Consider the following 72089-nt stretch of genomic DNA (forward strand, 5'->3'; position numbering starts at 1 on the left):
TCTAAGCTAAGACTCAAAACTAAAACTCCAATATCTAAACTAAACTAAACTATAACTCTAACAAAAAAACTCTAAGCTAAGACTCTAAACTAGAACTCTAAATTCTCACCTAAAATTATAGTAAACTATAAATAGAATTTAATCTCTAAGCTAAGACTCTAAACTAAAACTCTAAACTCTAACTAAAACTCTAAGCTAAGACTCTAAAATCTAAACAAAACTCTTAATTAAAAGTAAACTAAACTACAACTCTAACTAAAACTCTAAGCCAAGACTCTAAACTAAAACTCTAAACTCTAAACTAAAACTCTTAACTACTATAACTCTAACTAAAACTATAAGCTAATACCAAACTGAGACTCTAAACTAAATTTCTTATCTAAAACTAAACTAAACTAAAATGCATTGAAAAACTCTAAACTATGACTCTAGTCTAAAACTCTAAGCTAAAACGTTTAGTTAAAACTAAACTACAAGTCCAAAAACACTTAACTAAAACTACAATAAAATATAACTCTAACTGAAACTCTAAGTGTTGAGAATCTAACTTGAAACTCTAGACTCTGAACTATAACTAAACTAAACTATAACTCTAACTAAAACTGTAAGCTAATATCAAACTAAAACTCTAAACTAAAATTCATATCTAAAACCAAACAACAACTCTAAACTAAAACTCTGAACTTAAACTAAACTAAACTACAACTCTAAACTAAAACTCTTAACTAAAACTCTTAAGTTAACGCCCGTCATTCCCCCAAACACATCCAATCAAAGTTTTGAGATAGCCATTTTGTTCAGGGTAATTGATTTCCAGATAAAAAGTATGTTTTTGAGAAGGACACTCCCCCACAACCTTCGGGGCAAGGGGTTTAAGTTAAGCCCTGAGGGCATATAAGAACGGTGTTGGCACAATGTAACCTACTAAAAACTTGCACAGGGAATATGAACTTTATTTGAATTATATTATTTGGTAAAAAAAAACACCTAGCAGTAACCCCGTGATTTTCTGTTTTCAAAGTTTTGTCTGTTATTATTTAAACATTTTCATTGGCAGCGCGCTAGCGCTGCCTAAGTAAAGAACAATGTGAGCACAATGTTTTTTTTCTTCAGTCGGGTACTTCGTATTGAAAGAGTTGTCTTAGAAACTTCAAAAGAGGTTCATTCGATTGAAAATTGAAGTGGCTAGTGCCAGAACAAAATTTACCCTTTACTGAAAAAATATCGATGTTTTTACTTTTATAATACTACTACTACTAACAACTCATCGCAGCACCAAGCCGCCTGAGGCCAACACAGGTACGCACGCTCCTCCTCCACCCCCATCTATTCAAAGCCTCTCTTTTTACACCCGCCCACGAAGTTCCCATTTCCTTTAAATCTTTCTTTAAGACGTCCTCCCAACCCAGACGGGGACGACCTGCTTTCCGTTTAGCCCTAGATGGTTGGCCGAAAAGAACAATCTTCGGCAATCTGTCATCCTTCATCCGAACAACATGCCCTAACCACCTCAACCTTTCTTTCATTATAGCCCTAGAGAGCGGCATTGAACCACATTTTTCGTATAGCCTATTCTTTGAAATACGGTCAGTCAGCCTGGTACCCAGAACAATCCTTAAGCAATTTCTCTGGAAAACATCTAGCAAATCTTCATCCGCTTTTCGGAGCGTCCATACTTCAGAGCCATATTTGACCACTGTCATCACTGTAGCTTCTAAGATTCTAATCTTGGTTTGCAGACTTATCTTCCTATTCTTCCAGACTTTTTTTAACTGTGAAAAAACACCCTGAGCCTTGGCTATTCTATTTTTAACATCTTCACTGCTCCCACCATCTTTACTAATAATACTACCAAGGTAAGTGAAACTGCCCATCTGATCAATCTTTTCATTACCCAACGTCACCTTTTCATCTTCACTTATTCCTAGCCTTAGTGACTTGGTCTTCTTAACATTAATTTTAAAACCTATTCTAGCACCCTGAACTCCCAAAACCTCTAAAACTTCATTCATTTTGCTCACACTTTCATCTAGGATGCTTAAATACACAGCATAATCTAAGTCCAGGAGACTTTTTCCTCCCAATTTGATTCAGTGGTCTTCCATTGCCTTTCCTGCGTCTACAAAACAAAGTACGTCCAAATGATCAATATACAGAGAGATAGAAAGGAATCCTACTTAACTCCTGATTTAATACGAAACCAGCTGCAAACCTCTTTTTCTACCTGAACTGTAGCCGTGTTATTCTTATACATAGCACTAATCACTTTAATGCATTCGTCTGGTATACCATACAAGGATAAAACCTTTACTAATGCCCCTCAATCAACAGAATCAAACGCTTGCTCATAATCTAGAAAACTGAGGACCAAATTTGTTTGAAAACATAGGTATTTCACAATTATTAACATAAGAGTGAAAATTTGGTCAACACATCCTCTGCCTTTTCTAAAACCGCACTGTTCTTCTCTTAAAACTTTGTCTACGGCATCTCTAAGTATAAAAAGTATCATATTACTAAGCAATTAGCTATCTACAGAGATCAGAGTAATTCCTCGATAATTACCACACTTACTTTTATCACCTTTCTTATAAAGTGGCTTACTTAAGGTTTTCCTAAAATCATTATGTACTTCCCCTTTTTCAAAAATCATATTCATAATCCCCAATAACTTATTTCTAACCTCAGAGCTACCATATTTAAGAAACTCATTTACTACCCTATCAGCACCTGGAGCCTTATTATTCTTTAATCCTTTTAGTACTGTTTCTAATTCCTCCTCACAAAACAAATCTTCCTTCACATCCAAGGTATCACAAACTTTTTCATTTTCCTCTATATTTTTTCCTGCAACTCTATCTCGGTTAAGCAAATTCTCAAAATGTTCGGCCCATCTTGCTTTAGCTTTTGTCTTATCGCTAATTGCCACCCCATTCCTATCTTTAACTGGGACAAGTCCGGATTGACTACTACCTCTCAATTTGTTAACGTGCCAGTACAATATTTTACTATTATGCCGTCTAGCTGCATCTTCTAAATCCTCGGCAATTTTATCCATGGCCTCCACCTCACACCTCCTTAGTTCATATTTCAATGCTTTCTCCACTTTCTTTACATTTCTTTTGTCTTCATGTGTTTACTTTTATAACTTTAATAAATCAAATAGTTTTAACATTTTGATGACTAAATATCAGTATATGTATATTAAACTGACAATGCACATTCATTTGTATTTTTTCAGTAAAGGGAAAATTTTGTTCTGACCTTGGGAAGGCATAGGGGTTTTGCGCCCAATTTATGTTAATTTCTGCTCGTTTTGAGTTTGAGTCGATTATTTATTGTAATTTCTGTTCCTTTTGGGTTTCATTAGTTATCGATGCTTATTTGTGGTAGTTTCACGCTTGGTAGATTATTTGATTTTATTTTTGCTCATTTTTTGTTTAATTGAGGTCTTTACTTTTCTTGGAAAAACTTATTTTGTGGAAAAAGTTTTTTAAATTAATTTCTAGAAAGAAACTTTTTTTGTTAAATATCTCAAATTTCAACAAATGCATAATGGGAGATTTTTAGGGTCCAAATCTGAACCCCAAAGTTTCAAAGATGTCAAAGACGTACGCCAGAATTTATTGGGAAGAGGGCTTAAGTTCATCGAAGTAGCAAGCAATAGGTGATTTATATAAAAATGATAAGGAAATTTTGAAAAAAATCTTGACATTTAGAGGCCTTCCAAAATGTTTGCCTTAAAGAAGAACATTTTGCCTGGGAATTTTACCAATTTAAAAGCTAGACAGGTTTAGCGTATTTCAAACTAAATTCAGCCGTAATTACACATCACAGGTGAATTTGATGGTACTTTTGACTAAAGAAAACTTTTCTAGATCAAAGAGGGTTTTGATTATTCTCTGTGGGTTGATTTATTTAAGTTTGGGCATTTGAGTTACATTGAGTTACAATGTATTCCTACACAGGACTTTTGTCAATAATTTGTTACGACTTTCACACGATTTATTTAATTACAACTTGCAGCAGCCTGAAGCCACTATTCCGGAGGCAATATGCTCTGGGAAACTTGAAAATTATGGAACACCGGACACTAGTCAAGTCAAATGAAATTTTCCTGCTTTTCTTTAAAATTTATACCTTTTGCCCTTTCTTCCTGCGCTATTATTTTTAATCAGTAAGTAAGGTCCTAGTTTCTACGTCTCCCTACTTCAGTAAGGCCCTACTTTCTGCGCTATTTTTTATCAGTAAGTATGACCCTTTTTTCTCCCTACGTCAGTAAGGCCCTACTTTCTGCGATATTATTTTTTAATTAGTAAGTCGGGTGCTACTTTCTACGCTTTTGTTTTTAATCCAAATAGAACTATATTAAATCATTGAAATTCAGGTTCTCACAAATTTTCCATGTTCTTTGGTTTGGGCCTTATGGGGAAGCCAAATATAGATAATAACCTTGGCAAATAGGAAGGATGCCTGTCTTCTGGTGGGTTTAGTGTTTGACAAGTTGTATATGGTAAAATTTATATTCCAATTAGTAGATAAAACTTAGGTTATGAGTAGTAAGCATGTATAAGGTCCAGGACGAGATGGTATAAAGCGACCAAAACCTCCCATATTATGGACCTATAAAGCGATCAAAAACGTTTTGGAGCTATGGTGGAGATTTTGCAATGCAATCAGACTGGTTTAGAGGATATTTGCTTTAGCAAGTTCGTTCATCTATCATCATAACGTGTTTATGACTTTCCTGGTTCATTATTCAAAATTAAAATTCCTTATATTACATGTTCAAAGGATGGTCTGATTCTAGAAATACTGGTTTACAGCTGGAGGGCTTATATTCGTGTTTTTCTTGCTATAAATATAGAACAAATTGGTTTTTCTGGATCAGTTGTTTGATAGAACTTATATTAAGCCTATTACAATCAAATTTATTCGTTTTTCTAATGGAGAACGAAGGAATTATGATGGTAAGTAAATATAAATTATTCTTGCATTATCATAAAAACCTAATCCTTTTTTCCTATAGATATCTGCCAATATGTCTTTAGGATTTGGTATGATTTGGTGATTAGCATTTAACGATATTTTTAGCTAGCTTCAAATAAGATGTTCTGAGATATCTGGCTAAAGTAGCGTTCGCAACAATTTCTATTTTAACTCAACAGATAGCAATTATCTTCCGTGTCATATATAATTGAGACGATCACCGTTTACTCGGCTAGTAATTTATAATCAGCAACTTGTATGTGCACGTGTGTGTAGACTCAATAGAGTAATTATTGAAGAAAAAAAAAGAGGAGTTAGGGGGAGGGGCGCTACCCTCTATTACTATTCTGAAAAATATCAAACGGACTTAATAGTCAAAATTGTGTTGTTTTTGTTGCATTGTTAGGTAGCAACTAGGACTGGCATTCTTTCTTATGAGTTTGAGCAGATTGAGATTTAAGCCTATAAGTTTTAAAATCGTGACGTTCATAATTGAAAAAGAAATACAATTTTTTCTTTTATCCTGCGTGAGCTATGGTTTTGGAGAGGGGAGAACAATGCCCCCATTAATATTCTGAATAAATATCAAACGGACCTAATAGTCAAAATTGTGTTATTTTTTGTGTATCGTATTTAAAATCTAGATAACTTAGCCTGCATCTAGGACTCGCGTTCTTTTTTACGAGTTTAAGCAGATTGAAATTTAAGCCTATAAGCCTATAAGTTGTTTGAAGGACTTACCTGACAAAAAAAAACTGAAAATTAATTTTTATTCAAGGGGATTGTTGGTCAAAGTCTTCCTAAACAAAAGCGACCAAAGCTCGATGGCCCGTTTGGCACCACTGACACGGACATAATCAGAAGCATAAACTTGTGGAGGGATAGCGTGATCCACTTCGCACCTCGAACGGTTTATACCGAACTACCTGTAACCTTCAAGGTAACCCCCATTTATCAGATATTTTTTAAATTTATAATGCGTTCAAAATTTAACATAAGAAAAAAGGGGTAGGGGTCTTGAAGAAACGGATAGAGGGATGGTGAAAAAAACATTAACTTTGCTACATGACTTTTGGTGCTTATTTAGTAGCTGGTAAACACGAGAGTGGAACTATAATGAAATGCTTCAGGAGAAATAGCTTAGTGCTTCTTACTGAACTAATGGCAGCTCCTTGGCAAATATTTTTATAATGTACTTTATTTTATTGCTATTAGCCAAACACTCTCGATACTAGTGAATTATCTATGAAGGGGGTAGATTTATAGGAAATGAAATCTGCTTCTAGTCTGATCGCTATTTTTATGGATGGGTAGATTTGTATGAAAAAGTGTCTGGTTATAGCCAATATTATACTGGGAGAGGAATTATGTTTTGAGGGGGTAAAAAATGGTACTTATTTAGTAACTGGTAAACACGAGAGTGGAACTATGATGAAATGCTTCAGTAGAAATAGCTTACTGCTTCTTACTGAACTAATGGCAGCTCCTTGGCAAATATTTTTATAATGTACTTTATTGCTATTAGCTAAACACTCTCGATACTAGTGAATTATCTATGAAGGGGGTAGATTTGTAGGAAATGAAATCTGCTTCTAGTCTGATCGCTATTTCTATGGATGATTACATTTGTGTGAAAAAGAGTCTGGTTATAGCCAATATAATACTGGTAGGGTAATTAAGTTTTGAGTGGGTGAAAAATGGTACTTATCTAGTAGCTGGTAAACAAGAGATTGGAACTATAATAAAAAGCTTCTGGAGAAATAGCTTACAGCTTCTTACTGAACTTATGGCAGCTCCTTGGCAAATATTTTGATAATGTACTTTATTTTATTTCTATTAGCCAAACACTCTCGATACTAGTGAATTACCTATGAAGGGGGTAGATTTGTTGGAAATGGAATCTGCTTCTAGTCTGATCACTATTTTTATGGATGGGTAGATTTGTATGAAAAAGAGTCTGGTTATAGCCAATATAATACTGGGAGGGGAATTAAGTTTTGAGGGGGGTTAAAAATGGTACTTATTTAGTACCCGGTAAACACGAGAGTGGTACTGTAATGAAATGCTTCAGGAGAAATAGCTTACTGCTTCTTACTGAACGTATGGCAGCTCCTTGACAAATATTTTGATAATGTACTTTATTTTATTGCTATTAGCCAAACACTCTCGATACTAGTGAATTATCTATGAAGGGAGTAGATTTGTAGGAGTTGAAATCTGCTTCTAGTCTGATCACTATTTTTATGGATGGGTAGATTTGTATGAAAAAGAGTCTGGTTATAGCCAATATAATACTGGTAGGGGAATTCAGTTTTGAGGGGGTTAAAAATGGTAGATATCTAGTAGTTGGTAAACAAGAGAGTGGAACTATAATAAAAAGCTTCAGGAGAAACAGCTTAGAGCTTCTTACTGAACTAATGGCAGCTCCTTGGCAAATATTTTTATAATTTACTTTATTTTATTGCTATTAGCCAAACACTCTCGATACCATTGAATTACATGTGAAGGGAGTAGATTTGTAGGAAACGGAATCTGCCTCTAGTCTGATCGCTATTTTTATGGATGGGTAAATTTGTATAAAAAAGAGTCTGGTTATAGCCAATATAATACTGGGAGGGGGATTAAGTTTTTAGGGGGTGAAAATGGTACTTATTTAGTAGCTGGTAAACACGAGAGTGGAACTATAATAAAAAGCTTCAGGAGAAATAGCTTACAGCTTCTTACTGAGCTAATGGCACCTCCTTGACAAATTTTTTTATAATGTACTTTGTTTTATTGCTATTAGCCAAATATTCTTGATACTAGTGAATTATCTATGAAGGTGGTAGATTTGTAGGAAATGGAATCTGTTTCTAGTCTGATTGCTATTTTTATGGATGGGTAGATTTGTATGAAAAATCGTCTGGTTTATTCAATATAATACGGAGAGGAGAATTAGGTTTTGAGGGGGTGAAAAATTGACATAGTCTTTTAACTCTATAAAATAACGGATATTTCACATGAAAAATAAACCCTTTTTTCTATAGATTAACGAATTAGCACCACCATCATCAAGTCACGAGGGAAATTAAGTTTTGACGGGGTGACAAATTGGTATAGTTGTTGACGTTATAAAATAATGGATATTTCACTGGGAAAATAAACCCTTTTTTCTATAGATTAATGAACTAGCACCATCATCACCAATAAGTCATGAAGCATCTATTTTTAGTGGACCTGAACCAATCATTGCACCACCACTGGAGTTTAGGGATGAGGATACTCTAGTTGTTGATAATGTGGAGTGGCAAAGAGGCTTTTTAAATGATTGTTTTAGGGACATGACCAGCCTAGATGACCTAACTTGTGACATAGACATGGTGGAAGACCCGGAATGGACAGATAGACTTATGAGAGAGCATTTAGGTGATTTTAGTAGTATTAGTAGTAATAGTGCATCTAAACTGGGTCCTCATAAAGAATTTCCGTCACAAAACAATACAGGCTGGCTTGATCAGCTATCCCCAAACACCCTGGAAGACATATTAAGTAACCTGGGCGATTTCACACCAGAGCCAATGAATGCGATTGAATAGACTGAGGGTGGTGCTATTGACGATTCTATGCTACTCCCCTCCAATCTGGTTAATGATACCAGTAGCAGTACTAGTAATGATACAATATCACCACAATTATTCCCACTTCCAGATTTTTTTTTCCAACTCTGCCTTGCACCATAAAAAAGTCTACAGCGCCAAATTCAGTGACCCCTTTAACTCTTTAGTGTCAGGGGATATAATACCACATCTCGTGGACATTACCCATTTATAAGTTAACAAGATTCGAGCCCTTCTTGAACAACAGATGGGGGTTTGGAGGATGGGGATCGGTTTAAAAGCATCAATAGCACTAGAAATATTTTTTTTAATGAAAATGCAAGTGAGCTGTATTCGAAATACTTGCTCACAGAGATGTTGGCAATTCGCCAGCATTTATCAAATTATCAGGAGTTTTTTTTATATTGGGTTAATAGCATTCAAACTAAAGTGGATAATTATAACGAGGGGGGTAGGGGGTCGGTGGTTTTATTTACTGAGAGTTTAACCGTTAATATTTGTAGATTTAAAATGATTTTATTTTAAGAGGTGGGGCTGGGGAGTGGGGCTGGGTTCTATAGTTTTAAAATATCATTCAGATTTAGAGGGTTGTAAGGGGGTACAACGAACATGTTTCGATGCGAGGCTACAGTGTTTCAAATATGCATTTTTGATTGCTGCCTATAGACCCCTATTGAAGGATGCTTCCAAGAAAAAGTTGGACGAATTAGCAGTTAATGGTAGGGAGGGGTCAAAGTTTCCTGTAGTATATTTTAGTTGTTTAAATGGTCAATTTGCCGTTACATTATAAGGAATAGATATTTTTGAGCGGGTTAATGCACATTTAAAGATTGGTGTCACGGTGTTGCAGTATGAAACAGAATTTGAGGAGGGCCAGCGTACCGATATGAAAGATGTATTATTTCAAGTGAGGGCTCCGTCAATTGAATCAGTGGAGCATGCTCCTATAGAGCAATAAGATCGCTTTAGACTGCGAAGAGAAACTCTCGAACGTGTAAAATTTGTCAAATCCAAATTGTGTTAAAATACACGAAGCCATAGGGGTTTCTTACGCTCTTGCGCAATGAGATTCCAATAATATCATGCAGGTTCTGGATGTAGTTGAATCGTTGGGCTATGAAGACTGCATGCGCTCGGCATTGGTCAGTCTAATAAAAACAGTGAACGGTGCAATTTCGCGCCTTCGTTACACAAACTAACCTATGCTCCTATCACCAGACGACAGATTGGCCATTAAAAATCGCAAAATATGTTGGATTTGCAAGGGATAATATGATGAAGGTGTTGGGAATGGGGGGAGGAGGAAGGTTATCAACCATGATCATTTGTGGCAGAAAATTAAATCGGGAGGGAGTAACTTCAGAGGGTTTGCACATCAGTCGTGCAATTTAAACGTTATACAGCAATATTTCGTACCGGTTTTTTTACACAGTTTCAATTACGACTTAAAGTTTGTTTTACCGGCAATGGCCCGCATTGCCAAGGGTGGACCTGTAGATAAAGCATGGATAGATGGTTCTTTTTCATCTAATATCATACCCAAATCATCGGAGAAGCTACTGCTGCTAAAATTCATGTGGAAAACAGTTGAAAAGGGTAATACGTGCCTGAATAAAATCTGTTTTTAAGACTCTTTCAGCTTCTACCCCAAATCCTTAAGTCAATTGATTCAGGTACAGAAAAGTGACAATTTTTATTGCTTCCCCCTCCTTAAACAGCGCTTCCCCGACGATGAAATGTATGATTTATTAACGTGTAAGGGCATATATGCATATGATTATTACAACTCTTCCTCGAGGCTAGATGAGGTGTCATTACCGCCCATTGAAGCTTTTTACAATTCTCTTACTGAGAGTGAGTGCACCACTAGTGACTATGAACTTGCTAAGAGGGTTTGTTCAAAGGGAGGATGTAAAAATGGGTGGGGTTATTGTAAACTATACTTGGCCAGTGACGTACTTGCTCTTTTGGACATTGTGTGCAAAAATACGGATAAAATCTATGGGGAATTTGGGTTGGATTTAGGGTATTATTTTTCCACTCCTCATCTGGTGATGGACTTGATACTTAAAATCAGCAAAGAAGAAATAGGTCTGATCACCGATGTGGATCAGCATCTGTTTGTAGAGAGATCAATTAGGGGTGGGTATTTTGTTCAAGGGGAACGTATCATGAAAGCTGGTCCGACCAGACAGCACACCGATGAAAAGTCAGACGCAGTTTTTTGGATATGAATTCCCTTTGCCCATCTACATGTCTCACTACTGTTTGACGTGTGGCAATTATAAATGGCTTAACAATCCATATGCTTCGAATTTCCCCGACATTGCTAGCGTTGAGGAGAATGGGGCACAGGGATGGTTTTTTGAAATTGACGGTGAAATACCCATGGAAATCCATGACTCGGTAAAAGACTTTGTTTTTCAGTTTATAAATAGACCGGTGGGTAGGGACTCTCTGAGTCCCTACAATTTATCTTTAGTAGAGGATGAGAGTATGCACTGGATACCTTCAAAACAAAAACTAATTGCCGACCTCAATCTGAAACAGAATATCGTTGTTCATCACGTTCTATTGAAATGGATGGTGTCCAATGGTTTCAAGGTCAAAAAGATTCATAGAGCCCTCCAATTTGATCAAAAGCCTTACATGAAAACGTTTATTGACACCTTTGTAAGAAAGCATTCACAAGCGAAAACGAAGGTTAAACAAGAAGTCTATAAACTTATTTTGAACTCAGCCTTCGGTAAAATGTGCGAAAGCGTACGAAACAGAAGTCGATGTGACATTGTAAAAAATCCCAAAGATTGTACTCAAATCATTGTGGATCCAAACTTCACATCGTTCACAATCATAGACTCTGATATGGTGCTCTTACATCGCAAGAAAACAAACATTGTTTTAAATAAAAATATTGCAGACGGGCGTGCAATAACGGAAATATCTAAAAAAACTCATGTTGACATTTTATTATAATGTATTAAAGGTACAATGACCGATTGAGGGACAAGTTCAAGTGTATTACGGGGACACTGATTCACTCCTGTTAAAAGTTAAAACTGAAAATTTATTGAATGATTTAGAAAATGGCGAGTGCAATAGCCAACGAATGGACTACACCAACTGGAATGAATCCCTCTACCCAGAGCTAGTGAAACGCCAGGCCCCAAATCAATTTTTAGTGCTAGTATCTGAAAAGGGAAGTGATCTGATATCCATGGGTGTTATTCCTGTGCTGAAGGTATACTGTGTGGAAACGCAAAACAAGGATATCAAACAAGTTTGCAAGGGGATACCTACACACTTTGTAAAAAAAATAATTTCGATATGAGTGTGTATGTACATGAGTGTGTGTGTGGAACGTAGTTTAGTCCCGAGAGAAAAAGTCATGGCGATTTGCTCTTTACAATTTAAAAACTACACAGTTAGAGTTGAGAAAAACGCCATGTTAGCCATATTGGACACAGTCTATGTACTTGAGGATGGTGTGAAGGTACTACCACACGGTCACTATCTAATCTCAGACCAAATTGAATGTGTAGAGTACAGAAAACACCTCGGTCTACAAAAATTAACTTAAATTATAATAGTACAAGGTGGGTTTTTGGGTGGTGGTAATGAGTTTTTTTTTAATTCTTTTTTCTCTTTCTATCACAAACAATTTTCAATGTGTGTGCAAGGCAGGGCAATTTCTTCTACATAAATTCCACTATTTAAAATTATTTAATGCCCCCCTCCGGCCCCGGCCCACCACAGCGGACCCCGTGGCACTTCCCGGCCGCCCCGCGGCACTTCCCGGCCTCCAAAGTGGCAGCCCTTGGCCTTTGGCGACCCCATTGGGGTCCCCTCGGCCCCCGGCGGGACCCCATTTTACAATAAGAATGTTGTAAATAAAAAAATGTGATATTATTTCAAGTGTGTGTGTATATTTTAATAAATGTTGTATTTTCTATAAATGAATTAAAAAAAAGTGTGTTTATTAAAGTGTTTTTTTCTAGTGCTTATGTAAACTAAATGTTGTAATATTTGTTATAAATAAATAAAAAAAAGTGTATTTTTCTTGTTTAATGTGCTTTTTTATGTTCAATGTATTATTTATAAAGTGCTATTACTTTTATACATATAATAATAAAAGGAAATACGATTCTATATTGATTTTGTTTTTCTCATTATTCTTGAACGGACTAGTAGTACTAATAGGGAAATTATTTATTCATTAGACGTCTATTGTCTACAGTTAGTTGTAGGTGAACTGTTGAAGGGAACATGTATCAATTTAAAGCACCATTCAGATCATTTCTGTGTGGTCCATAAATGTCAGGAAAAACGAAACTCTCATCTAAAATATTTAAAAATTGCAATAAAATGTTTTTGGAAAAGCCGAAAAAAACTACTATTGTTAAAGTATTTGGCAGGAGTCATACAATAAAATAAAAGCAACTGTTATATCGGGGTTGGTGCAGACACAATTCATGTAGGGGCTTGATGTTTTCAACATTATTGAACCAAACTCTTGGCTGATTATTGACGATTTAGCTGACTCTATTGAACAATGATCCCAGGAAATGCTAAAATTTTTCACTTTTCGCTCTAATCATGAACAGATTTCCATTACTCTGGTTGTACACAACCTCTTTCATCAGAGCAAATGTATGCAAACACTTGCATTGAATTGCAAGTACTATATCATCTACAGAGTTGTTCGTGATTCTAGCTCGCTAATAACTCTCAATAAACAAATATACCCTGGAGCACCTAAATTTCTGCTCTCAGCATACAATCAGGCAACTAATTAACCGTACGGCTACATCCTATTGGATCTTAATTAAAATGAACCCGAGGATCTGCGTGTAGTCACAGATATTTTTGACAATGAAATTACAGTATGTCTCTCCGTGAACAGTAAAAAGACCAAGTAGTTGCCATCATGATACTGAAGAAACTAAATGAAAATAGACATTTATTTTCCGTTCTAAGCACTTCAAAACCATCACTTAGGAAAGCCATACTCAAACATGGTATTGACAATGATTTCATTAATCTAATATCTGAACTTTGTTTAAATTTAACCGAGGAAATGTTTAACTGCATGAAGCAGTTAAGCAACAGGCAAAGCAAAATCATTCCATTGTACGTACATTGGCCTGTAAAAAGAAAGGAAAGAGTTTTAAAGGGAAACGTTTTCTTCAGGCGGGCGGTAGCTTTTTCACACTTTTACTGCCGATAATCGCAGGACTTGTAAACAGTTTTCTCTAGATGGCTAAATCCTATAAATTGACGCCAATAGAACTCGCTCTCTCAACCGTGAACAGATGAGAACAATCTGAGTAAATTTATTGACAGCGAGAATATTGAGGATGATAAAAAACTGCTTTTACTTCAAGATGCACTTCGCGTAGTGGACACACATAAGCCCTATCATGCGAGGGTCAGGGGTATTGATCACAAAAAAGAATCATCTCCTCAGGATTCTTCTGCTATTGCTGCTGCTGTAACACATTTAAAGCAGGAGGATTTGGATTCAATAGTGTCGAGCATTGGAAATCTAATGCCTTATTCATATCGTGAACAAAGTAAACGACTCGTAACATATCTCATGGAAAGTGGTCAAGATCATATTCAAGTTGACAGCAATGGGAAAGGGATTATAATTCAGGGCAAGAGCTATAATCTACTTGATATAATCCATGATATGGTTACAAATCGTAAAGGATTATTATTACTTGGCGTTCATCTATACAACTTTCTAAATACATTAAACTTCCTCAAAACCCTTATTAGCAAAAGGCAAATACTAAAAAAAATTAAATGAACATGCACCCTCAACATAATTAAAATATGAACATGAAGAAGAAGAAAAAGATTTTAAATCAATCTTGGAAAATCCTGGCACACCTACTGGAAACATTGATTTGACAATGAGGAGCACACCACTGATAGCTAGACAAAAGCGAAGACGTATCAAGTCACCGTCACCACCACCACCAATCACTAGTATACAAAAGGGTAGTGGACGTTACACTACGTGTTTACGTTCAAAATGGTTGAAGTTATGAAACGTGTTTATGAAAATATTGGTGAAGCGGGAAGTTTAAGTTCCCCCACCACTTTTTCCAAAGTCACTGGTGTTCACACTAAAAATGTACAAGACTATCTACAAAATGAACCAAGTTACACTCTGCATAGAAATCATAGACTTCGGCCTAATCATTATCGAAAAACTAAAGCCTTTTTCCTATTGCAAATAATGCAAGCACATCTCTTAAACCTAGACGAGATTCAAAGACGTCGCAATATACCATACAAGTACATTCTACTTGCAATCAGTGTTTGTAGTCGTTATGCATATGAAATTCCATTGTGGTCAAAGAGAGGTGTTGAAGTTGCTCAGGCTATTGAAAGTATTATCGAAGAGGATTCGTATAAAAAAAATCAAACGGATCGCGGTAGTAAATTTGTTAATCCCCATGTTGCAAAAGTACTAATGAAATATAATACTCTGCTCTATCATGGTCATAGTCCTATAAATGCTGCATTGGCTGAACGATTGATTAGAATTATTGGACTTTTAATTTCAAGATATTGTACATTGCAAAATACATCTGATTTTATTCATGATTTACATAAAATCATGTTGATTTATAACCAACAACCTCGTCGATCATTGTCAAACTCAACCCCAACGGAAGTTCATCATTCTGATCATTATACATTTGATACTTTTCTTAAACAATATTCCAATGAAACGACTGTGAAGAAAAAATTCAATGTTGGTGACACTGTTTGAATTAATAGAGCAACTAATGTTTTTGAAATGGGTAATTACTTGTGGTCCATAGAGCTTTTTAAAGTGGCAAAAATCCTAGACACCAAACCCATAACTTATCGTTTGTGCAATACCAAACATGAAGAGATTTTTGGCGGTTTATATGACTATGAACTACAAAAAGTTAAAAATAATTGTGAAATCTATTAAATTGAAAGGATATTTAGAACTCGAACTCGCAGGGGTAAGAAACAATTACTTGTTCGGTGACTAGGATACAACTCTGATTTTGATTCTTGGATCGGTGTTGAAGATATTGACAATGCCCAATGATTTCTATGTAACATTTATGTCCAACGTTTCCGATCCTCTCTACAATGACTTGAATAAAAAAAGTGATTTTTGGACGAACCTTTGCTTCCTTTTTACCCGTAGATATGCGAATGTATTCTTTTATGCAACATAGAAAAAAATGTCGCTATGGAAGGGGTGCTATTACCTCCCAACACCAATAATATAGGTGTGGACCAAGAATATCCCTGTGAGCCAAGAAGGATTAATTGGGATCAGGTATTAGTTTCTACTCCCCCCCCCCATCTTCCCAAAAATTCATTGTAGATTTATCTGGAGACTGAATGAGAGTTAGAAAGTTTGGGAATTAAAATGCACTTTTAAAGGTATCCGCCCCCAGCCTACACAATGATCCAGCTTCCCTTCTTCATAACAGCTCGGTACGCATTTTATTATTTACCGTATAGATTTTTATGAAATATGTAGCAAATAAGTTTAGGTAAATGGACCTTTAAAAAAATGTCAGAAACATTTTCCTGCAGTAAGAAGGGCAAGAAGGGAGGTGTCACCCAGCGGTACCCTTATTCAGGCCTATTGTAAATGAAGGGACTACTACTACCATTACTAACAAATAACCGCCCCACCAAGCTGTCTGAGGCCAGCACAATTGCGCACCTTCCTCTTCCATCCCAATCTGTTCAAAGCCTCCCTCTTTTACCCTCCCAGAAAGTTCCCATTTCCTTTGAATCTCTCTTTATGACATCCTCCCACCCCAGACGAGGACGTCCTGCTTTGCGTTTAGCCCTAGCTGGCTGGCCGAAAAGGGCAGTCTCCGGCAAACTGTCATCCTTCATCTGCAGAACTTGCCCTAGCCATCTCAACCATTGTTTCATTATAGCCCTTTAAAGCGGGATTGAACCCCATTTTTCGTACATACTACTTTTTGAATTACGGTCAGTCAGGTACCCAGAACAATTCGTAGGTAATTTCTTTTGGAAACATCTAGCAAGTCTTCTTCCACTTCTTGGAGCGCCTGTGCTTCAGAGCCGTATTTGACCACTGTCATCACTGTAGCTTCCAATATTTTGATCTTGGTTTGCAGACTTACCTTCCTTTTCTTCCAAACTTTTTTTTAACTGCGAAAAAAATTGCTGAGCCGTGGCTATTCTACTTTTAATATATTCACTGCTCCCATCGTCTTTACTAAGAATGCTACCAAGGTAAGTGAAGCTGCCCACCCGATCAATCTTTTCGTTACCCAGTGTCACCTTTTTATCCTCACATGTTTCTAGCCTTATTGACTTAGTCTTTTTAACATTATTTTCAAACCTATTCTAGAACACAGAAACTCGCAAAACCTCTAAAAGTTCATTCATTTTGCTCACACTTTCATCTAGGATGCTTGAATCATCAGCATAATCTAAGTCCAGGAGAGTTTTTCCCCAGTGTTGATCGCATCAAAGCAATGGTCCTAGAAGATCGAGAAAGGGCTCATTGGAACGGAAATAAAAACGTTCTAGTGCCCTTTTTAAATGACTAAAAAGATTGGAGGGCAATTGATCTGTACATTAGGGGAGCTACCCCTTCCTCAACCCTCGCTCTTTGCGCTCAAGTTTGACATTTTGTCGCATTTGTTTAAGAAAGACTACTCAAGATCAGGGCTATTGAATTTGAATAAGAAATATTTTTCAAAATTTTAGGACTTTCAAGCAGTTCGTGATAACTAACTGTTAGTAAAGAGTGATATGGTTCAATTGTAACCGAAACGCTAAGAGATAGAGTCTTGATAACAATAGATACAATTGATATTCAAAATATGTAAAATTCATCAAATCTAATGGTACCCATCGAAAGTTACGAGTCTGAGAAAATGTGCCCAATTTTGAAAAAGAGAAGAAAACCCCCAAAATATCAAGTGATTTTAATGAAAATCACTCCATCGGATACATCACACCAGAGAACCCTACTGTAGAGGTTTTAAGCTCCTATTTCAAAAAATGTTGAACTTTGCATTTTTCAAACAGTTCGTGGTAATGAACTGTAAGTAAGGAGCGACCCGGCTCAATGGTAACCGAAACTTAATAAAAACTGGATTTTGATACCAATAGATAAATACAGAGAATCAGATTTTAATGCTGATTTCAAATATATAAGTTTCATCAAGTTTAATCCTACCCATCAAAAATTGTGCGCCTGAGAAAATTTGTCTGATTTTCAAAAGAAGGGGGAAAGACCCCCTAAAAGCTGTAGAACCGTAATGAAAATCACACCATCATATTCAGCGTATCAGAGAAACCTACTGTAGAGGTTTCAGGCTCCTATCTACAAAAATGTGGAATTTTGCATTTTTTGCAAGAAGAAAGATCACGGATGCATGTTTTTTTGCTTCTTTTTTTTGTTTGTTTTTTTTTTCCAGGGGTGATTGTATCAACCCAGTGGTCCTAGAATATCCTTGGAGGGCTCATTGGAACGAAAATTTAAAGTTTTAGTGCCCTTTTAAAGTGAAAAATAAATGGACGGCAACAAGGGCCCGTCCCATGCTCATTTTTTTTCCCAAAGTCACCCGATCAAAATTTTGAGATTGCCATTTTGTTCAGCATGGTCGAAAGTATGATAACTATGTCTTTTAGGATGACTTAGTCCCCCGAAGTCCCCGGGGGGAGGGTTGAAAGTTATGAACTTTACCCAATGTTAACATATAGTATTGGTTATTGGGAAGTATACAGAAGTTTTCAGGGGGAATTTTTTGGTAGTGGGGGGGTCGGGGGTTATGTGGGAGGATCTTTCCATGAAGGAAGTTTTCATGGGGGAAGGGACATTGTTATGAAGGGTGCGCTGGATTTTCCAGAATTATTAAAAAATAGATCAGAAATTAAATATAAAAAAAAGTTTTTCAACTGAAAGTAAGCAGCAACATCGAAACTTAAAACGAACAGAAAATATTACGTATATGATTGGGTTCACCCCCTATTCAATATCTCGCTCTTTAAGCCAAAGATTTTTTAGTACTTTCACTCACCATAGCTTTTCCACTTGAGACATGGCACCAAAAGTACCGTTTTTAGTGCTATTTGAAACTTGCATATAGTGGAATTTATAGGGAGAACGTATATATGAGCAATCTTTATTATATGAGCTATCAAAAATCTATCGATGATGTTATGGTAGCCCGCTAGCCCCAACCCTCGAGAAACGGCGTAAAAAGTGCCTTTTTTCGTGCCATATGGCACTTGCAAACAGCGAAATTTTATAAACCACGTACATATGAGAAATAGATTTAGAATGAGCTCTTAAGCATCACTCTATGATGTTCTAGTAACCCACAAGGCCTGGAATAAAGAAGAAAAAACGATCGTTTTAACATTTTTAACTTTTAGTTACTGTGCGCTGTGGTTCGATCTTTACAATGTTGCAGCTAATGCTTCAGCCATGAGAAAGACTTTATTGCAAATTCTCATCAGAAACTAGTTAACATTAAAATCTGTGAAATCTTATAGATGGTAGAATTTTTAAAAACCTAGTAAATATCACCAATGGCTTATAATTGAGCCATTAAACATCTATCTACGACGGTGTGGTAGCCTGCTAATGTTTCAGTAGCTTAATGATGAGCAGATGATTTATGAAAATTACTAAGGGGGCTGGGAGGAGTGTATGGGAGGGGTTCTTGTGAATCTCCAGTTAAGGGTTCTGGAACATAACTATTACAATGATACCTTTTTTACACTTCAGAGCTTTTCCACTAAAGAAGTGGCACCATAAGTTTTATTTTCAGTGCTATATCGCACTTACGAATGTAAAATTGAAAAAAAAACATATATATAAGAGCAATAGCTTTCAAATTGGTTATTAAACATTACTTTTATAAGTTCTGCTTGCGCAAAAGCCCCACACTGTAATAAATTTGTTTGAGATTCAACAAAATTTGTTTGTAATGTTTATCAACAACAATATTGGAATTTCAACAGTTGAGGTTGAATATTGGAGACCATTTTGGAATTCCATGGTCATTATTGAATTTCCAATTTGTTGAGAAACAAAAATGTTGAATTCCCATACCCCAATTGAATTTTTAATCTGTTGACAAAACAACATGCTGTATTGCCAGCTTTGCCTGTCACTCAGACTATCTTTCTTGGCTTTTTTATTAATTATTTGAAAAAAACTACGTTTTCTAAAGAGTTAAAGAGGCTGAGTTACAAGGTCGAACCTTAAAACGTACATGGATTAGGAGGCACAGTTGGGGGACTGCCGCCCCCAAACCCCCCGCTTTCGCAGCCGTTAAATAAAAAATTCTTTAAACTGAAAGTAAGGAGCGACATTAAATCTTAAAACGAACAGAAATTATTCCGTATATGAAAGGGGCTGTGCCCTCCTCAACGCCTCGCTCTTTACGCTAAAGTTTGACTTTCTCACAACTCTTTTTTTAAACAATAAAATTGAGCTGAAATTTCGAGGATAAGCTTCCGGACCCTAGGAAAGCTTAACCTCTAAATTTCAGCCCAATCGGACAACGTTAAAGGGGGCTGTGGTGGGAGGGTCCAAACTTCCGGCCCAGTTTACCCCATGAAGATAAAGTCGGAGGAGGAGGAAATTTTGCAAGTTTCTTAGTTTGAGCTTTTGCTACAAAATGCTATTACCGCCGTCTCTCTGCAACCTCTAGGACCTGAAATCGCTTAACATTGTGGTGGGTCGCCTCTTTATAGAGGCACAAGTGTGCCTCCTTGATTAGCCATGGCTCTCAACTTTTTCATCACAGTCCACCAAGTTCATTTGATTTCGCTAGACGTTTAATAAATACCCACCAAAGGCTCCAAGCCTCAGAAGAAAAAGGGATTTTGAAAACAGGGAACCTGATTTTCGAAAAAGGGAGAAACCCCCCCCCCCCACAAAATCAATAAATCTTAATGTAAATCAGACCTTCAGGTTAAGTATTTCAGAAAATGTTATAGTGGGGGTTATGAGATCCTATCTGCAGATATGTGGAACTTATGTTTTTGCCAGAAGACTGATCACGGATGCGTTTCTATTTGTTGCTTTTTTGTTCTAGTGTCCTTTTTAAGGGGCCCTAAAGATTGGAGGGCAACTAAACCTCCTCCCAAGACCTAATTTGTCTCCTATTTTGTTTTCGAATGTTATGATTTAAGATCAATTTGACAAACATAAGAATCATCTCCTTCATCTACCTACAAACATATAATACAGAAGTAGATTTAATTTTAAGACCTTCAAACGAAGACGCGACAATTTTGCCTAGGGGGCATTCAGATCAGAGAGGGAAGACATTCTGATTGTAATGGTAAGTATTCAGTTTAGTTTATTAATATTGATAACTTGTGTCTAATGTTTCCCAAAATGTTTAAGATAGTACATTTTTATAAATAAAAAAAGTTTGATAAAATTCTACGGTACTGTTCTATAAGCTGTAAACCATGCAAGAAATTAAGTTCGGTTAATGCTAATGAAATAAAACAAATTAGGATAAAAAATTAATAGTTTAGAAACACAATTAGGTTATATATTTACACATTAGGGGGATGGGGTTAAAAGCATATCATATATTAAATACGTAACCTTACCTATGTGCCTTTCCCCCCCCCCCCTAAACCCAAAAAAAAACTAAGATTTAAATATTGTCAACGCAATTAGAAACCACTGTTTGCAATCCATTTCTCCGTTGAGAAAACCTGTTTGACTGGTTTCTTGTATCATTTATCATGCGTGGCTTCCAGCTAATAGAACAGTTCCAATTCTACTTTAGCTACTTTTGGCTATCTTGGAAAGGGGCTAGGCTGGGAAAATAAAAGTTTCAGGTATGGGTCTACAGGCTAAAGTATGGGTTCTTATGTACTAACTTTCTGGATTACATGTGAAAAATGAAGCATGGTTGATGCTAATGAAGTAAAACAAAATAGGATAAAAAAATAATAGTTTAGAAACAAATTTCAGCCATATATTTGAACATTAGGGGGGATGGGGGGTAAAGCATAGCATATATTAAATACCTAACCTTATCAAACCTAGGTACCTTTTTTCCCCTAAACCCCATAAAACAATAGTTTAAATATTGTAAACCCAATAACAAACCACGCTTTACAATCCATTTCTCTATTGAAAGAAACCCGTTAGGAAAGAAACCCGCATCTTCCCTATATAATAAAATAAAAAAAAACAAGTTTTTAAAACTGAAAGTAAGGAGCGACATTAAAACTTAAAACGAACAGAAATTATTCCGTATATGAAAGGGGCTGTCCCCTCCTCAACGCCTCGCTGTTTACGCTAAAGTTTTTTATTTTTTTAAAAAAATAAAGTTGTGAGACAGAGTCAAACTTTAGCGTAAAGAGCGAGGAGTTGAGGAGGGGACAGCCCCTTTCATATACGGAATAATTTCTGTTCGTTTTAAGTTTTAATGTCGCTCCTTACTTTCAGTTTTAAAAACTTGTTTTTTTTATTTAATTTCTGATCGTTTTTTAGTTAATGCAGCTTTTATTTGCATAAAACTTTTACTTTTCTTTTGCTAAATGGACGTCTTTACAAATTAACTTACGTAACTAACTTCTATATTCGTATATTTTGCTTCTGGCAAAAAATACAAAGTTGCAGATTTTTGCAGATATGAGTTTGAAACCTATGTTATAGGGTTTTATGATACGCTAAATCTGACGGTGTGATTTTCATTTAAAATTCTTTCACTTGTAGGGGATGTTTCCCCCTCTTTAAAAAATCGAGTAAATTTTCTCAGGCTCGTAGCCTTTGATGAGTAATACTAAACTTAATAAAATTTATATATTGAGAATCAGCATTATAAACACATTCTTTTGATACATTTATTGACATCAAAATTCCGTTTTTAAAAGTTTCGATTACTATTGAGCCGTTTCGCTTGTTTTTTTTTAGTTTTTTTTTTTTATTACGTATATGTTATTATGTATATCAGGGGGGTTCTCCCCTTAGTCAACACCACGCTCTTTACGTTAAAAGTTAAAAAAAAATTTGATTCACAAACCCCTGAATCACAAAGGCCGTTTAATTAGAATAGATAGCTCTTTTGACAGCACTAAAAAAAAACTGTAGCGTAAAGAGCGAGGTATTGACTTGGGGGAAAATCCCCTCACTTACGTTATAATTTCTGTTCGTTTTAAGTTCTAATATTCCTTCTTACATTTCAGTTGAAAAAACTTGTTTTTTTTATTTAATTTCTGATCGTTTTTTAAATAATGCTTGGAAATCCGACGCCCTCTTCATAGAAATGTCCCTTACCCCAAAGAAACATCCTCCAAGGAAATATTCTCTAGAGTAACCCCCTCCTCTAGCCCCCCCTCCAGAAAAAATCCTTCCTGAAAATGGTTGTATACTTCCCAATAACCAATAAATAATGCTGGCAAGTCCGGCGCCCCCTTCATGGCAATTTCCCTTCCCCCATGAAAACTTCCTTCATGAACAGATCCTCCAACATAAACCCCGACCCACCCTTGCCTCCCACTGCCAGAAAAAAATCTCCTGAAAACTTCTGTATACTTCCCAATAACCAATACTATATGTTAACATTGGGTAAAGTTCATAACTTTTAGCCCTCCCTCTGGGAACTTCGGGGGATTAATTCATCCTAAAAGACATATTTATCATATATTTGACCATGATGAACAAAATGGATATCTCAAAATTTTGATCGGGTGACTTTGGGAAAAAAATAAGCGTGGGAGGGGGGCCTAGTTGCCCTCCATTTTTTTGGTCACTTGAAAAGGGCACTAGAACTTTTAATTTCCGTTCCAATGAGCCCTCCCACGATATTCTAGAACTACTGGGTCGATACTATCACCCCGGGGAAAAAAAAAAACAAATAAACACGCACCCGTGATCTTTCTTCTGGCAAAAAATGCAAAATTCCACATTTTTGTAGATAGGAGCTTGAAACCTCTACAGTAGGGTTCTCTAATACGCTGAATATGACGGTGTGATTTTCATTAAGGTTCTATAACTTTTAGGGGTCTTTCCGCCTTTTTTGAAAATCAGTAAAATTTTCTCAGGCGCGTAACTTTTGCTGGTAAGCACTAAACTTGATTAAAGTTATATATTTGAAATCAGCATTAAAATCTGATTCTTTTGATATATCTATTGGTATCAAAACCGTTTTCTAGAGTTTCGGTTACCATTGAGCCGGGTCGCTCCTTACTTACAGTTCTTTACCACGAACTGTTTGATAGTTTATGTGTTCCAGATAGTACATAAGTACCAAAGTATGTCCCGGCAAGGTATTTTGAATTACCTACCTCCACTCCTTCTCCCTTTAGAAGGTTCTTAAATTTGCCTACATGACAGGTTTATACTTATTAAAATTTTGATAAAACTACATTTTACCTTTATTTTCAGTTTTCAGTTTCTTTTTGTCAAGGGTTAGTTCCAAAAATGTAATTCCTGTTATTTGAGTAGAATTTTCAGCCATATCAATGTTTTTTTTTTCCTCCAAAATTTAGGAAATGTATTTGCATATCCTTAAAACCTTATAAATTGGAATTCAGCAAAGTTGTGAAGCTGAAAACAATTTTGTTGTACTTCATCTAAGCATAAGATCTATTTTGCAAGGTTTCAATTTTATAACACACAGATTTTATGAGACGGCGAACAAGAGATTTGATGAGATCTGATGAGTAAGTCAAGTGTATTCAGAAAAGACAGGATTCGTGGCATTATTGTTGCAACCATTCACCTCTGGAGGTAGAAAAAAGGGCGGGTCTTCCTTTTATTTGTGCCTCGATTTGATTTTATCTTCACTTCAGGTCCGAGTGTCACTGTTTTCCTGATTGGAATATATTTCTTACTCATACTTCTTCTGTCGGCCTGCTACTCCGCCATTGATTTACTGAATTCCACCATGAACAAATGCAGCCGTTAAGAGGTGTCATATTATCTGGGATAAAATTTTTTGTTGTAATTTTCTGTTCTTGTAAAATAAATGAGATTATTATTTTCTATTAATTGATCCTTCAGAAAGAAGAAAGGGAAACTCAATTCTGAGAACTAGATATTAGACTGTAGACCTTGGAAATTTAACAACGCTAGTGTTGGAAATCCAATAAAAGAACACGAAATCCAGCAAATAAGATGGAAATCCAATAAGAATCTTAAAATCCAATATGTTGTTTTGTCAGAAAACTGAAAATTCAATTTGGGTATGGGAATTCAACATATTTGCTTCCAACAAATTGGAAATTAATAATTACCATTGAATTCTAAAATGGTCTCCAATATTGAATTTCAGCTGTTAAAATTCAAATTTTGTTGTTGATAAACATTACAAACAATTTTTGTTGAATCTCAAATTAGTTTTTTACAGTGTGGGCCTATTGGGCTAACAGAACTTTAAAAAGGGATGTTTAAGGGCACTCAATTTTATGGCATATCCCGGGAAGGCAGATTTTAAACTTATTACTCATATATACGTGCTTATTATCAATTTCACCATCCAAAAGTGCCATATAACACTAAAAATGGCACTTTTGGTACTACTTCTTAAGTGGAAGAGTTTAGACGCATAAAACTGTACAATTGCCATAATTAAAGTCCAAAGCCCATAACTGAAGGCGTGTAAGATCCCCTCACATATACTCTCCCTCCAGACCCTCTTAGTAAGTTTCATAAATCAACAAGTCATATTAAAAGTAAAAGATTGTAAGTAAAATATTGAAAAGTAAAAGATACTACTTCTTAAGTGGAAGAGTTTAGACGCATAAAACTGTACAATTGCCATAATTAGGGTCCAAAGCCCATAACTGGAGGCGTGTAAGAGCCCCTCACACATACTCCCCCTCCAGACCCTCTTAGTAAGTTTCATAAATCAACTATTCATATTAAAAGTAAAAGATTGTTGCGAAAGTAAATTAACTAAATCTAAAAACTTTTCAACAAGAAAATCTACCAAAAATTAAGCTTGATTGATCAGCAGTTTTGAATTGAACCTTCAAAGTTCACTCTGTGATGAAGCCTGTGTGCTAGTTTTAAATGCGGTAATCATGGTTGTAGCGGCAGCTGCAACCTAGTAAAGAGTGAACCAGAGCCCACAGTTTTCAAACAAACTGTCTAGTGATAAAAAATTGACATCTGATACTGAATCAATAATGGTAACTATTTGACGGTTTATCTTAGAAGGAAAAGTTTATTGCAAAAAGAAATGGTAATTTCAAAAAAGAGCCTGAAACGCCTTGAAAACGGCGTCAAATCGAAAAAAAGGTCTCCATTGGAATCAGCATGGCCCAAAGCATTGTGTAGAATAGTTACAGTCCCTCACCTTAAACACCAAGGAAAATGACTTTTTTGCATCGGTAGCACTGATCTGTCTCCCGTTTTTTCGTTTGTTTCAAAAGTGCGGTTTTTAGTGCTATATGGCACTTTTGGATAGTGAAATTGCTAATAGGCACGTAGATATGAGTAATAAGTTTAAAATATGCCTTCCCGGGATATGCCTTAAAATTGAGTCATCACTTTTTAAAGTTCTGCTAGCCCAATAGACCCACACTGTAAAAAAATCCTTTGAGATTAAAAAAAAAATGTTTGTAATGTTTATCAACAACAAAGTTTGAATTTCAACAGCTGAAATTGAATATTGGAGATCATATTTGAATTCCATGGCAATTATTAACTTCCAAATTGTTGGAAGCAATAATGTTGAATTCCCATACCCGAATTGAATTTTCAGTTTGTTGACAAAACAACATATTGGATTTTAAGATTCTTATTGGATTTACACCTTGTTTGCTGGATTTCTTGTTCTTCTATTTGATTTCCAACACTAGCGTTGTTCAATTTCCTAGGTCTACAGTCTAATATCTAGTTCTCAGGATGTAGTTAGTAGTTTTGGTACAATATATACAACGAGGGTGTCTCCCCATAGTAGCTACAATTAAAGGTAGCAGAGTGTCTCCCCATATAGCTACAATATAAGGTAGCAGAATGTCTCCCACCAATACAAGCAGACAGTGTAATGACCGGATTCAACTACCGTGAAAATTCGTGCTGATCTCTGTTCAAAGTGCGTGATGTTTTCATGGTAATGATTCGTTTCCTTTGTATGAAATTGTGAAATTCTTTCTGTAATTTAATTTGTTAGGTGTGGTTGACTTATGTTTAACCTTGAACACGGATATAAAAACTCCGACAATGAATTATTTTATCAGTTCAAAATTGGCATTTGAAATATAATGATGCATTCAAATAAAAGGAATATTGACGAAAGCTATAAGCAAGAAGTAAGTTATTCTTTTATATTCTTAGTGGGTAAAGAAATTAATTCTACTAAATTTTATACAGACCCTATTATAGTTAACAGATTGTTAAATATTTTTTGAACCTGGATCTCCAGAGGTCGGTAAAGAGCAATATCAAAACGAGAAAAAAATTATGTAAAAACTGCATTTAAATGGCTTGCGAGCTTAGTACACGAGGTAAATCATACCTATTTTTTATTCCGGCCCAAAGTTCCCCACAATCGTTCCCCACCGGCCCAAACTTCCCCACAATCGTTCCCCACCGGCCCAAAGTACCACAATCGTCCACCCCCTCCGTCTAACCCACTCCCTCCAACCCCCCCAACCCCCCCCCCCCAAAAAAAAAATTAACTTTTTTAACTTTTTTTACATCTCTTAGAATGTCCTGAAACACACTTAAAACACAAAAATTCATATTTAATATTTTACAACTTCAGAATGGGAATGATATAGATATGTGTGTCGCAATTTTTACTATTAGCAAAATAATGTTTGTAGTGACCAATTTTTTTTAAACTTTTTTTTACTTTTTTTTAACTTTTTTTTAACTTTTTTTTACATCTCTTAGAATGTCATAAAAAACAATTAAAAATAATAAATTCACATTTAATATTTTCCAACTTCAAAATGGGAATGATATAGATATGTGTGTTGCGACTTTTACTATTGGAAAAATAATATTTGTAGTAACCATTTTTTTTTAAACATATTTTTCATTTATTCACAAAAACAACTTAAAATACATCATAAATAGCAATAGCAATAAATTTTATTTATTAACATCATATTTTATACAACTTAAAATACAGCACGAATAGCAATATCACACACTATTTATACAACAATAGCATGAAGAACAACATTTTTCACTTGTTGACATCACATTCTCTACAACCTAAAATACAGCACGAATAGCAATAAACCACACTATTTGTACAATAATAGCATGAAGAAAAAAATTTTTAAACAATTTTAATAAATTTTTTTTTATATTTACAACAAAAGAAGAAAAAACATACGACTCTACCTTGCTATAAAAAAAACTACTGAGTTGGGGAAAAAAGCTGCTGAGTTGTGAAAAAAAACACTGCTGAGTTGAAAAAATAAATCTATTAAAAAAAAGAATCCCACCACCCAACCATTTACTATTGAATTTTTTCCCGATCGAGGCGATGTCTATAATCTCGACACACACTTCGGTCAGAAGTTAAATAATGTCCATGGGGTAGCAGCTTCATACCATCCGCACACACATAGACTTTATCTAACACGGGACACATGGCTATTTTACCTACTAAAACTGTATGGTTTTTAAATTTTAAAGAGCGAATCACCATGACCTTCGCCCTTGGAACTATACTATTTTCCACACAGTTTCTGTATACATTCATGTCCAAATTCTTATTCACGTAGTGTCTAGGCATCCCTTTGCAGACTTTTTTGATTACCTCGTTGTGTGTTTGCACACAGTACACCTTCGGACCTGCAAGCACACCACTGGAAATCAAGTCACTTCCAGTCTCTGATTTTAATATTAATAACTGATTTGGGGCCTGACGCTTCACTAGGTCCGGGTAAATGGACTCGTCCCAATTGGTAAAGTCCATTCGGGAGCTAATATGTACGCCTTTTTCCAAATCTACCAATAAATTCGTTGTTCTAACTTTTAGCAAAAGTGAATCGGTATCCCCGTAATATACTTGGACTTCTCCCTCCCCCGGCCATTAGCACCTACACACATCGTAATGAAATGACAACATGAGTTTTTTGATATTTCGGTTATTGCGCTGCCAGCTGCAATATTTTTATTTAGAATTACATTTCTTTTTTTCTATTTAAGAGGACCATATTCGATTCTATGATGGTGAATGATGTGAAGTTTGAATCGGCAACGATTCGAGCACATTCTTTTGGGTCAGTCACAAAATCACAACGACTTCGATTACGTACACTCTCGCACATTTTACCGAAGGCTGAGTTCAAAATGAGTTTAAAAATTTCCTTTTCAACCTTCGTTTTCGCTTCGTAACGTTTATTGACAAAAGTGTCAATAAACATTTTCAAATAGGGTTTCTGGTCAAATTGGAGGGTCCTATGTATCTTGGTGACGTTGAAACCGTCGGCTAGCATTCACTATAAAAGAACGTGATTTAAAGCGATATTCTCTTTCGGATGAAGGTCGGTGATAAGTTTTTGTTTTGAAAGTTTCCAGTGCACACCACGATCCTCTACCTTAGAAATATTGTATGGACTCAAAGAGTCCCTAGTCACCGCTCTGTTTATGCACGGGAAAACAAAATCCTTCACCGAGTCATGATGCTCCACGGGTATTTCACCATCGATTTCAAAAAACCATCCCCGCGGTCCATTCTCCTCAAAATTGGCAATTTTGGGGAAATCTGAAGCACGAGGATCGTTAAGCCATTTATAATTTCCACACAGCAAAGAGTAATGAGACATTGCCGACGGACAGAGGGAGTTCATATCTAAGAAAACTGCATCCGACTTTACACCGGTGTTTTGTCCAGTCGGGTCAGTTTCCAGGATACGATCTCCAAGGAAAACATACTCACCCCTCTTAGATATCTCTACAAATAGATGCTGATCCACGTCGGTGATCAAGCTTATCTCTTCTTTACTGATTTTAAGAATTAAATCCATCACCAAATGAGGAGTGGAAAAATAATACCTAAATCCAACCCAAATTCCCCATAGATTTGATCCGTGTTCTTACACACAATATCCAGTAACGTCAATACATGACTTGCAAGGTGTAATCTACATTAATCCCACCCGTTTTTACACCCTCCCTTAGCCCAAACCCTCTTCGCAAATTCACAGTCGGCAGTGGTGCATTGACGCTCGTAAAGTGAATCGTAGAATGAGGTGATGGACGGCAATTGTTCCTCAGAAAACCTCGCGGTGGAGTTGTAGTAGTCATACGGATATATGCCCTTACACGTTAATAAATCATACATTTCACCGTCTGAAAAGTGCTGTTTAAGGAGGTGTTGCCTAAGGCGGGGGAAACTATTAAAATCTTCACTTTTCTGTACTTCAATGAGTTGTCTTAGGGATTTGGGAAAGAAGCTAAAGGAGTCTAAAAAACGGAACTTATTCATGCACAATTTATCGTTATCTATTATTTGCCATTTGAATTCTAAGAGCAGCAGCTTTTCAGACGATTTGGGTATGATATTATAAGAAAAAGAACCATCTACCCATGCGCCATCTACAACTCCACCTCGTTGCAATCGGGCCAATACCGGTAAAATAGATTGCATGTCATAGCTGGAATTGTGTATATAAACAGGTAGACACAATTGTTGACTAACGTTTAAATTACACGATTGATGGGCCACTCCACGAAAATTGCTCAATCCCGATACAATCGGGTTGCCCAAATGATCTTGGTCGTGAACCATCCCTTTACCCCCTTTCACCTTACCCCCTTTCCCCTTTCCCTCTTTCCCATTGCCCTCAACAAATTACCACTTACAAACCCAACATATTTTTTCAGTTTTAATGGCCAACTAGTCCTCTGGTGCTAGAGTCATTGGATAGGATGTATCTCGCAGCCGTGATATCGATTTACTTGCTGTTTTAATGAGTACTGTCACGGGTGAGAGAATACAATCTTCACCACCCAATATCTCAACTACCTCTACCAATTGCATGGAATTACACGATTATTTTTGTGCGTGAGCATAAGAGACTGCAATGACCGCATGTTTTTAACAAGCTTTGAATTCAATGGATCACGCACATCTATGAGAGTGGCTTTGCAGTCTAAGCCCACCTTGTCACTCTGTTGGAGTGAGTTTTAAAACTATTTAAATCCCAAGATGGCCTTGTCAACACTCATAGTATGCAGAGATTGACATCCGTGACGCTTGCAATGCTTCATATGATTGTTTAACTTAATTTCTTACCGGAATCTAGAAAGGCATGTTGGACAATAATTGCATTCCCACCTCCCCTTTTTACAATCTCCCAGAACCCGACTGATTTTTGGTATTGGAAAAAAATGTCCAATTGAATCGGGATCACTGGCTGGCTTGTAAAGGAGCCAAACCCAATGTTCCACTGATTCAATGGACGGAGTCCTCACTGGAAGTATAACCCCTTTTTTGCAGTTACCCCCTCAAATTCTGTTTCATATTGTAGCACAGTAACACCAATTTTTAAATATGCATTAGCCCGCTCAAAAATAGTTATCCCATTAAGTGTTACTGGATATTGATCATTTAAACAATTAAAATCAACTTTAGGAAAATTTGGACTCCCATTAACTGCATAATTGTCCAACAGTGTCTTAGAAGCTTCCTCTTGCAGAGGCTTGTGAGCTGCCACAAGAAATGCATATTTGAAACATTGAAGCCCAGTATCGAATCGAAATCATTGTATACCTTTACACCCCTTTAAATCATCATTATATTCTGCCCCCACCACCCCACTCCCACCTCTTAAAATAATTTTTTTTTATATTTACACACATTAATATCCAAACTCCAAATAAATAAAACCACCGACCCACTACCCAACTCAGTATAATTATCTAATTTTGTTACTATATTGTCACCCCATTCCATAAAAACACCCTCAAAATTATTCAGGTCTGGATGAAGTGGTAGCATTTCAGTACGTAAATAACGTTCATACACCTTATCCGCCTTTTCATTGAAATAAATTATTTTTTTTGTGATAGTAGCCTTAATCCCATCCCTCCCACCAGCCACCCGAATCACTTTTTAAAGAAGGGCACAAATTCTGCCCACCTAGGAGTGTACTATGTCCACCGGATCCGTTATGATAATACCTGATGTTAGTGAATTAATTGGATCCTCAAACTCAGCCCTATAAACAAATACATTGTGCAAGGCAGAGTCAACTAAATTAAAATCGGGCATGACAAGGGGCGTTACGGGGATTTCATTTCCTCCACCAATTTTTTCAATGATGGGGATGTTACGTGCTGTCGATTCCCCCAACTCACTCAACAAACCCTTGAGTGTATCAGGATTGAGACGATCAGTCCATTTGAGGGTAGCTGGTTGAGCCATACCCCCTGTAGATGTACTTGGTACTTGCATGTTGAGTGTGGCAGTTGACCAGTTGACGGTTGGCTAATGTATTATGGGTCCGGATGGTTGTTGCATCTTGTAGTGAGTGTTGGATATGGGAATTGACCAGTTGACATTTGGCTGGTGTATGATGGGTCCGGATGGTTGTGGCATATTGTTGTGGATGCTGGATGTGAAAGCTTGATAGTTGGCTATTGGGCGGTTTACGGTTAATGTTGATTGTATTAATGGATACGACCTATGACCATGTTGTATAACCGTTGGTTTTTGAACTGACCACTGGAGTCGCTTCACCCCTTCTTATCTTCTTAATTGGTAGGGGAGCTCGGGAAAATCCTAAAAAAAAGTTTGTTTTTCATGCAAAAAATCTTGAAACAGAACCATCAGTCCTCATCAATAGTATGCACAATAATAAGTTTTTAAAATTTAAATAAAAAGTTTAATTATATTTTTCTTATATTATTTACAGATGTTAAAAAAAATTGAAAAACAAGTAAACAAAAACTATCAGAAAAACAAAAAGTTAAAAAATGTCAGAAAAAAAAATGGTTACTGTAAACATTTTTTTCTAACAGTAAAAGTCGCAACACACATATCTATCATTCCCATTTTGAAGTTGAAAAATATTAAATGTGAATTTCTTTTGTTTTAAGTGTGTTTCATGACATTCTAAGATGTAAAAAAAAAGTTAAAAAAAATTTAAAAAAAAATTAAAAAAAGTTAAAAAAAAATAAAAATTGGTCACTACAATCATTATTTTTCTAATAGTAAAAGTTGCGACACACATATCTATATCATTACCATTTTGAAGTTGGAAAATATTAAATATGAATTTTTTGTGTTTTAAGTGTGTTTCAAGACATTCTAACAGATGTAAAAAAAAAGTTACAAAAAATGTTGGAGCGGGGGGGGGGGTGTTGGAGGGAGGGGGTTGGAAGGAGGGGATTGGAGGGAGGGGTTGGACGATAGTGATACTTTGGGTCGTTGGGGAACGATTGTGGGGAAGTTTGGGCCGGTGGGGAACGATTGTGGGGAACTTTGGGCCGGAATAAAAAATATGTATAATTTACCTCGTGTACTAAGCTCGCAAGCCATTTAAATGCAGTGTTTACATACTTTTTTTCCTTGTTTTAATATTGCTCTTTAGCGACCTCTGGAGATCCAGGTTCAAAAAATATTTAACAATCTGTTAACTATAATAGAGTCTGTATAAATTGTAGTAGAATTAATTTCTTTACCCACTATGAATATAAAAGAATAATTTACTTCTTGCGTGTAGCTTTCGTCAATATTCCTTTTACTTGAATGCATCATTATATTTCAAATGCCAATTCTGAACTGATAAAATAATTCATTGTCGGAGTTTTTATATCCGTGTTCAAGGTTAAACATAAGTCAACCACACCTAACAAATTAAATTACAGAAAGAATTTCAAAACTTCATACAAAGGAAACAAATCACTACCATTAAAACATCACGTACTTTGAACAGAGATCAGCACGAATTTTCACGGTAGTTGAATCCGGTCATTACACTGTCTGCTTGTATTTGCGGGAGATAATCTGCTACCTTATATTATAGCTACATGGGGAGACACTCTGCTACCTTTAATTGTAGCTACTATGGGGAGACACCCTCGTTGTATATAATGTACCAATACTACTTGAGTTTCCCTTTCTTTTTTCTGAAGCATCAATTAATAGAAAAAAATAATTTCATTTATTTTACAAGAACTGAAAATTACAACAAAAAATTTCTCCCAGATAATATGACACCTCTTAACGGCTGCATTTTTTCATGGTGGAAATCAGTAAATCAATTGCCTAGTAACATGCCGACAGAAGACGCTTGAGTAAGAAATATTTTCCAATCAGAAAACAGTGACACTCGGATCTGAAGTGAAGATAAAATCAAATCGAGGCACAAATAAAAGGAAGACTTCTCCCTTTTTTCTAACTCCAGTGGTGAACGGTTGCAATAATAATGCCACGAATCCTGTATTTTCTGAATACCTTTGATTTACTAATCAGATTTCATCAAATATATTGTTTGCCGTCTCATAAAATCTGTGTGTTATAAAATTGAAACCTTGCAAAATAGATCTTCTGCTTAGATGAAGTACAACAAAATTGTTTTCAGCTTCACAACTTTGCTCAATCCCAATTTATATGGTTTAAAGGATATTCAAATACATTTCCTAAATTTTGAAGAAAAAAAATACATTGATATGGCTTAAAATTCTCCTCAAATAACAGGAATACGTTTTTGGAACTAAACTTTGAGAAAAAGAAACTGAAAACTGAAAATAAAGGTAAAATGTAGTTTTGTCAAAACCTTAATAAGCATAGACTTGTTGTGCAGTTTATTTAATTAACCCTCTAGAGGGAGAAGGAGTACTGGTAGGCATTTAAAAATACTCTCTCGTGGTATATATCGATGCTAGAGTGCTACCTAGCACACAAGTATTGACTTATATAGAGAAGATGTAGGTTTCTTTCGAAACGGGTTTCTTTACATAGAGAAATGGATTGTAAGGCGTGGTTTGTCATTGGATTTATAATATTTAAATTATTGATTTTATGGGGTTTAGGGGAAAAAACGTACCTAGGTTTGGTTAGGTTAGGTATTTAATTTATGCTATGCTTTACCCTTCATCCCTCCCTAATGTTCAAATATATGGCTGAAATTTGTTTCTAAACTATTATATTCTTATCCTATTTTGTTTTACTTCATTAGCATCAACCAAACTTCATTTTACGCGCGATACCAATACGCGTGATATCAATGCGCCTGATGCCACATACAGCCCTTCCCCAGGGACTATGGAGGGCCTTATCATCATCAAGACCATATATATTGGACCTTTGTTAACTATTTTAAACAAAATGACTATCTCTAAATTTTTATAAGACTAGTTGGGGGGCTATAGGAAGGGAGGGGGCTATTTGCCCTCCAACCTTTTTGGTCACTTAAAAAGAGCACTTACAAATTTAATTCTCGTTCGAATGAGCTATTACACACCTCTCTATGATGCTCTGGCCACCCCTTAGCCCTTCTAGAAAAAAAAGAAAGAAAAAAAGAGAGAGACTTTTGGTGTTCAAGATGGGAAACTGTGATTATCCTAAAAAAAGTTTTCGACCATGCTGATTCCAATGGTGCACTTTTTGTTTCGATTTGACGCCATTTTTAAGGGGGTTTCAGGGTCTTTTTCGAAATCACCATAAATGTCTTTTCGCAATAAACTTTTACTTGTAAGATTAACCAAAACAATAGTTACCCTTCCTGATTCAGTGTCAAATGGAAATTTTTTCTCTTGAGACAGTTTTCTTTTGGAAACATGTTTTTCAGCTTTTGATTACTATGGGCTGTGGTTCGCTCTTTACTAGGTTGCAACTGCCGCTGCAATCATGAAGTGGCCTAATCATACTATCCAGGCATGTAATGGTAGACACATTGAGACAGTTAGTTTATCATTAACTGGCAGAGGGTGATAGACTTCAAAGAGTTTCTTTTCAACTCCTAGTTAAAAATTATATAAAAATAAACATAAGAATGTATACGGTTTTTCCAACTAGGGTTTTACTGCCATTGTATAAATTGGCCATTGTCTTGCCATTTTATTGCCCATTTGTTTGAAGATCCAAAATATTCTTAATGTCCTCCCATTCAAAATTGCCTAGAAACTCTTAATCGTTACCACCGTAATTTGTTTAGAGGACACGTTTTGTAGAAGAAAATTTTATGCAATAAAAAGTGGATTTATTCTCTTACCTATCGAGGGATTTTTACAATTATTTATTATTCTATGTGGAATAAAGTAAAAAATGTCAATTTACTGACAGAAAATTAGCGGCACGATAAGACTCTGTCCAGGCATTGCTTGGCTTATTTTGAGGGTTTTAGACTTTTATTTTCAAAGTAGAATAAACGGATTTGATAAACGCGGGATTCCTTTGTCAGTAGGGCTTAGACACCAGTTTCAAATGTGTAAAGGCGATTCTAACCAACTTGGTGGTCGAGGACCTCGACGAGGTTCGAGAATCCCAAGAAGTAGTCCTCACCTTGTAGAACCATCTTCACAACAATTCGGTCCAATTTTTAGCCGTATATTCTCATCAACTTGAGATGCCCAGTTACCTGCATTTTGTCTATCTTGTTGACGATGTTTTTTTTTTATGATTTGCAGATACCTCATATAAAACAGGAATTATTGCATTTTTATAATAAATCATTTTGTTTGTTCACATGAATTCATGAACATTATCAAAAAGTTTTCAAAATTGAAAAGCTACATTATTTCGTGATTTAAGAAATCAATGAGAATACAGTTTAATGATTAATAAGTAAAATTTTAAGATATCTGAATAGGAAAAAATGGGCCGTGCACTTAATCACCCAGAAAATACCTTCCCCTCAAAGGTTAGGCAAGACAATATTTTGGTGGTTCATTGGCAGGACGTGCACCTTCGGCTGACTTTCCCATGGGTAAAAATAATACCTTCCCCTTAGAGGTGGGGCATGGCAATATTTTTGTGGGTTATGGGTAGGACGTGCACCCTCCGGCTGACTTCTTTAGATCCTTAATGTTGAAAAAAAAATAAAATTGTATTACGCAGCGGTGTACCCATAGTATTTTTACTGGGTAGGGAGGTAATAGGGGATGGTATTGAAGAAGTAGGTGATATTCAAACAGTAGCGAAGAAAAGTAACTATTTAATAAACACGCTTCTTGCTGAATTTATAAACATTACACAAAGCATAATAAACAATAAACACGCATTAAAAAACTTAAATATAAGTGCTGGTGCTTGGCTTTCATTTGTTCGTAATTTCGAATTGATTTTGACTCTGTAAGATTTAATGTGTTGTACAAAACTTTTAATATACATGATTTATTGAAATATTACTTATCATTTTTATTAAATCGATTTTTTTGTGGGTTTGTTCATAGTAGTAAGCGCCCAATTCGTTGAAAATATATATGTACTTACACAGGTCTGAGGCATGAATATACAGTGTAGTTTAACCGGTACATTGGGTTACCAGGGTCAGTCATCTATTAGTATGAACGACACGTTGGCTTAGCAGCCGGGTTTTTATGAGGTAACACCCATTTTTTTGGTGTCAAACAGAGAGAGAGCGGTGGTCACACTAACTTGATTGGTAGTTAGATTCAGATATAAGGAGTAATTTTCATTGTAGTTCATATTAGTAAGAGAATTGAATTCAGAGAGGGAATAGTTTATTTGAGAGGATATTGGTGGAGAAAAAATGAGTGGTGCATTTACATTATTGGAGATTAATGATGGAACCGACAGCAGCAGCAGCAATGATATACGAGTACCCAATGTAGCTGTGGAAATAACCGTTGGCTGTAGACTATGCCTTGAATGGGATAGTATGTATGCTGGATACGTGACATCATTAAGCAAGTTTAACGAGGAGGAGCATCAATGTTTTTCTGGAAAAGTGAATATTCTCCATACACATAAACTTCGGTCAGCATTATATGTGCTATCAAAATATATTGATGAGAACAAAATGCATCAGTTAATAATATTATTGTAATTATTTTCAATAAAAATGTTTCTAAATCAATGGTATTTTTTTCTTTCTATAGTAGACTAGCGTACATTTTCTAGAGTACAAAAAGAAATTCTGGTTAGTCTGAAGTTGGTTGTGAGAGAGTTGGGACTCTAAAAAATGGATAGTTTCGAGAAAGAGTGAATCATGAGGAATCTACTTCCTATGGAAAAACTTTTGATTCTAGATGACAATTTTCTAGAGTTGTCTTTTCAAAGAAAGATATTTTCTCGGGGAATGTTTGTTGATATAATGAAAACTGATTTTCCATCATTAGACTATTGTATGAAGCTTCTACGTCGTGGTCCAAATGCATTTACACAATTTATTGATATATTGATCACGACACGGCAAAATGATATTGTGGATATGCTTTTAAACAATAAGTTTTGAAATTTAGGACTTTTTTTCGTGAGAAAGATGGTGCTCAAGGATGATTTACTCTCTCTCTCTCTCTCTCTCTCTATCTCAGACAATTTTTGTTGTTGCTATCTCAGTTTCATTGTGCTAGTGAGAGTATTAACACATAAGAAAATGTTCTATAAATGTCCGTTATGTAAGTACACACTGTGCAGCTGGTCATCATCATGTGAGAATTGCACAATGATTGAGGAGTATGATGAAAAGTGTAGATTATGCAAACCGTGTAAATTGCATAGAGGATATGCTGTACAAATTAAAGGTTGTAATTCCTGTCTTGAAGAGGTGTATGACTCTCATCCTAGAGGCCACCTATGCTCCAATTGCCATTATGATAAATGTGAGCAGCGGGAGAATGCATACCCGAGTGTGATTGGAATGAATCCTGACCGTGATTTTAATCTATTACCACGAGATCGATATCGTCGTGGTTTTAGATTGTTCTGGGAGGAGGAACCGGGTTAGCGATTCAACTGTTGGGACAGCAAAAGAATGGGGTTTCTACGTCGTCGTTGTGAAGACACTGGGTGTTATGATTATAAGCCCACTGATTTATATTTGGCTGTGACGGAATGTGATTCGACACTTGAGGACACTGTTTGTGAAATTGCTTCAAATAAGTTTCAGTGTTTGCCGTTAATCGTTATTTTGTTGCTGTTCGAATCCCAGGGATTATTGTTTTTTCGTGCTATTTACCAACAAATTATCATACTATTGATTTGGATTTTGATTTCAATTTTGTATGTTTAGAATTATCGCGATGTGTGGCGAAAGTTCCATCAGATTTCCAGTGGCTTATTTGCGGGGATTTTAACTGCAACATTGCTATCTCTGATGTCCGCTCCTCCGCTCTTTTATCTTTGTTTTCGGTTTTTACTATAGTTTCAAAAGATGCGGATTTTACGTATGTCCATAATTCTGGTTCTTGCTCTAATCTAGACCATGTGCTGGTCTCAAATGCAGCGTTATTACCACAGCCTGTTCATGTTGGGTTGGATATGCCTATTAGTGACCATTTTTGCCTTTCTTTTCATTTAAATATTCAAATTCCATCTTTTAAAATTATCCATCGTTCTAGTCAAATTATAAATAAAATGATCTGGGATCGGGAAAAAATGTGCAAATATCATGAAGAATCAGATGTAGTTTTAGCTAAAATAATTGTAAATTATTCTAAGGATGTTGATCAAATTGATATTGATCTATTTTACCTTGAAATTGTTCATAGTTTAAAAGTCGGGGCTAATAAAGCATTTAGAACTGATTCTTTCCGTCGTGGATCTCGTGTTTTAGGTTGGAACCTTAACCCGATTTTAAAGCAAAGCCAAAAGAATGCATCTCAAGCTTGTTACCTTTGGAATTTCGCGGGAAAACCGCGATCTGGACCATTTTATGATGGTATGAAATTAACTAAACGTGATTTTCGGGCCGAGTTGCGTTTGCATAATGAAATTATAAAAGATGAAATTGGTTCAAGGATTACTAGTGATAAGAATGAGCTTTGGAGTTTGGTTAATTATAGACGTCGTAATAATAATTGTTCACCAGATTCTAATAGTTCTCTGAAACTAGATGATTGGATAACTCATTATAATCAAGTTTTTTCATCCGGTGATGCGGCAGTTGAATCACGGCTTGACTCTTTATTATCGGAAGAAATTTCAAAGCCCCGCCCAAATAGTAAAATATCTGTTTCTGTTGATGATGTAACGGTAGCAATTAAAGCTCTAAAAAGTAAGCATTCTTTTGATCATGATGGTATACATTCAAACCATATAAAATGGGCATCCCCCAAAGCAATCTTTCTCCTCGCTACTCTTTTTACTACTATTCTTTCTTCTGGAGTTCTTCCAACTAGCTTTTCTCGTGCTACCACTTCACCCCTTTCAAAAAAAGGAGGGAATACGAATCGATTTTCTGATTACAGGCCGATTACTGTTTCGTGCCAGATTAGCAAAGTTTTTGAGTTAGTTTTATTAAAGTATTTGGAGCCTTGTAACCAAGGTCTGAATCAAATTGGGTTCCGTAAGGGTCTAAGCATGGATGTTGCTCATACCCTTCTTTCAAGAATAATATCCTTTTGTAAGCAATGGGATAAAGTTTATACACTTGCGTTAGATTTTGCGGCGGCGTATGATTCAATTATCCATTCTTGGGCTATGACTGCGCTTCTGAAGAATAATGTCCCACTACCAGTAGTTTTGGTTTTAAAAAAGTGGTATGGCTCCTCTCGTATTCGTATTAAGTGGAATAATCAGTTTAGTGATTATAATGTTAAGTTATGTAGGGGGCTGAGACAAGGAAGCATTATTTCTCCTTTGATTTTCAATATTACTGTTTCGGGGCTATTTGATCAAATTCAGTTGACTTTTATCTATGGTAAAGGTTATGTTCTGTCGTGGATTGCTTACGCAGATGATTTACTCCTTTTGAGTTGATCACTTCAGTCACTTCAACAGAATGTAGATTTTTTAGCAAAGGTTTTTAGTGAGTATGGACTTTGTTTTCGCGCTGAAAAGTGTAAGTTTTTAATTCTTGGTCCTAAGGCTAACGATCTCGTTAATTCAGAAATTTCTGTCCGTATTTATGATAGTATTTTAAAACCTATGGAATCTTTTTTATATCTTGGTGTGCCTTATGGACCAACTTTAGTTCTATGCCGTGCTTCTATTTCTAAAGCAGTTAAAAGTAGAATAGCGTCTAGTTTCGGGGCAGTAATTTGTCTTCGCGATCTTCTTTCTCGGACATCACTGGCTCGGGTATATAACCCAGTTGCTTTGCCTCAGATTTTAGTTTTTTCATCGCTTCTCCTGTTTTTTAGAATTAGTAATATTGCGCATGTAAAAACCGCATTTTTCAATTTTCCTAAGTTCCTTCGCCGCTTTTCTAAATCTGAATCAAATACTTTTTTAATGAATACATATAAAATAAAAAACCCTGTTGATGTTTTGGAGAAAAAGCAAAAGAATTTTTTATCCAAATTAAATGCTTTTTCTCATAATTTATATAGAGCTGCGCACGAAGCTTAATTTATTTTATTTGATTTAATTTTTGAATGAAGTATCAATTTGTGAAGTGTTAATTTATTATCTATTGAATGAAGTGGAAATTTGTGTGGTAATTTTGATTGAAGGCCTTTGCGTATTTGTTGTTATATAGTTTAAAATAATTTTATGGCCTGTTGATTAGCGGTTATTATTTTTATTTATTTCTTTTTTACTCTTCGTATTCGGAGGAAATAAAAAGTTTGAATTGAATTGAATTTAATAAGCAAATTGAAACATGTGAATTCTTTAGAATGAATGAGAATAGTATCATTGACTAAACAAAGAGATATGACAAGAGTGAAGTCACACTCTACTGTAGAAAATGTGACCCTGACATTGCAGTACATCAGGATCAGTACACTGTGAATTCAGATAATCTACCTGCACTAGTTGTTGTCGACAAATACCTAAAAGTGGATGAAATCTAAAGAGCAGAAAATTCGTTTTTATCATGTACATAAATTTTTTTTTTATTAATAAAAAATGCCAAATACATCTTAAGGACATTTAAGTCTCTGATAACAAAGATCAATGTCATTTACGCATTTACAAATGATCTCAATTAGACAGTTTTTCAAGCGTGGTAAGTCTACGTATATGCCGAGAAGCGACTGTTAGGTGTAGTCAAGACATCTGAACATGAAAAAGAGTAGTGCATGAAAGCCGCATGTCTTAGTCGTTAAATCCTGTACTCTTCGTTTATTTTGAATAATGGTTTTCCCCCTGCTTTCAATAAAGTTGCTGATGTATGGAGCGTAAAATTTATACGATAGGCCAAGAGGATCAAAAATTCAATATTCTTCGTTGTTTGAAAGATGCATAGCCAATGACTTGTCTTCAAAGTCGATGAACTGCTATTAACAATGATTAGGGTATTGTTAACACTTGGAATTTTTTCAATGAAGTCCGAAGGTATGCAATAGGACTTTTTCTGGGACGTGTATGGATCCATACTAAATACGTTGATTATTTGGTTTGTGTTCATGGTGCTAGGTCTAGTAGAACATTGCCGTCGGGTGTGATTTCCCAATAGGTTTCAAATTGACTTAGTGATATTAGCGTGATACTCTCAGTCAGAGCATTGGCAAATGTACACTCTAAACGCACATTCCCTGTTCGTACTATGCTCAAATCCTGTGCGCCAGACAAGTCCAAAACAATAACCCCATGATTTTTTGAAAACATTGAATCGGTTATTCCATTTTCAAATAGTTGAGAGTCATGATCTAGGGATTGCATAGTCAACTCGTACAGAGTTCTATAGGATTTTTTTGTCGAATGATAGAGTGTACAGTGGAATACCATTCACTTTGCACACAAGACTACATAGACCAAAAAAATTAAAATCGTGGGGGGATTCGGTCCAGGATCCAACGGCACTACCACTCTTCACAAAGGCCAAAGCCAATTTTGATGGGATTTCTCCATTGATAAATGATGAATCGCTATAGCTACGAGAGCCGGTGGCAATGTTACGTTGATTGGTGATCGTATGGGGAACAAGAAGTTTAATGTTGTTACCATTGGCTCTTAGCTTTTCCACTGCCAATGCAACAGAGCTCATAACCTGTTGTTTTCGGACGTGGAGAATTGCCGATGTGATAATGACATTTGCATCGGGTGCTGCAGGAAGTGTTTTTCTCTAAATGAAATTCGATGGGGCCATCTGTAACTTTATGTCAACCTTGACATTGGGGGGTAGCCATTGGGATATATTGAATATCTCATGATTTAATTTTCCAACTAGATGATACTCTTGGGTCACTGCAGTAGTCAACTCACCGTCAGTATCAAAACCTGATCGATGTTCATAGACCAATGATTGTCCTCTCAACTCTTTGTATACCTTTGGCGTCATCATCATAAATTGTATGTAGCTTGCATAGTTTGATAAATTATTGCTAGTGCTCACCAATGTTCCGTTAATAAATACATTAATTTGTTTGAATAGGTTGTGTAGAATACAGTTTTCATAGGAGAGGCCATCGCCGGCATTTGGAGTTGTATTTTCTGACTTTTTATTCACCAAAACATTTAAATCAATAAATGTTGACGACAAATCAATGAAATAGTCTTCATTGGAAAATATTTGAAAGTGCCTATTTTCCTAGAGGGGTTATTGGGGGTGAAAATGTTCATAGTAGCCATACTTGACACTGACAACAACATTTTCAGCATTGAATAGATTCAATGAGAAAATAATTGATTGATATGATTCCTCGTGGGGGAGATAAATCATATTAAGAGAAGAAATTCTTCTTTGATTTAAGGATCATTGTATATTTCTTCTTCTTCTTCCGCTTATTAGTTTTCGTTCTTTTATTCCTCAAAGTCCTTGTTGATGTCCTTTGCTTCCTGCCTGGGTGGAGACTGATGAGTGAATGACGCGAACGCATCCTTTTCAATCCCTCCCCATTTTGTCGAGATTTTAGTTGCTCACCAACGGCTCTTGCTTAAGAGCTAATATTTTCCTTAACACTCTCCTTGAAATCTTGAAATCTCCCGATCCCCAGTCCTGTAGTGTGGAGGCAGCAAAATTTGATGCAGCAGGTACAAGATATTTTCTGGCAAGGGATAGTGCAGAACGAAATAGCCTAGCAAACCAGCTACCAAGACCATAGCCAGATATTGTAGTACGCCCCTTGTAGTAGTCCAATCCATTGCCTATTTGACGTGGTCTCAGAGCACCAACATAGCAATCGATATCGGGACAGACAAATGGAATTCTCCTATTGTTCATTTTAGGTGATTGTGCTGTCGTTGACAATGGATCGAAAATGACCTGTAATCACTGCTAAGCCTTTTGTTATTGCTAGAGAATTACCCAATTAATTCCTTAGTGTTAATTGACAAGAGTTCCAAATAGGAATTGTTTACAGGAACATACTGAAGATGCTTTATATTATAGTGATGAACAAGTTCATGATTTGTTTTTCGTTCAAGAACACGTAGGAGGGGGACATTTAAATTGCCGACTCTCGATGTTTCCACAAATGATGTAAAGAGAAATATGCAAAAGTCTAAGGGGTACCCAGGCTAATCATACGCAAAAATAACTTACTCCGTCCCGTAAATGGTGCCAGCATTTTCCCCACGGACTGTTGTCCGTGGAAGGCCATGGAAGTCTTTCGGGTAATAATTGGCAATCATTACCTCAGTGTCAACCGGAGTTCTAAGACGAATTCTCCCATAGTTCGTTGAATAATCAAAATAGACGGTAAAATTCCGGCGATCCAAGAATTTTCTATTGATCGAGTGACACAAATCTCCCATATTATCATATTCAATATATTTCAATTTGACATGTGGATAGTCACTATATTTAAGTGCTTCAACCCATTCATAGTCGACATAGCCCAACCCATTCATAGTCCACACGATCCTTTCTCAGGATGTCATTGGTATTTTTGAAAATACAGTCAACAAGAGTCACTTCATATGCACCGTCAAATTTGATGGTAGGAGAGAGTTTTGTCCAAAAATTCCTTGGCACATTCGAGTCGTTGTAGAGAGGATCGGAAACATTGGACGTGAAAGTTACATAGAAATCATTGGGTATTGTCAATATCTCAACATTGATCCAAGAATCAAAATCAGAGTTGTGTCCTAGCCACCGAACAAGTAACTGTTTCATACCGCTGTGAGTACGTGTCTTTAATATCTTTTCAATTTGATAGATTTCGCTAGCATTTTTAACTTTTTGCAATTCATAGTCATAAAAGCCGCCGAGAATCTGTTCATCTTTGGTATCACGCAGGCGATAAGTTATGGGTTTAGTGTCTAGGATTTTTGCCACTTTAAAAAGTTCGGTGGACCACAAGTAATTCCCCTTGTCAAAAACATTAGTTGTTCTATTAATTCGAACAGTATCACCAACATTGAATTTATTTTTCATCTTCTTGACAACCGATTCATTGGAATACTGTTTAAGAAAGGTGTCAATTGTATCATGATCAGAATGATGAACTTCCGTTGGCGTAGAGTTGGACAATGATCGATGAGGTCGTTGATTATAAATCAACATTATTTTATCAAGATCATGAATAAAAGCCGGTGTATTTTTCAATGTACAATATCTTGAAATTAAAAGTCGAATAATTGTTATCAATCGTTCAGCCATTGGAGCCTTTATAGGACTCTGACTATGATAGTGCAGTGTACTATATTTCTCTAGTACTTTTGCAACATGGCAATTAACAAATTCACTACCGCGATCCGTTTGAATTTTTTTATATGAATCCTGTTGGAAAATACTTTCAATGGCCTGAGCCAATTTCAACACCTCTCTTTGATCGCAATGGAATTGCATATGCATAACGACTATAAACACTGATTGCATGTAGAATGTACTTGTACGGTGTATTGTGACGTCGTTGATGCTCATCTAGAGTCAGGAGATCTGCTTGCATTATATGCAATGAGTAAAAGGCTTTAGTTTTTCGATATTGATTGGCACGAAGTCTTTGATTTCTATGCAGAGTCTAACTTGATTCATTTTGTAGATAGTCTTGTGCACTTTTAGTGTGAACACCAGTGACTTTGGAAAGAGTGGTGGGGGAACTTAAACTCCCCACTTCACCAATATTCTTATAAGCACCTTTTAGAACTCCAGGCACTTTGAACTCACGATCGTTGTGTATTTTCTGCTACAATATTCTGGACGGGCTGTTGGTGGTGGTGATGGTGATGGTGACGTCTTCTTGTGACGTCGCTAATTTGTCATTTCAACCAACGTGTCGATAGTGTTTTCCGACCTTGGCCTCCCATCTTCTTCTTCTTCAACCCTATTTTTTGTTGGTGTCAATTTTTGATGATGATGACCGATTATTCAATTTTTTAGACCTTTTCTATTAACATTAAGACGTTTGGGGAAGTTTAATGTATTTAGAAAGTTGTATAGATGAGTGTCAAATGATAATAGTCCTGTACTATTTGTAACCATATCATATATTAAATCAAGTAGATTATAGCTCTTACCCCGAATTATAATCCCTCCCCCATTGCTCTGAACTTGAATATGATCTTGACCACTTTCCATGAGATAGGCTAGGAGTCGTTTTATTTTTTCACGATATTAGTGGGGGCTTATATTTGAAATTTTAAATACAATTGAATCCAATTCCTCCTTCTTTAATTGTGTTCCAGCAGCACCAGACTCTTGAGGAGATGATTCTTTCTTGGGATCAGCAGCAACAGCAGCAGTGGGCTTCGACCGATAGGACTTGTGTTTGTCCACTCGCCGAAGTGCATATTGAAGTAAAATCAGTTTTTTTATCATCCTCAATATTTTCATTGTCAAGGAATTTACTCAGATTGCTCTCAAAGTGTTCGACGGGTGAGAGAGCGAGTTCTATTGGAGTCAATTTATAGAGTTTTGCCATTCTCTCTCTAGAGAAAACTGTTTACAAGTCCTGCAATTATTGGCAGTAAAAGTGTGAAAAAGCTACCGCCTACCTGAAGAAGTCGTTTCCTTTTAAAATTCTTCCCTTTCTTTTTAGAGGCCAATGTACGTACAATGGAACGATGTTGCTTTGCCTGTTGCTTAACTACTTCTGGCACTTGAACATTACCCTCGGTCAAATTTAAACAAAGTTCGGATATTAGATTAATGAAATCATTGTCAATACCGTGTTTGAATATTTCCTTCCTAAGCGGAGGTTTTGAAGTGCTTAGAACTGAAAACAAATGTCTATTTTCATGTATATTCTTCAGAGTTCATGGGGAGATATACTGTAATTTCATTGTAAAAAAAAATATCTGTGACTACACGCAGATCCTCGGGTGTATTTTGATTAAGATCCAATAGGATATATCCGTAGGGTTTATTAGTTGCCTGATTGTATGCTGAGAGCAGAAATTTGGGAGCGCCTGGAAAGATTTGTCTATTGAGAGCTATTAGCGAGCTAGAATCACGAACAACTCTATAGATGATATAGTAGGTGCAGTTCAATGCAAGTGTCCGCATACATTTGCTCTGATGAAAGAGATTGTGTAGAACCAGAGTAACGGAAATCTGTTTATGATGAGAGCGAACAGTGAACAATTGTAGCATTTTCTGGGACCATTGTTCAATAGATTCAGCCAGATCGTCAATGATCAACCAAGAGTTTTGTTTAATAATGCTGAAAACATCAAGTCCCTGTATGAATTGTATCTGCACCAATCCCATCGTGGCAGCAATTGCTTTTATTTTATCGTATGACTCCTTCCAAAAACTGTAACAATAGTAGATTTTTTTCGGCTTTTCCACAAACATTTTATCGCAATTTGTAATTATTTTAGTTAAGAGTGTTGTTTTGCCCGACATTGACGGGCCACACAGAAACGATCTGAATGGTGTTTTAAATTGATACATGTTCCCTTAAACAGTTTACCTGGACAACTCACTGTAGACTATGGCTGTCTAATGACTAAATAATTTCCCTATTACTACTCCGTTCAATAATAATTAGAAGAAGAAGAAGAAGACGAATAAAGAATAATATTTTATTTTATTAAGCATAAAAAAGTAACAATACTTTTAAAAAATACTACATTTAAAAAAGCACATTAAACATGAAAAAAAATACACTTTTTAAATTTATTTATAATAAAAAATAAAACATTTACATACCCACTAGAAAAAAAAACACTTAAATAAATACCCTTTTTTTTTGTTTATTTATAAAAAAATACAACATATAATGAATAATGCACTTAAAATAATATCATACACTTTTATTTCCAACATTTTAAATTTTGGGGTCCCCCCTCCCCCCGGGGGCGGCCGATGCGGCAGCCAGGGGTGGGCCGGGAAGTGTCGGGCGCCGGGGGCCCGCTGCGGCGGGCCCGGGCCGGGGCTGGCATCAAATAGTGGAAATTGATCTGCCTTGCACACACATACATTGTAAATTGTTTGTGATAAAGAAAAAAAAGAATTTTAAAAAGACCTAATTACCCAAAAAACCCTCCCACCCAATTTATACCTTTTTTTTTTAGTGTATTTAATTTCATTTTTATAGACCGAGTGGTTTTATTTAATAAAAAAAATAAACACGGGGTGTAATTAAAAAATTAACGGGTGGTAGTACCTTCACACCATCCTCAAGTACATAGGCTTTGTCCGATATGGCCGACATCGCATTTTTCTCAACTCTAACTGTGTAGTTTTTAAATTGTAAAGAGCGAATCGCCATGACTTTCGCCCTTGGTACTAAACTACGTTCCACACAGTCTCTATACACACTCATGTCGAAATTATTTTTTTCAAAGTGTATAGGTACCCCCTTGCAAACTTGTTTGATATCCTTGCCGTGCGTTTCCACGCAGTATACCTTCGGACCAGGAAACACACCACTGGATATCAGATCGCTACCCGTTTCAGATTTTAGCATTAACAATTGATTTGGGGCCTGGCGTTTCACTAGCTCTGGGTAGAAGGATTCATCCCAATTAGTGTAGTCCATTCGTGAGCTAATGTACTCGGCATTTTCCAAATCATTCAATAGATTTTCAGTTTTGACTTTTAACAGGAGTGAATCAGTGTCCCCGTAATACACTTGAACTTGTCCCTCAGTCGGCCACTGTATCTTGCATACATTATAATAAAATGACACCAAGAGTTTCTTGGATATTTCAGCTATTGCACTTCCGCCGGCAATATTTTTATTAAATACAATGTTTCTTTTCTTGCAATGTAGAAGCACCATATTAGAGTCTATGATTGTGAACGATGTGAAGTTTGGATCCGCAATGATTCGAGCACAATCTTTGGGGTTGGTTACAATGTCACATCGACTTCTGTTTCGTTCACTTTTGCACATTTTATCGAAAGCTGAGTTCAAAATGTGTTTATAAACCTCTATTTCAGCCGTTGTTTTTGCTTGTGAATGTTTACTGACAAAGGTTTCAATAAAAGTTTTCATGTATGATTTTTGATCAAATTGGGGGGCTCTATGAATCTGTTTGACTTTGAAACAATTGGACACCATCCATTTCAATAGCACTTGATGAACAACGATATTCTGTTTCGGGTTGAGGTCGGCAATTAGTTTTTGTTTTGAAGGTAACCAGTGCATACTCCCGTCCTCTACTAAAGATAAATTGTAGGGGCTCAGAGAGTCCCTACCCACCGGCCTATTTATGCACGGAAAAACAAAGTCTTTTTACCGGGTCATGGATTTCCATGAGTATTTCATCGTCAATTTTAAAAAAAACATCCCTGTGCCCCATTCTCCTCGACACTAGCAATGTCGGAGATCTTAGAAGCACACGGATTGTCAAGCCATTTATAATTGCCACACGGCAAACATTTGTGAGAAATTGCCGATGGGTAAAGAGAATTCATATCCAAAAAAACTGCGTCCGACTTTTCATCGGTGTGCTGTCCAGTCGGATCAGTTTTCATGATACGATCCCCGTGAAAAACATACCCACCACTCATTGATCTCTCTACAAACAGATGCTGATCCACATCGGCGATCAGACCTTTTTCTTCTTTGCTGATTTTAAGTATCAAGTCCATCACCAAATGGGGAGTGGAAAAATAATAACCTAAATCCAACCCAAATTCCCCATAGATTTTATCCGTATTTTTGCACACAATATCATGAAGAGTGAGTACGTCACTGGCCAAGTAAAGTTTACAATAATCCCACCCTTTTTTACATCCGCCCTTTGCCCAAATCCTCTTAGCAAATACGTAGTCGCTAGTGGTGCACTCACTCTCAGTAAGAGAATTGTAAAAAGCTTCAACACCTCATCTAGCCTCGAGCCAGAGTTGTAATAATCATATGGATATATACCCTTACACGTTAATAAATCATACATTTCATCATCGGGGAAGCGCTGTTTGAGGAGGGGGAAGCTATCAAAATTGTCACTTTTCATCACTTGAATCAATTAACTTAGAGACTTGGGGAAAAAGCTGAAAAAGTCTAAAAAACGGATTTTATTCAGGCACGTGTTACCATTGTCAATTTTTTTCCAAAGGGATTTTAGCAGCAGCAGCTTCTCCGATGATTTGGGTATGATATTATATGAAAAAGAACGATCTATCCATGCGTTATCTACAACTCCACCCTTGGCAATGCGGGCCAACGCCGGAAGAACAAACTATGAGTCGTAATTGGAATTGTGTATAAAAACAGGTACGAAATATTGTTGTCTAACGTTTAAATTGCACTACTGGTGTGCTACCCCTCTAAAGTTACTCCCTCCCGATGTAATTTCCTGCCACAAATGATCATAGTCGATCACCTTCCTCCTCCCCTCAGTCCCAACACCATCATCAAAGTCCCCCTTGCAAACCCAATACATTTTACGATTTTTAATGGCCGCTATGCCATCTGGTGATAGGAGCATAGGACAGTTTGTATAACGAAGGCGCGAAATTGCACCGTTTGCTGTTTTGATTAGACTGACCAATGCCGAGCGCATGCAGTCTTCACCGTCACTCAACATCTCAACTACATCCAACACTTGCATGATATTATTGGAATCTCGTTGCGCGTGAGCTTAAGAGACCCCTATGGCTTCATATATTTTAACACGATTTGAATTTGACGGATTGCACACGTCTTTCAGCTTAGCCTCGCAGTCCAAAGCGATCTTATTGCTCTGCAGGAGCGTGTTTTGAAAATTTTTAAAATGTAAAATCGCTCTATCTCCGCTTATCTTCTCCACAGCCTGGTATCCATGACGTTTACAGTGTTTCATATAAAGCTTTAAATTTAAATCAGAGCGAAATCTGGAGAGGCATGGTGGACAGTAATAACACGCACCCCCACGCCCCGTTTTACCCTCACATAAAACCCTACTATTATCCACAATTGGATTTAAATGACCAATTGAATCAGAGTCTATGAGTGGGGTGTATAGAAGCCACACCTAATGTTCTACTGATTCAATTGAAGGAGCTCGCACTGGAAAAAATACACCCTTCTTATCGGAACGCTGACCCTCTTCAAATTCTGTTTCATACTGTAACACCGTGACACCAATCTTTAAATGTGCATTAGCCCGCTCAAAAATATCTATTGCTTTTAGTGTCACGGGAAATTGACCATTTAAACAATTAAAATCTATTTTGGGGAACTTTGAACCCTCCCTACCATTATCTGCCATTTTATACAACTTCTTCTTAGTGGCATCATTGCGCAGAGGTCTGTATGCCGCAATTAAAAATGCATACTTGAAACACTGCAGCCTCGTATCGAAACAGATTCGTTGTATCCCCCTACATCCCTCTAAATCAGGATGATATTTTAATTCAATTGCCCTCTCCCCATGCCCACATCTTACAATAAAATCCTTTTTAAACCTACATATATTAACAATTAAACTTTAAACAAATAAAACAACTGATCAAGTACCCACCTCTTTATAATTTTCCCATCTTACTTTTAATACTATTAGCCCAATTTAGAAAAACCTCCCCGTAATTTGATAAATGCGGGCGAATTGCCAACATCTCTGTGTGCGAGTATTTTGAATACATCTCACCCACATTTTCATTTAAAAAAATATTTTTAGTGCTATTGATGCTTTTAAAGTGACCCCCACTCCCAACACCCCCATTTGTTGTTCAAGAATAGCTCAAATCTTATCAGTATATGAATGTGTAATGGCCAAGGGATCTGTTATTATATCCCCCGACACTAGAGAGTTGAAGGGGTCACCGAATTTGGCGCTGTAGACCAATGTGTGGTGCAAGGCAGAGTTGGACAGAACAAAATCTGGAAGAGGGAATACTGTTGCTGTTGTTGTTGTATTACTACTAGTGCTATATCATTAAGTGGAATGGTGGAGGAGGGTGACAGGGAATTGTCAATAACACCACCACCACTCCCAGTCTGTTCAATAGCATTGGCTGAATATGGCATGAGGCAGTCCCCTAGTACATATTCCAAGGTGTTTGGGGACAATTGGTCGAGCCAGCCTGTTTTGTCCTGTGATGGAATTTCGTTATGAGGACCCGGTTCAGATGCACTAGTAACATCCCCTAAATGTTCACGCTTAAAACTATCTGCCCACCCCGGATCCTCAAGCATATCAATATCACAGGTTAAGTCATCTAGGCTAGCCATTTCCCCAAAAACATCATTAAGAAAACTCTTATTCAATTACATTTTATCTAGAAGTAGTTTAGGTTCATCACTGAACTCTCTTGGTGGCGAAAGAATTGGTTTTGTAAATACACTTGTTGCATCACTCAATGGTGGCGGTGGTGCTATATCATTAATCTGTAGAAAAAAAAGTTTTATTTTTTATCTAAAATAACCCTTATTTTTATAAAGTTATTAAACTATGTCAATTTTTCATAGTCATTGACCCACCACCTGAAAAATTAAAAGAAGAAGAAGAAAAAAAGTGAAATTGGCATATGTCTTCCGTAATGACAAATGAACATGTTAAAAATATATATTGTTTTTAGTCAGAAATATGTAGTCATTCTTAGAGAATAAGTTAGAGCAAGAGAATGATGTATAAAACTAATGTTTTTATTCCAAAAATTTTCAGAATAAAAACGCAAAATATGGGTCCAACTCTAGTGCTTGGCCCTCTAGAATGTAAATTTTATTGAAATTTGACCACTGTTCAACTGATGCAGTGTTATGTATGAACAATTATTCTTCGGCTTCAGTTAGTGGACATGAAGTTCATACATTGGTTTGTGTAACTCTCTCAACAATCCAAATTTTCCTATGTTCTTTGGTAACGGATTTATTTGATGTGCTGGATGTAGTTGACCTGGACTAAATAAATCATTGTAAGAGATAAGAACTTTTTTTTCTCCTTCCATATCAACAATTAAAGTACAAGTAAAATGCCGGATGGTCCTTTTTAGAGCCCCACCCGCCCCCCGGTAAGGACCTTTGGGAACCGGGAGCGTCCTTCGGGGTCAGAGGATTAAAGCCCTTTCGAGTTGGGATATCGGACTTCACAACACTGTTCAAATAGAACACCCTCAAAGTCTGTCTCGAAAACATCTTTTAAAATGTCCCTAACTGTTTCGTCGAAATAATTGCTTGAATTGATCAAAAATGGGTTCGCCCAAATAATGTTTCTTAACATCACTGATGAGATATTTGGAAATTATTAAAAAACTTTTTTTCCTTTGCTAGTATTGCTTATTGGTGGTAGACATCCTGTTATTTAAAGCTCACTTTGCAAGGAGCACTTAAAATTCAAATTATAACTGTCGGCGGATTAAAAATTCAGGTGTACTGATGGGACATTTTGATAAGAGCCCGGATGCGTGCGAAAGCTTCTTGCAAAAACATATACCAGTTTAAGAATGATTGCCAACTGTGAAAGAGTGAATTTTTTTTTATATATATAGTTAGTTTGTTTAAAGGAATAATAGGATTTTTTAATTTCCTCCCAGGTTGCCTAGAGCTAACAGTGGCGTGAGAGGGCCCTGGCATTAAACGTTGTGTGGTCGTTGGCTGGTCCAAAGCATGTGTAATTCTACCAGCATATTTGATGATGGATGGCCTTGCAGCTTGCATCATTATGGATTCGTTCGACCTTGGTTTCTTTTCCGGAGGGGGATAATTGCAAGAATTCTCTTCCTTAAAAAAAGGCAAAATTTAGCATGAAAATAAAACAATCCCCTTTTTCATATAGCTATAGGTGCTTTATATATATATATATATATATATATATATATATATATATATATATATATATATATATATATATATATATATATATATATATATATATATATATATATATATATATATATATATATATATATATATATATATATAGCCCGTTGCAGCCATTATGAGAGAAGCCAAGGGTAACTTGTAAATAAAAGAAGAAAAAAATTTAGCATGTAAAAAAAAAAAAAAAAAAAAAAGAAACCCTTTTACAGAACGAAAATTAGCACCCCCGGGTCATCGGAAGTGGGATTTTGAATTGAAAGTTAAGTTTTTTCCAAAATACAAAATCTTCCGAGTAATATATCAACTGCCTTTAAGACAAAAAAAGTCCCGACAGAAAGCTAATAAATATTAAAGAACTGGTTTAAATAAAACTTATGGATGTTAACCTGTATATTTTAATTGTTCCAAAAAACGACCGATGGACGACACTTGAAATTCCAGACTAAAGAAGCGAATCTTGAGTCAAGATCGTGACACAGCCGGAGAAGTATTCAAAAAGAAACGGGCGCGGCTGGAAGAAGAAGTGAAATGTCTGAAATCTCGTAAATAGAGCAGAAGAAGTCAAAATTCTAATTTTCAAAATTATTTATTCCAAAATTATTTCATCCACAATGTATGGGGGAGTGGGTTTTCTTTCATCGGAGGAGGGATTTTGAATTGAAAGTTAAGTATTTTCCAGTAGAAAAACACTTCCGAGGAATATGCCAATTGCCTTTAAAAACAATCAAGAAACGAAAGAAGGCTGATAACACTTAAATAAATTGCTATAAGAAAAATAATTTAGGGCCTACTTATTTTTTTAAATTTTCAAACGAAATAAATCCTCACGAGGATCTAAATTACATAATGACGAAGAGACTCCGGACTCAATATCTTGAAACGTAGATAGAATTTTTGAAAAAGAAAATTGCGTTCCTGGAAGAAGAATTGAAATGTCTGAAATCTCGTAAGTAGAGCATAAAAAGTCAAAATTCAAATTTCAAAAATTATTTATTCCAAAATTATTTTATCCACACTGGAGGGGGGAGGGGGCCATGGAGTTTTTTACCTTCCCCTTTAGTAAGAATTCTGAACAAAGAAACTCCAATTACAGTATAAAAAGTCTTACATTTCAGAGGCATTTCCATTTTACATTAACCTAGTAACAGAGATTTACTTTCCATTTCATATTAATCTAGTAACATCATTCCTCGTCACCTTCAGCTTGCCATTAGAAACGACGAAGAACTGAAGAAGCCCCGTTCGGGGGTTACCATTCCCAAGAAGGCATTTAGCCCAACTTTCAATAGTTACGTACAAACGGGAAGTATGGATAATTGGATAATGATTAAGTTTCTCTAATTTGGGTAATACCACTAGATAAAACACATATAATGTATGGGACCACCCTTAACAATCTGGCTCTATAGCATGTGCAAAATAGTGTCTGAAACCGTTGGAACAGAAAATACATAGTATGTAAAAGGGGGCAGGGGCCTGTCACATTTATCTAGTAACAAAGTTTAAGAATTTACTGGAAGCGATGGAGATATTTTCCTTAAAAACCGCTAAATTATACCCCAACAAAATCTAAATATATTTTTGAGGCTTGCCCTTTTGTTACAAGCAAAAGTTTTCTTTCACATTGATCTAGTTACAAAGCATAGGAATTATAGAAGGAAGGTTGCCATGAGCGCATTATATTAAATACATAACCTAACCAAAATATTAGATATAGAATGAAATTGTACTCACATTGAAAATTGACGAATCTATTGTTTTCAAAGTTAATAAAATGTAATGTTATATAATCAATGTCTTAAAACATAATTAAGTTTGGAAAGTTGTGAGTGAACATCTTATAGGGTTTTTGCTCGAATACATCATACGTAGCCAAGTTTAAAAAAAAAAAAAAAAAAGTAATCAAGTTACCATATATACTAACCACCACTATCTCACCGTTGACACCAAAAAAATGGGTGTTACCTCATAAAAACCCGTCTGCTAAGCCAATGTACCGTTCATAGTAATAGATGACTGACCCTGGTAACCCAATGTACCGGTTAAACTACACTGTATATTCATGCCTCAGACCTGTGTAAGTACATGTATATTTTCAACGAATTGGGCGCTTACTACTGATGATTTATTTTAATAAAAAGCATTGATTTTAATGGGCCTCATACAGCTGAAACAAAAATCATAGGCAGGGCAATTGCGCTGTCTAAGTAAAGACGCAGGATAACTCAAACTATTACCACAGATTGTGTAAAATTATTTAGTGGCATATTCCCCAAATTTAGATAGCGACCACATTTCAAATTTGAAAGTACTCAAAAAAAAAATTATTTAATTATCCATTGGGCACTGTTTGAGAAAGAATATCCAACAAAACTGAACAATTTTTGGCATGATAGCAGCAGAAACCATAAATTAATTAAAAATTACCAGGGATGCTAATTGGAATGGAAAATTTATAATTTGAAAATTATCTTCCCCATTGTATCTTTGATTTAAAAAACAAATTCTATAAAATTTACACGAAAGTTTGTCTTGGGTAAATCAGGGTATTGGAGGTGGAGTATACAGTTCCGGAGGGAGGTTAAGCCGAATTTCGTTTTTATGTCTATGATTCCCAACACAAGCAAAGCTCTGTCTTCTAAAGCTCCATGATAAAACTGTCAACAATAAAAAAAAAATGTGTTGGTACCACTTATACATGCACATAAATTTCTAAGTTGTGAGAAAAATAAACATTTTTCTTAAATGCACGATGGTGATGAAGAAATAAAGGTCCCACAAATAGCGCTGGCGTTGTGCGAAATACAACTAATTTCGATTATAATTTTTAGCACATTTATGTTAATTCTTTTTTGGAGCTGGATAAAAGAAACACTTATAAAAGCAAAAATAGCAAGAATTCCGCCCACCCGACCCCCCCTCAACGATGCCACTGGTATGACGTCCGATTCAAATGTATTTAAAGAAAAAAAATGATTAATTTTACCAAACTTACATTAAAAACAGAATTTTAAACTAAAAAATTTAAACAGTCCAAAGTTTGTTGTTCTTATGATGGAAAGGCAATATTGTCTTGGTTGTTATTTAAAGATCATGGATGTGTGTCGTTTCAAAGTGCCTTTTTAAGTAACCAAACAGACTGGAGGGCAACTAGCCCCCTCCTCCTGCCCTCACCCTTAAATATATCAAAATGAAACTATGAGATTGCTCTCTGGATCATCACAATCAATACCTCTCTCATCCTTCTTTGGAAGATAAATTCAAAACGCTGCACATTCGGAAAAACAAATCCTGCAACTTTGTTCGGATTCAGTTGAAGTTAGTTTTAACCACAGCGGTATTTAATGATATCAATTGTAAAACTTTTTCCGCAAAATAAATTTTTCAAAGAAAAGTAAAGAACTCCATTAAACAAAAAATGAGCAAAAATAAAATAAAATAGTCTACCAAGCGTTAAACTACCACAAATAAGCATCGATAAATAAATGAAACAAAACGAACAGAAATTACAATAGATAACCGAGTCAAACTCAAAACGAGCAAAAATTAACATAAGTTGGGCGCAAACCCCCTATGCCTTCCCAAGGCCAGAACAAAATTTGCACTTGGATGTGTTTGTGGGAATAATGGTCATGGGGGAGGGGAGCTAGTTGCCGTTCAATCACTTTCGACTATTGAAAAGGGCACTAGCCTTTTGAATTTCCAATCGAATGAGCCTGTTTTGTAGTTTCTACGAGAACACCTTCTATAAAAACCTTATATACCCCCAGGGCATCACTTAAAGCCCTTACCCTGAGGGTTGTGGGTGAGTGTCCTCCTCTAAAACATATTTTCTATCTGGAAATCAACTAGCCTACGCTGAACAAAAGGCCTATCTCAAAATTTTGATTAGATGTGTTTGGGGGAATGATGGACCTGGGATGGGGCTAGTTGCCCTCCAATAACTTTCGACTATTAAAAAGGGCACTAGCCCTTTGAAATTTCCAATCGAATGAGCCTGTTTTGAAGTTTCTACCACAACGCCTTCTATAAAAACCTTATATACCCCCAGGGCATAACTTAAAACCTTTGCCCTGAGAATTGTTTGGGAGTGTCCTCCAAAAAATATATTTTCTATCTGGAAATCAACTACGCTGAACGAAAATATCTATCTCAAAATTTTGATTGGATGTGTTTGGGGGAACGATGGGCGGGGGGGGGGGGCTAGTTGCCTTTCATTAAAAACTTTACATGCCCCCAGGGCATAAGTTACAACTCTTTCCCTGGGGACTGAGGGGGATGGGGTTGTCATCCTTAAAGACTTAAATTCCAAAACTTTCAACTACGTTGAATAAAATGGCTATCCAAAAATTTTGATTAGATGTATTTGGGGGCGTGGGCGTGAGTGGGCGTGAGAGGGAGGTTAGTTGCTCTCAAATCACTTTCGAATATTAAAAAGGGTACTAGCCCTTTGAATTTCAGATCGAATGAGCCCTTTTTCAAGTTTCTACGACAAAGATTTCAATAAAAAACCCTTATATACCCCCAGGATATAACTTTTAATCCTTGCCCTGAGGGTTGTGGGGGGGTGTCCTCCTCAAAAATATATTTTATATCCGGAAATCAACTACGCTGAACAAAATAGCTATCTCAAAATTTTATTGGATGTGTTTGGGGGAATGAGAGGCGTGGGGGGGTAGTTGCCCTCCAATCACTTTCGACTATTAAAAAGGGCACTAGCCTTTTGAATTTCAATTGAATGAGCTTTTTTTGAAGTTTCTACGACAACGCCTTCTTTAAAAACCTTATATGCCCTGATGGGATGTGTTTGGGGGAATGATGGGTGGGGGGGGGGGCTAGACGCCCTCTAATCACTTTCTACTATTAAAAAGGATATTAGCCTTTCAAATTTCCAATCGAATGAGCCTGTTTTGAAGTTTCTACGACAACGCCTTCTATAAAACCTTATATGCCCCCAGGGCATAACTTAAAACCCTTGCCCCGAGGGTTGTGGGGGAGTGTCCTCCTCAAAAATATATTTTCTATCTGGAAATCAACTAAGCTGAACAAAATGACTATCTAAAAATTTGATTGGATTTGTTTGGGGGAATGATACAAAATGGCTATCTCAAAATTTTGATTGGATGTGTTTGGGGGAATGATGGGCCTGGGGAGGGGAGCAAGTTGCCCTCCAATCATTTTCAACTATTAAAAAGGGCACTAGTAATTTCAATTTCCAATCCAATGAGTCCTTTTTGAAGTTTCTACGACAACTCCTTCGATACGAAAGTAGTGTGTATGTGCACAGTCCGAAGTGCACAAGAATATACAGTACAGTTTCAAACTTACATGAAAACTTACATTGACTTGCGCAAGAAAAACTCATGGTTGTGTCATTGAACTCACTCGTGAATAGTCTAAAAGTTGGCAAGGTTTTTGTTTTTGATAAGAATTGCACAATGAATTTATCATTTGACGTGGGCATTTCTTATGCGCCAATCAGAGGTTGTTCAATATACGATAATTTGATTTGTGGTTGAGATCTAAATAAAAGAAATGGTTTTCACTACAATTCATATTAGTAAGAGAATTAAATTCAGAGAGAATAGTTTATTTGAGGGGATATTAGTGGAGAAAAAATGAGTGGTGCATTTACATTATGGGAGATTAATGATGGAACCGACAGTAGCAACAGCAACTATATACGACTACACAATGTAGCGGTGAAAATAACTGCTGGTTCTAGACTTTGCCTTGAATGGGACAGTATGTATGCTAGATAAGTGATATCATTAAGCAAGTTTAAGCTGGAGGAGTAACTATGTTTTGCTGGAAAAGTGAATATTCTCCATATAAATAAACTTCGGTCAGCATTATATGTGCTATCGAAATATATTGATGAGAACAAAATGCATCAGTGAATATTATTATTGTAATTATGTTCAATAAAATTGTTTCTGAGTCAAAAGTATTTTTCTTTCTATGGTAGACTAGCGTATATTTTCTAAACTACAATAAGAAATTTTGGTTAGTCTGAAGATCGCTGTGAGAGAGTTACGACTTTAAAAAACGGCAAGGTTTGAGGAAGATCCAATCATGGGGAATCTAGTGTTTATTGAAAAACGTTTGATTCTAGATTAAGATTTTCTGAAGTTATCTATTCGAAGGAATATATTTTCTCGGTAAATGCTTGTCGATATAATGAAAACTGATTCTCCATCATTAGACTATTGTTTGAAGCTTCTACATCGTGGTCCAAATGCATTTACACAATTTATTGATATATTGATCACGACACGGCAAAATGATATTGTTGATATGCTTTTAAACATTAGTTTATAAATTTATGACTTTTTTTTTCATGAGAAAGATAGCGCTCAAGGATGATTTACTCCTCTCTCTATCTCAGACAATTTTTGTTGTTACTAGCTCAGTTTCATTGTGGCAGTGAGAGTGTCAACACATGAAAAAATGTTCCATACATGTCGCCTATGTATGTACACACTGGGTAGTCGGTCATCATGTGAGAATTGCACAATGATTTATTAGTTTGCTGAAAATTGCAGATTATACAACCCATGTAAATCGCAGAGAGGACAAGCCGCACAAATTAAAGGTTGTAATTCCTATTTTGAAGGGATCTGTGACTCTCATCCTAGAGGCCACCTATGCTCCAAATGCCATTATGATAAATGAAATCAGTGGGAGAATACATATCCGGGTATGATTGGAAAGAATCCTAACCGTGATTTTAGTTTATTGCTACGAGATTCGTATCGTCGTGGTTTTAGAATGTTCTGGGAGAAGGAGCCGGGTCAACGATTCAACTGTTGGAACAGCAAAAGAATGTGGTTTCTACGTCATCGTTGTGAATACAATGGGTGTTATGATTATAAGACCACTGATTTTTATTTGGCTGTGACGGAATGTGATTCGACACTTGAGGACACTGTTTGTGAAATTGCTTCAAATAAGCAAATTGAAACATGTGAGTTCTATAGAATGAATAAGAATAGTATCATTGACTATACAAAGAGATATGACAAGAGTGAAGTCACACTCTATTGTAAAAAATGTGACCCTGACATTGCAGTACATCAGGATCAGTACACTGTGAATTCAGATAATCTACCTGCACTAGTTGTTGTCGACAAATACCTATACCTAGTAGAAGATGAAATCTAAAGAGTAGAAAAGTCGTTTTATCATGTATATAAATTTTTATTAATAAACAATTTCACATACATTTTTAGAACATTTTATTCGTAGGGCAATAAAATCAATATTAAACACGCTTGTAAGTATATTCACAACTAGAAAGTCATTCAATCAAATCACTTAAACGTGAGAGTCGAGAAGCTGCCGGTGGTTGCTGGAACAGCATATGAGTGGTAAAAAGAGTGTTATATGACAGCCATGTATCACGTTTGTTAGTTCATGCATCTGTCGCAGGTATTGAAAAAGAGTTGCTTCCCTGCTTTCAATAAAGCTGTTAATGTATAGAGTGTATAATTTATACGATGGGCCAAGAGGATCAAAAAATTCAATATTCTTCGCTATTTGAAAGAAGCATAGCCAATGACCGGTCTTCAAAGTCGATGGACTGCAATTAACAATGATTAAGGTATTGTGAACACTTTTCATGAAGTCCAATGGAATTTTTGGAATTTTTGACTTCCAATGAAGTCAAAAGGAATTTTTTCAATGAAGTCCGAAGGTATGCAATAGGACTTTTACTGGGACATATATGGATCAATACTAAATACGTTGATTATTTGGTTTGTGTTCATGGTGCTAGGTCTAGTAGAACACTGCCGTCGGGTGTGATTTCCCAATAGGTTTCAAATTGACTCAGTGATATTACCGTGATACTCTCAGTCAAAGCATCGGCAAATGTACACTCTAAACGTACATTCCCTATTCGTACTTTGGTCATATCCTGAGTCCCCGACATGTCCAAAACAATTACCCCATGATTTTTTTAAAACATTGAGTCGGTTACTCCATTTTCAAATAATTGAGAGTCATGATCTAGGGATTGCATGGTCATCTCGTACAGAGTTCTATTAGTGTGTTTGTCAAATTATAGAGTGCACAGTGGAATACCATTCACTTTTCACACAAGGCTAGTTAGACCAAAAAAATTAAAATCATGGGGGGATTTAGTCCAGGATCCAACGGCACTGCTACTGTTTGCAGAAGCCAAAGCCAATTTTGATGGGATTTCTCCATTGATAAATGATGAATCGCTATAGCTACTAGAGCCGGTGGCAATATGACGTAGATTAGTGATCGTATGGGGGACAAGAAGTTTAATGTTGATGCCATTGGCTCTTAGCTTTTCCACTGCCAATGCAACAGAGCTCATAACCTGTTGTTTTCGGACGTGGAGAATTGCCGATGTGATAATGACATTTGCATCGGGTGCTGCAGGAAGTATTTTTCTCAAAATGAAATTCGGTGGTGCCTTCGGTAACTTTATGTCAATTTTAGCATTGGGGGGTAGCCATTGAGATATATTTAATATCTCATTATTTAATTTTCCAACTCGATGATACTCTTGGGTTTCTGAAATAGTCAAATCGCCATCAGTATTAACGCTGGATCGGTATTCATAACCTAATGATTTTACTCTCAACTCCTTGTATGCTTTTTGCCTCATCATCATAAATTGTATGTTGCTTGCATAGTTGGATAAATTATTGCTAGTACTCACCAAAGTACCATTAATAAATACATTAATTTGTTTGAATAGGTTGTGTAGAATACAGTTCTCGTAAGAGAGACCATTGCCAGCCTTTGGAGTTGTATTATCTGAATTTTTCTTCACCGCAACATTTAAATCAATAAATGTTGATGAAAAATCAATGAAATAGTCTTAATTGGAAAATATTTGAAAGTGTATATTTTCAGAGAGCGGTTGTTGGGGGTGAAATTGTTCATAGTAGCCATACTTGACACTGACATCAACATTTTCAGCATTGAATAGATTCAATGAGGAACTAATTGATGGATATGCTTCCTTGTGGGGGAGATAAGTCATCTTAAGAGAAGAAATCGTTCTTTGATCTAACAATCTCTTTCTTCTTCTGCTTATTGCTCTCCCTTGTTTTGTTCCTCAATGTCCTTATTGATGTCCTTCACCTCCCGCCTGGATGGACACTGATGAGTAAATGACGCGCACGCATCCTTTTCAATCCCCCCCCCATTTTTTCGAGTTTTTAGTTGCTCACCAACGGCTCTTGCTGAAGATCTAATATTTTCCTTAACACTCTCCTTGAAATTCTTGCCCGACCCCCAGTCCTGTAGTGTGGAGGCAGCAAAATTCGATGCAGCAGGTACAAGATATTTTCTGGCAAGGGGTAGTGCAGACCGAAATAGCCTAGCAAACAAGCTACCAAGACCATAGCCAGACATTGTGGTACGCTCCTTGTAGTAGTCCAATCAATTGCCTATTTGACCTGGACTCAGAGCACCAACATAGCAATCGATATCGGGACAGACAAATGGAATTCTCCCATTGTTCATTTTAGGTGATTGTTCCATCACCGAATCTGGCTCAAAAGTGCCAAGTTCTCCCTTACAAGCCTTTTGCTATAGTTAGAGGATTGCTCAATTCACTTCGTAGTGATAACTGGCAGAGTTCCAAATACGAAGTGTTTACAGGAGCACACTGAAGATTCTTTTTATTACAGTGATGAGCAAGTTCATGAGATGTTTTTCGTTCAAGAACACGTAGGAGGGGGATATTTGAATTACCAACCCTTGACATTTTCACAAAGGATTCATAGAGAAATATGCAAGAGTCCGAGGCAAAACCAGGTGGATAATCAGCAAAAAACTTGATCCATCTCTTGAACAGTGTCATCACTTTCTTCATTGATCAAATTCTGTTTAAATCCAAGTAAGTCTCTCAGATTATCATCGGGAATAATTATTTCAGTGTCAACAGGTGAGGTAATGTAAATCCTATCATGTTCCAATGAATAATTAAAATGGAATGTACCATTCCTACGATATGAGATTTTTCTATCGATTGTACGACACAAATCTGTCATATTATCGTATTCAATATATTTCAATTTGGCATGTGGATATTCGCTAGATTTAAGTGCTTCAACCCATTCATAGTCGACATAGCTCAACCCATTCATAGTCCAATCGAATGGTATAACTTTTATATCATACACACGATCCTTTCTCAGGATGTCATAGGTATTTTTGAGAATACAGTCAACAAGAGCCACTTCATATGCACCGGCAAATTTGATGGCAGGGGAGAGTTTTGTCCAAAAATCACTTGTCGTATTCAAGTCGTTGTAGAGAGGATCGGAAACATTGGACATAAAAGTTACATAGATATCATTGGGCATTGTCAATATCTTCAACACCGATCCAAGAATCAAAATCAGAGTTGTATCCTAGCCACCGAACAAGTAACTGTCTCTTACCCCTGCGAGTACGAGTCTTTAATATCTTTTCAATTTGATAGATTACACTACAATTTTTTACTTTTTGTAGTTCATAGTCATAAAACCCGCCAAGAATCTCTTCATCTTTGGTATCACGCAAACGATAAGTTATAGGTTTAGTGTCTTTTATTTTAGCCACTTTAAAAAGTTCTGTGGACCAAAAGTAATTCCCCTTTTCAAAAACATTAGTTGTTCTATTAATTCGAACAGTATCACCAACATTGAATTTTTTTTTTTTTCTTTAAAATCGATTCATTGGAATATTGTTTAAGAAAATTGTCGATTGTATCATGATCAGAATGATGAACTTCCGTTGGCGTAGAGTTAGACAATGATCGATGAGGTCGTTGATTATAAATCAACATGATTTTATCTAAATCATGAAAAAAAGCCGATGTATTTTTCAATGTACAATATCTTGAAATTAAAAGTCGAATAGTTCTTATCAATCGTTCGGCCAATGCAGCCTTTATAGAACAATGACTATGATAGAGCAGTTTACTATATTTCTATAGTGCTTTTGCAACATGAGGATTAACAAATTCACTACCACGATCCGTTTGAATTTTTTTATACGAATCCTGTTCGAGAATACTTTCAATGGCCTGAGCAACTTCAACGCCTCTCTTTGTTCGCAATGGAATTGCATATGCATAACGACTATAAACACTGATTGCAAGTAGAATGAACTTGTGCGGTATATTGTGACGTCGTTGAACCTCATCTAGAGTCAAGAGATCTGCTTGCATTATATAAAATGGGTAAAAGGCTTTAGTTTTACGATATTGATTGACACGAAGTCTATGATTTCTATGCAGAGTGTAACTTGATTCATTTTGTAGATAGTCTTGTACACTTTTAGTTTGAACACCATTGACTTTGGAAAGAGTGGTGTGTGAACTTAAACTCCTCACTTCACCAATATCATCATAAACACCATTCATAACTACAAACATATTTAACGTCAACACGTTGTTTAAAGTCCGCTACCCTTTTGTATATTAGCTGGTGATGGTGACATGATACATTTTCGCTTTTTCCTCGCCACCATTGTCAATTTTTTTCCACTAGGTGTGCTAGTATTTTCCAAAATTGATATAAAATCTACTTCTTCTTCTTCTTCTTCATGTTTTATTGGTTTTGTTGTTGTTGTTGTTGTTGTTGATGTTGATGCATATTCATTTAATTTTTTTAGAATTTGTCTATTGCTAATAAGACTTTTGGGGAAGTTTAATGTATTTAGAAAGTTCTATAGATGAGCGTCAAATGATAATAGTCCTTTACGATTTGTCACCATATCATAGATTAAATCAAGTATATTATAGGTTTTGCCCTGAATTATAATCCCTTTCCCATTGCTCTCAACTTGAATATGATCTTGACCACTTTCCATGAGATAAGTTAGGAGTCATTTTCTTTGTTGACGATTTTACTGAGGCACTAGATTTCCAATTTTCAATGCAATCGAATCCAATTCCTTCTTCTTCAATTGTGTTCAAGCAGAAACCTGAGGATATGATTCTTTTTTAGGATCAATAACAGAAGCGGTGGCCTTCACACGATAGGGATTATGTTTGTCCACTCGGCGAAGTGCATCTTGAAGTAAAAGCAGTTTTTTATCATCCTCAATATTCTCATTGTCAAGGAATTTACTCAGATTGTTCTCAAAGTGTTCCACGGGTGAGAGAGTGACTTCTATAGGAGTCAGTTTATAGGGTTTGGCCATTCTCTAGAGAAAACTGTTTACAGGTCCTGTAGTTATTGGCAGTAAAAGTGTGAAAAAGCTACCGCCCGCCTGAAGAAGTCGTTTCTTTTTAAAATTCTTTCCTTTCTTTTTAGAGGCCAATGTACGTACAATGGAACGATGTTGCTTTGCCTGTTGCTTAACTGCTTCTGGCAGTTGAACATTACCCTCGGTCAAATTTAAACAAAGTTCAGATATTAGATTAATGAAATCATTGTCAATACCATGTTTGAGTATGGCTTTTCTAAGCGGAGGTTTTGAACTTCTTAGAACTGAAAACAGATGTCTATTTTCATGTAGTTTCTTCAGTGTCATGACAGCAACTAATAGGTCTTTTTAGTGTTCACGGGGAGATATACTGTAATTTAATTGTCAAAAATATCTGTGACTACACGCAGATCCTCGGGTGTATTTTGATTAAGATCCAATAGGATGTAGCCGTAGGGTTTATTAGTTGCCTGATTGTATGCTGAGAGCAGAAATTTGGGGGCGCCTGGATAGATTTGTTTATTGAGAGTTATTAGCGAGCTAGAATCACGGACAAGTCTGTAGATGATACAGTAGGAGAAGTTCAAAGCAAGTTTTCGCATACATTTGCTCTGATGAAAGAGGTTGTGTAGAATCAGAGTAACGGAAATCTGTTCATGATGAGAGCGAACAGTGAACAGTTGTAGTACTTCCTGGGACCATTGTTCAATGGATTCTGCCAGATCGTCAATGATCAGCCAAGAGTTTGGTTCAATAATGCTGAAAACATCAAGTCCCTGTATTAATTGTATCTGCACCAAACCCGTGGTGGCAGCAATTGCTTTTATTTTATCACATGACTTCTGCCAAATACTGTAACAATAGTAGTTTTTTTCGGCTTTTCCACAAACATTTTATCGGTATTTCTAGTTATTTTAGTTAAGAGTGTTGTTTTGCCCGACACTGAGGGTCCGCACAGAAGCGATGTGAATGGTGTTTTAAATTGATACATGTTCCCTTCAACATTTCACCTAGACAACTAACTGTAGACTATGGCTGTCTAACGACTAAATAATTTCCCTATTACTACTCCGTTCAAGAATAATAAGAAGAAGAAGAAGACGAATAAAGAATCATATTTTCTTTTATTTTATGCATAAAAAACTAACAACAATTTTAAAAAATATTACATTGAAAGCATATTAAACATAAAAAAATACACTTTTTAATTTATTTATAATAAAAAATACAACATTTACATAGGCACATAGAAAAAAAAACCCTTTACTAAATACACTTTTTTTTAATTTATTTATAATAAAAAATACAACATTTACAGAGGCACAGAGAAAAAACACTTACATAAATACACTTTTTTTTGTTTATTTATAGAAAAATACAACATTTATTAGAATAAAGCACTTGAAATAATATCAAACACTTATTTACAGCATTCTAAATTTTGGGATCCCCCCTCCCCCCGGGGGCGGCCGGAGCGGGCCGGGAAGCGCCTGGCGCCGGGAAGCGGGGGCCCGCTGTGGCGGGCCCGGGCCGGGGCTGGCATTAAATAGTGGAAATTAATCTGCCTTGCACATACACACACACACACATTGAAAATTGTTTAAGATATAGGAAAAAAGAAAAAAGAAGACCGAGTTGTTTTCTGTACTCTATGCATTCAACTCGGTCTGAAATTAAATAATGACCGTGTGGTAGTACCTTCACACCATCCTCAAGTACATAGACTTTGTCCGATATGGCAGACATGGCGTGTTTCTCAACTCTAACTGTGTAGTTTTTAAATTGTAAAGAGCGAATCGCCATGACTTTCGCCCTTGGCACTAAACTACGTTCCACCCCGTGTCTATACACACTCAAGGCAAAATTATTTTTTACAAAGTGTGTAGGTACCCCCTTGCAAACTAGTTTAATATTAGTGTTTTGCGTTTACACACAGTATAACAGAGTCCCGGAAAACACACCCCTGAATATCAAATCGCGGCCCGTTTCAGATTTTAGAATTAACAATTGATTTGAGGCTCGGTATTTCACTCTGTCTCTTTACAAAGATTCTTTCGAATTAGTGTAGTCCATTCTTGAGCTAATGTACTCGCCATTTTCCAAATCATTCAATAGATTTTCAGTTTTGACTTTTAACAGGAGTGAATCAGTGTCCCCGTAATACACTTGAACTTGTCCCTCAATCGGCCACTGTACCTTGCATACATTATAATAAAATGACAACATGAGTTTCTTGGATATTTCAGTTATTGCACTTCCGCCTGCAATATTTTTATTTCATACAATGCTTCTTTTATTACGATGTAGGAGCACAAAATCAGAGTCTCTGATTGTGAACGATGTGAAGTTTGGATCCGCAATGATTCGAGAACAATCTTTGGGATTGGTTACAATGTCAAATCGACTTCTGTTTCGTACACTTTCGCACATTTTACCGAAAGCTGAGTTCAAAATGAGTTTGTAGACTTCTTTTTCAACTTTCGTTTTCGCTTGTGAACGCTTACTGACAAAGGTGTCAATAAACGTTTTCATGTAAGGCTTTTGATCAAATTGGAGGGCTCTATGAATCTTCGTGACCTTGAAACCATTGGACACCATCCATTTCAATAGCACGTGATGAAAAATGATATTCTCTTTCAGGTTGAGATCAGCAATTAGTTTGTGTTTTGAAGGTACCAGTGCATAATCCCGTCCTTTACTGCAGATAACTTTTAGGGACTCAGAGAGTCCCTACCCACCGGTCTATTTATGGACGGAAAAACAAAGTCTTTTACCGAGTCATGGATTTCCATGGGTATTTCACCGTCAATTAAAAAAGACCCATCCCTGTGCCCCATTCTCCTCAACACTGGCAATGTCGGGGAAATTCAAAGGACACCGACTGTCAAGCCATTTATAATTGCCACACGGCAAACAGTAGTGATACATTGCCGATGGGTCAAGGGAGTTCATATCCAAAAAAACTGCGTCCGACTTTTCATCAGAGTGCTGTCCACTCGTATCAGTTTTCATGATACGATCCCCGTGAAAAACATACCCACCCCTCATTGATCTCTCTACAAACAGATGCTGATCCACATTGGCGATCACACCTATTTCTTCTTTGCTGATTTTAAGTATCAAGTCCATCAACAAATGAGGAGTGGAAAAATAATAACCTAAATCCAACCCAAATTCCCCATAGATTTTATCCGTATTGTTGCACACAATGTCCAGAAGAGTGAGTACGTCACTGGCCAAGTATAGTTTACAATAATCCCACCCATTTTTACATCCGCCCTTTGTCCAAACACTCTTAGCAAATTCGTAGTCGCTAGTTGTGAATTCACTTTCAGTAAGAGAATTGTAAAAAGCTTCAATGGGCGGTAGTGACACCTCATCTAGCCTCGAGCCAGAGTTATAATAATCATATGGATATATACCCTTACACGTTAATAAATCATACATTTCATCATCGGGGAAGCGCTGTTTGAGGATGGGGAAGCTATTAAAATTGTCACTTTTCTGTACCTGAATCAATTGACTTAAAGATTTGGGGAAGAAGCTCATTAATCTATTGAATATCATTAATTTATAGAAAAAAGGTTTTATTTCCTATGTGAAATAAGCATTATTTCATGAATTATCGAGTAGACGCGGCGCATGCACCGCTCGCACACACACACAAGCACTCACACTAACACATACGCACATACTGACAGACACACACACACACACACACACACACACACACACACACACCCACACACCCACACACACACATCTCTGACATAGCCTACACTTTTACGATGTTGAAAAATGTCGAAAAGACTAATTCATTAACCTATAGAAAAAAAGGTTTTATGTTCTATGTGAAATAACCATTATTCTTTAAAGTTAATTAAAAAACATGTTCATTTTTCACCCCATTCTCAAAACTCAATTCCTCCTAGAATTATTTAAACTAAATACTTGCCTCCATCCCCCTCCCACAGAAAGTTCAGAAAGACGCAAAAGAGTGCTTTCTTTGCTAATAAAAATGCATTATATTCAGCTATCTCTGAGGGGAGCAGAGAAATTTAAAACAATGGTCGGGGGAGGGGGAGATTAACATTTTAATATCTCTGACATACACTTTTACGGTGTTGACAAATGTCGAAAAGGCTAATTCATTAAACTATAGAAAAAAGGTTTTATTTTCTATGTGAAATAACCATTATTTTATCAAGTTAAAAAAAACATGTTCATTTTTTCACCCCATCCTCAAAACTCAATTCCTCCTAGAATTATTTAAGCTAAATACCTGCCTCCACCCCCTCCCACAGAAAGTTCAGAAATACGCAAAAGAGTGCTTTCTTTGCTAAAAAAAATGCATTATATTCAGCTATCTCTGAGGGGAGCAGAGAAATTTAAAACAATGGTCGGGGGTGGGGGGAGATTAACATTTTAATATATCTGAAATACACTTTTATGGTGTTGAAAAATGGCGAAAAGAAAATACTTAAAAAAAAAGTTGGATAGAAGTAGGTAGAAGCTAGAGGTGAAAATACTCACATTTCAAAATTCAGACTGCTGTTTAGTGCCGTCCGTTTCTTGCATAGATGTTGTGGCAATGTCACTGGCTTGTACAGGTGAGCCAGTGGGGCTCCCCATCATGTGAGCAACTATCCATTCTCTTTTCAGCTTTCTACCTGGCTGCATTGGAGTTGGCACTGGTGAGTTTTGAGCGGGCAGCGTCGGTCTGGAATGGATGTGATTGGCCCCCAATGGACCACCTATCTCCAATTGTTGTATTGGAGCGACGCCGTTAGTCTTAGCTCTTTTTTCCGGGGGAGAGTAATTGTAGGAATCCTCTTCCTTAAAAAAGAAGGCAAAATTTAGCATGAAAAAAACAATTCCCTTTCTACAGAAGTAAAAATGTTTATTCTGGTGTTTGTAGCACTCTATGGCTTAGTACTTTAGAAATATTTAAAAAGAAAAGGTTTTAAAGTAAAATTTGAAAAATTTTGAGTTTGGAGGGAAGGGGGATTTCAAAAACATCTCCCCCATAATATAATTTGACCTATAAAGCACTAGCTATAAAGCTATAACTATTAGCACTTTAGAAATATTTAAAAAACAAAAGCTTTTAAAGTAAAATTTTGGAAAATTTTTAGTTTGGAGGGAAGGGGGATTTCAAAAACATCTCCCCCATAATATAATTTGACCTATAAAGTCAATTCTAATGCTTGTAGTGCTATAACTATTAGCACTTTAGAAATATTTAAAAAGAAAAGCTTTTAAAGTAAAATTTTGGAAAATTTTGAGTTTGGAGGGAAGGTGGATTTCAAAACATCTCTCCATAATATAATTTGACCTATAAAGTCAATTCTTATGTTTCTAGTGCTATAATTATTAGCACTTTAGAAATATTTAAAAAGAAAAGCTTTTAAAGTAAAATTTTGTAAAATTTTGAGTTTGGAGGGAAGGGGGATTTCAAAAACATCCCCCCATAATATAATTTGACCAATAAAGTCAATTCTGATGTTTGTAGTGCTATAACTATTAGCACTTTAGAATGCCTGCTACTTTTTACAAATCAATATTTTTCTGCTCAAATATTCCTTCGCGTACATACACTCATCATAATGAACAGCCTTGGGGTCCTAGTATGCTACCTAGGCTGGAATATGCTTTAAACAATTAATAGCTTAATAAATACATCTTTCATAATTTCACTTTGAAGGATGAAGATCACAGAAACAGGTTTCATTTCATGACAATGAGCCAAGATATTACCTACTAAGCTTTGGAAAGTACTAAGAATTTTCTCCTAAAATAACATAACCCAAAATAACCGGTGAATAAATTGTAGGTCCCACCTATATCCCCACCTTAAGTTTAGACCTGAGGTCCGGCGGCTTTACTCACCTTTAATTTGACCCTAAAAAGAATCTATTTGTCAAGGAGACCCTTGCCGCTATCCTTCAACATATGATATGAATAATTTCAGATAACGCATGTAAAAGCCTGTTTGGAAATTGTCGTTCTTGTTAAGAGGATTAGACACAGATACTTGTAGACCGGAAACTCTATTTTTGATAATGTGAAAAGTCACATTTTTAACGAAAAAGAACTAAAACTACAGAATTATGCTCCTAACAGAGCAACGGAAAAGGGAGTTTTTTGTTTTACATAATAGAAAAAAGCATGCGTTGCCGTTTCTATCGAATATACTCATTATATTTTAAGGTTTT

The 72089-nt window shown here is 36.2% G+C and overlaps 1 long non-coding RNA gene across 1 annotated transcript; it reads left to right on the forward strand.

Annotated features, from left to right (window-relative positions):
• The first annotated feature begins 4944 nt into the window (after positions 1 to 4944).
• LOC148951741 (uncharacterized) lies at positions 4945 to 53612 on the forward strand. Its single transcript, XR_016141780.1, has 3 exons — positions 4945 to 4970; positions 5768 to 5929; positions 53406 to 53612. It is a non-coding gene; the product is annotated as an uncharacterized LOC148951741 (long non-coding RNA).
• The last annotated feature ends 18477 nt before the right edge of the window (positions 53613 to 72089 follow it).

This window comes from Artemia sp. Qi Xiang Cuo, chromosome 5 (genome assembly GCF_049724085.1).
Source record: "Artemia sp. Qi Xiang Cuo chromosome 5, ASM4972408v1, whole genome shotgun sequence".
Classification (NCBI taxonomy): domain Eukaryota; kingdom Metazoa; phylum Arthropoda; class Branchiopoda; order Anostraca; family Artemiidae; genus Artemia; species Artemia sp. Qi Xiang Cuo.